The sequence below is a fragment of the Cupressus sempervirens genome, chromosome 3 (assembly GCF_028749045.1).
Source record: "Cupressus sempervirens isolate cs-2001-9-10 chromosome 3, ASM2874904v1, whole genome shotgun sequence".
NCBI classification, from domain to species: Eukaryota; Viridiplantae; Streptophyta; class Pinopsida; order Cupressales; family Cupressaceae; genus Cupressus; species Cupressus sempervirens.
Window position 1 is genome coordinate 842802 of NC_143120.1, and position 72089 is coordinate 914890.

General features: G+C 36.4%; 1 protein-coding gene across 1 annotated transcript; it reads right to left on the minus strand.

The window, feature by feature from the left end:
- Positions 1-17895: 17895 nt before the first annotated feature.
- MCM2 (minichromosome maintenance (MCM2/3/5) family protein) lies at positions 17896-24801 on the minus strand. The gene is made up of 17 exons (XM_089817967.1): positions 24572-24801; positions 23610-23788; positions 23429-23517; positions 22451-22640; positions 22071-22290; positions 21753-21960; positions 20978-21112; positions 20688-20879; positions 20297-20469; positions 19975-20163; positions 19760-19876; positions 19586-19670; positions 19300-19452; positions 19061-19186; positions 18495-18677; positions 18234-18395; positions 17896-18133 (listed from the first exon to the last, which is right to left on the minus strand). The coding sequence occupies exons 1-17, from the start codon at positions 24799-24801 to the stop codon at positions 18020-18022; spliced, it is 2745 nt and encodes a 914-aa protein (XP_089674093.1). The 3' UTR covers positions 17896-18019.
- Between the last annotated feature and the right edge of the window lie 47288 nt (positions 24802-72089).

Sequence of the window (72089 nt, forward strand, 5' to 3'; positions counted from 1 at the left end):
GTATGTCAAAAGACATCACCCTGCTGCACAGATCATAGGAGATAAAAATGCTAGAGCAATGACAAGGAACAAGTTGAGAAATGATACACGTTTGTTGAGCATGAAAGAACCCAAAACAGTGAAAGATGTCTTAGAAGATGTGGACAAGAGTAAAGCCATGGAAGAAGAGATTGAACAATTTGAGATAAATAAGACATGGACTCTAGTTCCTAGACCAAAAGACAAAAATGTGAATAGTACCAGGTGGGTATACATAAACAAGCTAGATGAAAATGGTGAAGTCACAAGGAATAAGGCAAGATTAGTTTGTAAAGGATTTGCACAAGAAGAAGGAATTGATTATGGAGAAACATTTTCCATTGTTGCTAGATTGGAAGGAGTAAGAACACTACTTGCTTATTCTGCATAAAAAGGTTTCAAAGTTTAATGGATAATTTTTCTTGGTGCTCTATCCAAGGTTTCATTAAAAGATTTACCACCTTCGAGACAAGTTTCTCCTACCATGTAATCCACTTAAATATTGAATATTGATAACATATATTTATATTCATCTACTAATAGGTCACCATAGGAAGTGTCTTCATAATTAGTTCTAGCTAAGATTGTTAAGATAATGACTTTTTTTTGAATAAATTTAATTACAATTAGGTGTTATATATAATTTATTTGGTATTAAATTTCAAGTTTTCAACTAACCAATGTTTACATTTCTTTATATTCATTTCTCATCATGGGCTTTAATGTTGTCCTGCCATATCATAGTCATTATCTTATCAGAATATTTGAAGGAAATTTTCAAGGAAACAAATAAGGATGTGAAAATTGGGATATGTAGGACCTTCATTACTCACATTCCAACTTTGGAATCCTCTTTCATATGATACAGATTGAATACAACATTGTATGCTCCAATACACAGTGACAATTAAAACCTCATGGATGTTGTAGTTATCAATCTATACATAGTCATATTGTTTGCTCTTGATCTATGACATCCTTGTATTAGCTCTCTATTCTATGGCAAGGTCACATTATTATGTCATTTTGAAAAAAAATCAGAACTTTCCTTTGTTGCATATCACGATATGCTTCCTCTTGTTACTGTTCGAAACTCTCTATTTTCCTATTATCATAATGTTTGATCATGTTGAATCCTTTTCAGTCAGAACTATGCATATTTTTTGAACAAAAAACTGCATTATTCATTTCCTATAGCAGATGTCCACATCGTGATTTTAATACAAGTACGACCCTTCATTTCAGAATTAAAAATTATTCATTTCTTCATGTTGAATTTTCTCAAGTTTGCTACTTTTATCTATGCCTGGATTTCATGCAAGACTTAGGAAACTAATATTGTAGATGGCATTAATTTACTTAGATATTTGTGAAAATTTTCTCATCATTTTAATAATTGCAGCACATGTGAAGTTCTTGAAAGCAAAAATGTTAATCCTTGTCCATTTATAGAATAGATTGTTTCTTTCACGTGTTGATTGTTCACATTATTCATGAAATACTTGACAGCTACATTATTCAATCTTTTCTTTTCAAAACTACAACTCGCTCTCTTGCTATCATGTCAAGTCAAACAAACTTTACTCGATATTGAATTCCCATGCTATGAGCAGACCCTACATGTATGAATTATAAAATGTGTTGTACCTCTCTGCTAACAACACTTTATCTTTCTCTATAGTAGCTACCCCATATTCTGAAAAGCATGCTTTGTAGTAGTCTCACTATTGATAACTGCTTTTGCACTACTCCACCAAACCCAAGCTTCCACAGCATATTACATACCTTAAGCTCATATCTTTCCTAATGCTAGATCCACATCAACATCTGTCATGTTATCAATGAAAATTCTTTCTTGTTTGAAAAGGAACTGTGTAATATGCTTTGTTACTTCTAGCAATCTCATAATGGATGTTATTTTCTTTGTTTGGCTTAGTTGTTGTCTCAATAACAAAATTCTGCATGTTTAAGATGGTAGATGCTCATGTGAATTTAGCATCAAATAAGAATTTTCTTCTTCCATCCCTAATTCTATGTTCATCTTGGGTTATATTTAATTCTGCCAACTTGAATTTCACCTCTGCTATATTTTTTAACAAATCAAAATCGACCAATCTTGCTCGACATTTCCACCAAGTATTGGATGAAATTTCGACCAATTCTTTGGTCATGAGTATGGCATTGTGGTTATTGATAGACCAAAATTGGTCAAACTTTCGACCAATATTTGGTCTCCATTTCAACTGATATTGGTTGAAACTTTTTGTCATAAGTATGGCATTCTGATCGTTAATACACCAAAATTGGTCAAACTTTTTACCAATACTTGGTCTCCATTTTGACTAATTTTGGTCAAAATTTTGACCAATTCTTTGGTCGTCAATATAGCTTCTTAGTCATTGATAGACTAGAATTGATCAAACTTTTGACCACACTTCAGTGACCATTTCAACGAAGTTTGGTCGAAATTTCGACCAATGGCCACCAATAATGCTCATACAAAGGCAACCTATTTCGATGAAGTATTTGGTCGAAAACATGACCAATTAGAGGGTTCGTTGAAATTTCAATGACAAAAATTGTGACACACCACTTGGTTGCAAATTCGACCAACATGGGTCAAAATTTCAACCATTATTCATCAAAAAATGGGTCGAATTTTAGTAGTGGACTTAATCTTTTCCTGATGTACCTTTACTTCGTCTGCACCAATCATGTGACCAAGGTAAAGAATCTATGTCAAACGAAACTCACATTTTGACTCTTTTGCAAATAATGAGTGCTTCTCCATAATACTGAGTACCTCTAAGTGTTGCAGGTGCTCCTCCCAAGTTCTATTGAAAACCAAGATGTCATCAAAAAATACTAACACGCTATTTCACAATTTTTTTCTAAAAATATGGTTCATGCATGACTGAAATGTAGTTGCCGCATTAGTGAGTCCAAATGGCATAACCAAGAACTCATAGTGTCCATAATGACATCGAAAAGTTATTTTTTACACATCCTCCTCGTGAACTCGTATATGATGGTATCCTAATCTGAGGTCAATCTTCGAGAAGTAAACTGCACCATGTAGCTCATCTAGTAACTCATCAATACGAGGGATAGGAGACATGTTCTTGATGGTCCTCTTGTTGAGATTGCGGTAATCAATACACATGTGAAGAGTATCATCCTTCTTCACCAATACAATTGAAGAAGCGAAGAAATTGAAGCTAGGTCTGATGTGTCTCATGTCTAAAAGTTCCTTAATCGTCTTTTTTGTCTCCTCTTTATAGTGTCTGGGATAAGGATAAGGTGTAGTGATGACAAGTTTCGTGCCCTCCTCTAGCTCAATGATATGCTCAAACCCTCTGTCTAGGGGAATTCCCAGAGGTATGTCTCAAAAACTCTCTTGTGTTGAATGTCGATATGAAAATGTTGTCAAGTCTAAGGTAGCCTTAGAGGAAATTGAGCAGTGTGCTACCCACTCCATGTCATCATGCCTCATAATAGCCTTCATCTTGTGGGTTGAAATCAACCTGGGTTCACCCTCTAGCATAGCCTTGAGGATCACCTGTCAGTCGTCCTATAAGAACTCTAGTTGCATCTTATCGTGATCAACTGTGTATCTATCAATAGTTTGTAACCACTGTCTTCCCAACATAGCATCTAGTCCATCCAAATCAACCACATAAAATTCTTCCTCAAGAAGGAAATCATCAAAATGAATCAGAAGTCCCAATGCCTTCCTTGTGCACCTCAATCTCTCTCTTGCAGCCATTCTAACCTTGAACTCAAGTATGTCATCAATCTATAATTTCCTCTTCATAACCCAGTGAGTGCTAACGAAGTTATGCAATGCACCTGTATCCAAAAGACATACAATACATTGTCCTCCAATAATTCCCTTCAAACGAAAGGGATGCCCCATGGAATCGCTAGAAAGGGAAGCTATGCTAGGAGGTTGTCTCTGAATGGATTCCTTCTTTCTCTCTCTGGGTGGCCATTCCTAACCTTCTTCCTCATCACTGCTCTTTTGCTACTCATCCTCCTCCTCTGAAAGTACCTTGACGTAATGTATTTTCCTTTGCCAAGGCATTTATGATCTGGTGTCCATGGCTCTCTGGAAGTGAAGCATAGCTTCTTCCTCCTAAGTTCATTTTGTGTCTCAAAGTCCATCCTAGGAAATGTAGCCTTATGTTGGTTCTTGTTCTTTTGGAATGAAGTGGACCCCTTATATGATTTCTTAGAGGGATGCAATATCGAAGAGGGTGACTCTAGATCGTGTGCGATCTTAATAGCATCATCCAGAGCGTTTGGTTTAAGTACCTTAACCAAACCTCTATATCTATCCTGTAAACCCTTGGTAAACAGTATTACCTTACGTTGTTCTAACATCTCTGGAACCATCACCAAGATCTGTTGAAACTTATCAATGAAATCATCTAGAGATCCACCCTGTCGCAACTATACCAAATCCCTATAATAGACCTCTATATCCTTACTGTCAAAGTGAGTAATCAACTTAGAGTTGAAAGTCTCATAAGACGTGATGAGACCATGATCCTGGGTGACCAACTCGTGATGCCACCAATCATAAGCCGCTCCCTCTAAATGCATCGTAGCAAATCTAATGGCTTCTATCTCTGACATGGGCTTAAGTGTTAGGTAGGTAACTAGCTTGTGAATCCAAGCTCTCGTGAATGTCTTACTGCTACCATCAAAAGTAGGGAGAGATAGTTTGTTCATAGCATGCTTCAAATCCCTACTTTGTGCTCTAGGTCTCGTATCCTACTATGGTCTTTCTGCCTCCCTTTTTTTATTTAAGTATTGAATAAAGGACAAATTTTGTTTAAATGGGTTAGGGAACAAATCCCATTCATCATACATTAACATAACATTTAATGGTAGTAAGTTTGGTACCGCTAGTGGTGCTACTTCTTCCTTTGCATTAAAAATGGACATTAAAGGCTTGTCAGTGTTCCGTGTGGTGGCCCTAACAGCTCGGGGTGATCCTACCACACTACCACCTCCACTGTGATGGCTCGAGGCTCTCATGTTAGCCGGATCTAGTTGTTGCATAGTACCCGCAAGCTATTGAAGTGCATTAGCAATGTTGTTCTGCCCATCTCTAATCACTCGCAATGTTTCCCTTACTTCACATTCCTGTTCAGTCTCATTATGAGCCATTTGAATGTTGTTTGCCTGTTCATCTTGTTTAGACTGTTCAACTCGTTCACCTGTTCTAAAAGTTAACTCCTCATCCACTGAATAACTATCCTCTATGTCGATCTGATATGAAGACTCAGCCTATTCAAGTTGGAGGTAACTAAATTTATAAAGTTTCTTCCTCATACCTAGTTATCATTTTTCTTATTTATCCCAACCTGTTACGTAATAAGTTTCCCCACAAGATGGCAAGACTTATGGCTCTGATACCACAGTAAGAATCCCCCTTAAATATTAAAAGGAGTTGGACTTCTAACCAAGGAATTTTAACAAACAGTTGGCATACTCATCTACTATCAACTATTGATGTCACTATAACATTGTTAATGATAGTAACCAAATTACAGAAATTGTTCCACAAATTGAATTTATTTGTTTGCAAGCTATTACAATGTTGGTATGTCAATATTTATAAGAATTGCAAAGATCGAGTTATGGAAGTTAATCAAAAAATATTTCCCACACTGCTTTGATAGTCGGACTTCAACACACTAAGGAAAATCATGCAAAGGTGAACATAACTAATATGTAATTCATGGCAAGATAACATACAGTTTAACCTCAACAATAGATAGAGTCGTCTGCTGAAGAGAGACTACCCGTGCTGTTGAATGGGAGGGCACCGTGTTGGTGGGGAAAGGTAATACTAATGTTGCTACCATGTGAAGTCTTGTTATACCACCAGTGAGTCTCTCGCAAACATTCCCAGCCTATGTGTCTTGGTCTCACCATTATCCTTCGACACTGATAGCCAATGTACGATAGATGATTGTTGTTGTGTGAGTCCACTATAGAGATGAGTATGGTGACAGCCTATTACTTCTAACTCCACATCTAACCCAGGTGATTGTTCGTTGTTAGTAGGATTCTAACTTGAACCATGAACCCGCACTAAGGGAAGCTCACATCACGTAAGGCATTCCTCTACTACCACGATTATGGAGTGATTGTTCTCCTATCTACTCATTATCTCATGTCTTTTGTTACTGACCCATACATCGCTAGCCCAATCAAGTATCTTCAAGAACCAATTCTTTTCCCCTGCTACTGAAACTCTATGTTATTTCAATCTTTCAATATACCAATCCGAGTTTCAGTCATGAAATGAAATGTGAGTCATTGGGTTTGCGTCTAGTCTCACTCTTTTCTTCAAGGGATTTCGTTCTCAAAAAATAGCCAAGTCACATTAAAGCAACCTTTTAGGATTTGGAATTATATAACAATTCATGGTCTCAATCCCAATGCAACTGCTTTCTTATATAGCCTCAAAGTGAGGGGAGATGCATATAGCTTAGCAATGTGGGATAAAAGACTATTTTGTCTTTTAGTCACTTAAGTCATTTTCTCATTAAGTGACTTTAAATAATAAAGTACTTTATAAATCAACTTAATAAAACGATATGACTTTAACCTTAGAATTTCCCACTTAAATATCTCTTCTATTGAAACCAAAAGAAATTGTGACTGGATGGCATCCTAAAACAAATGTCATTCGCCTATTCGAATAGAAAGATAGACCAACTAGGTGCCAATAGGTCTAGCGCGGAGAAGGGGACATTACATTTGGCAAAAGTGTAATTTCTTATTATTACAAAAGTTGAGTCAAAATAAATCATCACTAGGAAAATACCTAAAAGGGTTGTTTTCTCAAGCCTTCTTGTTGTATTCATTATGATACCAACAACGAAGACTAGAATCATTTTTCTTTCAACGCCCTTTCAAAGCTAACTATGGAATTTTAAGTTGTAACTATAAAATAGACTCGATATTCATTCCAAATCTTGTACTTTTTGGAATATTTCGATTATATCAACGTTTCCTTAGGAAGATGACTTTTTCCTCATAATTTTGTCCTCAATTTTTTATTCTCAAAAGGAATGCATTAATTAGCACCCAATTTCAACTAGGTTCTCAAGTTTACCTTTAGAATATTAGGAGGCGAGGCAATATTTATGGGTATGACAAGATGAGAAGTCCAATATTTTGTCACATTTGGTTGCCTATGTTTTAGAAATGCAAGTAGGAAGACTTTGGACATTATTAGATGGTAGCGAATTCGGAACAAGTTAGGTTAGCCAAAGTGTAATTTCTTATTATTATGAAGGTTGAGTCAAAGTAAGTCTTAACACGGAAAATTGTTTTTTAAAATAAAATAAAATAAAATCTCTAACCTTCTTGTTGTATTCCTTATAACACAAGCAACAAAGATTGGAATAACCTTTCCTTTCAATACCCTTTATTAACCAATGAATATTTGGTGGCAACTGTGTAATAAACTTGCTGCTCCAAACAATATCCTATGTGACTGTGGATGGTAATAAAGTCCATCCCTCTTCAATCACATTGCCTTCTACATTGTGGAGATTTTTATTAAGGAACAAGGGGATTTTGTGGGAACCCTAAACCTATTTTAGAAAAGGTTGCTTAAAAGTCTAGCACGTGTCCTGGCAGGCCCAAGGGTTACACTAATTGTTGGTCCATTATATTGATTGCATGCTACAATTTACATATTCAATGATATTAGTAACTAATTTAAAGAGACAAATTATATTCTTAGATATTTGAACAAAGTCCATGAAACTTTTGGAAAGCACGCAAATTCTGAAATTGCAATGCCTATCAAGTTATTGCACACCATCATGGTCAAATAAAATCTACAAAATGACCCTTCAAACAACAAAGTAAGACATGTCAATATATAGAAGATTGTAATAATGTTCTAAAAACCCTACATCCAAATCTCAACAATAGCAACAATAGTCTCATCCATTTGCACTCCACAAAATGACCCTTAAAACAACAAAGTAAGATAAGATATAGAAGATGGCAACAGTGCTATGAAAACCCTAGAGCCACTTCTCAACAACAAAATGATGTCTCTCATTCATTTGCACTCCATGTTCCGATTTAGCACTGGTTGTAGTTAAAGCACATACTCTAGTAAAAGCTGATCAAACTCAAAATAGTTCACATTAGAATTTTTTGTGCCAACTACAAATTAACATTTCATGCAAACAGTTGCATAAAGACTACTCCATATAAGAAGCCTACTTCAACTCGTTATTAAGTTCATATTGTAGAAAGAGTTTTGTGAGCTAAACTACCCATTGAAAATAAATTTAGAATAACTTGAAAGTTCAAGCTTTTTCAAAACAGAAAAACAATCAAAAACCATCAGAATCCTTCCTACCGTACTAATCTTAAAGATCTAATCCATTATGAAGTTCATATTTTACCTTTACATCAGTGCCAGAGTTAAGATAAGCAACACAACCTACAAGAAAATTCCAAGCTATTCTCAAAGAGTAACTTTATTAATCACTTTGATATCATCACAAATTTTGAAGTTAAAGACAAGAAAAAGGGTGGTTCAAATAAATTACAAACAAATCCATGAAGGTCAATACCTCAAAGACATGTAGTAGGAAATTGTTAGGAACCTGTGTGTTCCTTCTGTTTATTTTGTTAGAGTAGTGTTGTTGGACGCATATGCTTTGTAAGTCGTCCCGTGAGTATATTTTATTATCCCACATGCATAGGTAGTATTACTTTTCTAGATCGTACTCAGTATATAAGAATAGGTTGAGGCCCTTGATGGGCACGGACGAATTTATTGTATTGAGCTTGCTCAAAGGAGGTTACCCCCTCGAAGTGGCCTGCGATCAGTAGATTCATTCTGAGTTCTGCTATCACTTTGTATTCTGTTATTTCGAGCATTCTCACGATATTGCTATAAGGAGGTTCATCACATCTGGTATCAGAGCACTCTCTTGGGCTCGCTGGGTGGAAATTACATCAAATTTTTTTTTCTGTCGTGGCCTTCAGGTTCCTCTCACTTCTAATATCTCTTGTTATTGCAATAACTCTTTTCAGTTGTTCTGTCTGTGAGTGAATTTTTCTAAGTCGACTGTTCAAAAAAAAAAAAAAAAACCTTGCTTTATGGTTGTTACGCGTACAGGAGCAAAAATCATGGAAGAAGAAATGGCATCCCTCAAAACCAAACTTCAAGATCTGGATGACAAAATTCTGGGTCTTAACTTTCAGCAGTCAGCCATGAGCCGAAACCATTCAGGAGATACTGGGTCCTCTTCTGGCAATTTCCGTGGACCAAAGCTTGATTTTCCACGCTTCGATGGTTCTGATCCGACTGGATGGATCTATAGGGCAGAGCAGTATTTCAGCTTGCATAATACTTTGGATAACCACAAAGTCCCCCTTGCATCTTTTCATTTGGAACATGAAGCTCTTCAATGGTTCCGTTGGTACATCAAGGCTAATGTAGGCCCAACATGGAGAGAATTGTGCACCCTCATTTTGGAGCGCTTTGGCCCTAGTTCCTTTGATGATTTCACAGGAGCACTCACTAAACTGCGTCAAACAGGCACTGTAAGAGAATACCAGACAGAGTTTGAAAAATTAGCTAATCACACAGAGGGCTTGTCTGATGAATTCTTCCGTAGTTGTTTTGTCAGTGGTCTGAAGGATGCACTTCGCTCAGAAGTCAAAATGTTTCGACCTACTACAATGATGGAAGCCCTTGGGTTGGCTAAGTTAGCGGAAGACAAGATTAGTGCTCTACAACGCTCCAGATCTAATTTTGTTCCATTCAGAAATACAGGTTCTCACAACCCTCCAGTCATACCAGCTCCCAGAACTACTCCGATCAAGCACTTGTCTGAAACAGAGATGCGAGTCAGGCGAGACAAAGGGCTTTGTTATAATTGTGATGAGAAATGGTCTCGGGGCCATAGATGTGTTCAGCAAAAGCTCTATCTCTTGGATGTGGATTCTCCACCGGAACTGGAAGAATATGTAGATGCTCAGGAAACAGTGGATGATGAGGTTGAGCCTCACCAGCCTGAACCTCCTTCACCAGAAGCTCCACCAGAGATATCTGTCCATGCTTTGGCAGGAGTCACTACTCCACAAACCATGCGGGTCCAGGGTTTCTTCAAGAAGATCCCTCTTACTATACTCATTGATTCTGGTAGCACTCATAACTTCATTGATCCACGAATAGCCAAACAGGCTGATTGCTTTATCCATCCTTGCTCTAGCTTTGAAGTCATGATTGCCAATGGGGGCACTTTACCTTGTAAAGGAAAATGTCGCAATGTGCGTCTCTCTATTGGCGATTATAACATGCGCTCTGACATGTTTGCCTTACCCTTAGGTGGCTGTGATGTGGTTTTGGGTGCCCAATGGTTACGCACTCTTGGCCCCATTCTCTGGGATTTTGCTGAACTTTGGATGCAGTTTTCAGCCGAGGGGCACCAACACACTTTGAAAGGCTTACAACCCGGGTCTCTCAGCATCATCAGTTCACACCGTATGGAAAAACTTCTTAAGAAGAATTCACATGGTGTCATCACTCAGCTCCATTCCATTCAGATGCAGCCATCAGCAGTCTCTAGCACTCCTGCCGATCTCCAACACATTTTGGACAAGTATTCTGGTGTATTTGCTGAACCTGTGGGATTACCTCCTTCTCGTCCAGAGGACCACCGTATTCAGCTCCTTCCTGGCAGTGTTCCGCCCAACATCAGGCCCTACCGCTACCCATTTCATCAGAAGACCGAAATCGAGATACTTGTCCGTGACTTACTGAAGCAAGGTATTATTCGCCCTAGTACCAGTTCCTTTTCTTCTCCAGTTCTGCTTGTTCGCAAAAAAGATGGGTCATGGCGACTCTGCATTGATTTCCGAGCACTTAATCATCTCACTATAAAGGACAAGTTTCCCATTCCAGTTGTTGATGAACTTCTTGATGAACTTCATGGGGCTCATTTTTTCTCCAAGTTAGATCTTCGTTCTGGGTATCATCAAATTCGGGTTAATGAGGAGGATATACCTAAAACTGCCTTCCGCACACATGATGGTCACTATGAATTTTTAGTCATGCCCTTTGGCCTCACGAATGCTCCTTCAACATTTCAGGCAGTGATGAATAACATATTTCGGCCATACCTCCGAAAATTCATTCTGGTCTTCTTTGATGATATCCTCATATATAGCAAAACTTGGGCTGAGCATCTCCATCATTTGGAGCTTGTCTTGCAACTTCTCTCTGATCATCAACTCTATGCAAAACTATCTAAATGTGTGTTTGGCCAGGAGGAAGTGGAGTATCTCGGGCATATTGTTGCACACCATGGAGTGCGGGTGGATCCTACAAAAATAGATGCCATGAAAACTTGGCCGCATCCTAAAACTCTCACGAGCCTTCGGGGTTTTTTGGGGTTGACTGGCTACTACCGCAAGTTTGTCAAAGATTACGGGAAAATTGCAGCACCATTGACAGCTCTGTTAAAAAAGGATGCCTTCTCCTGGACCCCTGTTGCTGAGACTGCATTTGAACAACTGAAACAGGCTATGTGCAGTACACCTGTTCTCGCAATGCCAGATTTTTCCAAACCCTTCACTATTGAGAGTGATGCTTGCGGCAATGGATTGGGTGCTGTTCTCCTGCAAGATGACCATCCTATTGCATTCACTAGCAAAGCCCTCTCTGGTAAGAATCTAGCCCTCTCTACTTATGAAAAAGAAATGATGGCTATTTTGCATGCTGTACAGAAGTGGCGGCCATACCTCTTAGGGAGTCATTTTTGCATCAGAACCGATCACCAAAGTCTGAAATACTTCCTGGAACAACGGGTATCCTCTCCTACACAACAGAAATGGGTCAGCAAACTCATGGGGTATGATTATGAGATCACCTACAAGAAGGGTAAGGAGAATATTGTGGCAGATGCTCTTTCTCGCACATTTGATAATCAAGCTTCCCTTTCCGCTATTTCTATGCCCATTCCCAATTGGTTAGCGTCTGTTCAGCAGGGCTATGACAGTGACTCTTCTTTATCTCAAATCATTCACCAGCTAGCCAATAATCCTTCTGCTATACCACATTACTCTTGGGATGGTGCTTCTCTTCGATACAAGGGTCGGCTAGTGCTTCCTCAGAACCCAGCTCTACATCAGGCTATTTTTTATGAACTCCATGCTTCTCCTTCAGCAGGGCACTCAGGCTTCTTCAAAACTTATGAGCGAGCAAGGAGAAACTTCTTTTGGAAAGGGATGAAACAGACGATTCAACAGATGGTGGCTGAATGTGATACTTGCCAACGCCACAAGGGTGAAACGACCCTCCTTCCTGGCTTGCTCGAACCATTGCCCATCCCTACACGGATTTGGACTGATATTTCTATGGATTTCATTGAAGGGCTTCCTAAATCCGGTGGCAAGACAGTGATCTTGGTTGTGGTTGATCGTCTCTCGAAATATAGTCATTTTTGTGCCCTCAGCCACCCCTATACTGCCTCCTCTGTTGCACAAATCTTCATGGACCAGATATTTCGTCTTCATGGACTCCCTTCTTCCATTGTCTCTGATCGTGATGCAACTTTTACCAGTCATTTTTGGACTGAACTGTTTCAGAAAACTGGCACCAAACTGAAGATGAGTTCGGGCTATCACCCACAAACTGATGGTCAAACTGAAATTGTCAATAAATGCTTGGAAACTTATCTTCGTTGCTTCACTTCCGAACAGCAACATCAGTGGGCCAAGTGGCTCCCTTTAGCTGAATGGTGGTACAATACCTCTTACCACACTGCCTCTAAAATGACTCCATATGAAGCAGTCTATGGTCAGGCACCTCCAGTGCTCCTTCCCTACACTCCCAACAGCTCACCAGTCCAGGCAGTTGACATAGTTCTCCGCAGCAGGGATCAGATTCTTCGTACCTTACAGGATAATCTTCACATGGCCCGTAATCGGATGAAACAGCAAGCAGATCAACACCGTTCTGAGCGCTCATTTCAAGTTGGGGATATGGTTTTTCTTCGTCTACAGCCATACAAACAATCCTCCCTAAAGCTGAAAGGGCGTCATAAGCTGGCCCCAAAATTTTATGGGCCTTATAAGGTTCTGCAGAAGATTGGTTCAGTTGCTTATAAACTGGAACTTCCTCCTTCTTCCCGCATTCATCCAGTCTTTCATGTTTCTTGTCTAAAGAAAGTTCTGGGTACCACTGTCAGAGCACAAACTACTCTCCCTGAAATGGATACGGAAGGATCCATTATCCTAGAGCCGGTGGCAATCATTGACCAACGCACTCGCCAGCTTCGCTCTCGCTCCATCTCTGAGGTCTTGATTCAGTGGCATGGCATGCAACCAGAGGATGCTACCTGGGAACCCCTTCTTCAGATTCAACAACAATTTCCACACCTTACGCTTTGAGGACAAAGCTTTTTTCTAAGGGAGAGGGGATGTTAGGAACTTGTGTGTTCCTTCTGTTTATTTTGTTAGAGTAGTGTTGTTGGACGCATATGCTTTGTAAGTCGTCCCGTGAGTATATTTTATTATCCCACATGCATAGGTAGTATTACTTTTCTAGATCGTACTCAGTATATAAGAATAGGTTGAGGCCCTTGATGGGCACGGACGAATTTATTGTATTGAGCTTGCTCAAAGGAGGTTACCCCCTCGAAGTGGCCTGCGATCAGTAGATTCATTCTGAGTTCTGCTATCACTTTGTATTCTGTTATTTCGAGCATTCTCACGATATTGCTATAAGGAGGTTCATCACAGAAATGCTTCCATGATTTTGCAACCAAGAAAAGGTCAAAGATTCTCAGATTTCAAAGGGAGAAGCCACGCAATCTCAAGGATAATGCAAGCTAGAATGGCAATACTGCACTTGCAGCTCAATAGAAAAAAAATAAGCAATTCTTATATCCCCTCAAAAAACACTGCTGAATCGATACAACATACTTCAGAAACATTTTGTTATTCTATAAAGACCAGCGCCCACAGTTTGCAACTGAACAATATAAAAAACATTTAGATCCTAAAACAAAAGTTAAACCATCCTGTGAGAAGATTACTAAATATACAATACAAAAGCCATGAGACATGTATTTATTTCCAACTTTTTGAACAATTGAGAGTTATCAAATTCAAAGTATTAAGTGGTGGGTGAAAGTATTTTCCCAACATGGACAAATCCAAGGCCATCAATCTCCTACTCAAACAGAAATAATCTGTTTTGAACTTGAATTTCTTGACTTGTGATTTTCTTTGAGACAATATAATGAGACATATTTATTTCCAATTTTTGAACAATCGACCAAGTCATCACACCAATTATTAAATGGTGGGTGAAAGTATTTCCCCACGTGGACAAATCTAAGGCCATCAATCTCCTACTCGAACTGAATTAATCACTCTTGCAATTCAGAATTGAACTTCAATTTCCTGACTTGTGATTTTGTTTGAGCAACTGTAAGTTGAACTTGGAATAACGAGAGTTAGTAAACAATTTGTACTCTTATAAGAATGTTCTATTTGCTTCATATCCACAAGGAAGGTTGTTGGGTTCCTGCATGTATATGCTCCAAATCTTCCGTTGAGTTTCACTTTCATCTTAATTGAAGACCTACTATCTTTGTCAATATACTTTATACTTTCAACAGCATTCAGATTACACAAATAAATACAATTTAGCATTCAGATTTTCACTGTTCATTGAAGTGGATTTTTGAAGAAACGGTAGTTTACATCCACCATTTGGATCCTAGAGTATGATCGATCATGAATGTGACCGAAAATGTCAATGTAAAAATGCATTAATTCTAATTTGAAAATCCAAATAAACACAACATGTTTCCTATTCATTATAGCTCCATACCCTATTGAATTAAAGATGATGCATAAATGAGGAAAAGCTAAAAAGTCAAGCTAACCATTAAGGGAGATGATTTGTGAGCATCTTCTTTTCCTGGAGTTAAAATTTGCACCTGTTCCACATACTTCATCTTGATGCTGCAATACTTGAGAACTCACAGCTTTCAAATTGTGAAGAATGATTTGCCAGCAACTTCTTTCCTCTATTTTTTTAAACTGAGCCTTTGAAATTGTATTTGTCAAACTGCTGCTTGATGTATAGTGAAGTCCTTGTGCAATGAAATCCAGATCAACCAGAGGACGAGATCAATCAATGATTTTTAACCTGGGGTTCTGCAATGATAGTCTTTCTGCTTTTAGCACTGAATCAAAATTCACTTGGGTCATGAGTTGTGATTTTTCTATGGATCCTCTGTTAGTAAGCTACCTGCTCCTCAAATTTCTTTCCTTTATGAGTTTTTTGTCTGTTTTACCCAAATGCGCTCCTCAAATTTCTTTCCTTTATGAGTTTTTTGTCTGTTTTACCCAAATGCTACTTGGCTCGTCTTATTTTCATCTTGCTCTTCATCCTCATGGTTGTGTGCAAGTTTTGGAAACTCAAAACATATTGCATCAGTATGAAGCTTCTCTTTTCAACTTTGGCTTGGAATCTCAGTTATGGTAGCACAATAATAAGATTTCAATTGCAATGTTGAATTTTCAAAGGGATAGCTATGATTATCTTTCTTCTATGGTGTGTGTCTCACTGCTAGTTGGCCTAAGCAACACTTATTTACTATCGTTCTCAATGTCTTAACCATACTGCAAGGTTGAAGATATTAAAAGTTGGTCAGAGGAAGGGGAATGAGGGAACACAAAGTAAGCTGGAATAGGACTGGTTAATTTTACTTTTTGCTAATTAACACCTTTTCTTGGTGTTTATCCTAAGTCACTATCCAGTGGGAAAGCACCATAAATCCCATGCAATAATTTCCATAGATTGGAGAAATTTGTGTTGTTCCTTCCCATTCATCCGGGGGCTCTCAGGATTATTGTAGTAGGTAAATGGATATAATTTTTAATCAAGGGTTAATTTTTTTAAGTTCTGATTTTTGTTTTTTCTCCATAGGAGTTTTGACCTACTTGGTTACTCTTACATTTGTTGAGTGGGATTGCTCAGTGTGTTACCAACTCTTGGTGATTGGTAACATGTGATTATATTAATTTTAAAATGTTCAAGTTTTGCTATCCACTACTGTGTAGGCTTTTTGTCAAACAGGGGCAGTACTGTCCTATGATACAATATTGAAACTCCAGTTGCTTCCCTGTTTCACTTGTTTGGCTACCGAGGATGATGAACATCATTCCAATCGGAACTTGTTAAGGAATGATGTAGTGACCCAAACACACTGGATGCAATTACAATGAGAAACATGAAATACATGCCCCCAAGAAAATACAGGTCATGATTCTTTTGTTGCAGTAATATGACGGGGTTTGAATACATACCTCATAAAGTAAAACTGGGACAAATCCAAAACCTCGAAGAATCAAAAGCCAACGGGAGCAGGAAGAAACTCAGAAACCTCAGCCAAAGAAAATCTGCCAAAATATTCCCTAACTATCATATCTATGCTGAATCTCCTACTATCTCTTTACCCCACCACTGTTGGAAATTAACAATGTGCCAAGAAAGAAAAACCCCTTGCCACCAAGGAGGTCCATGTCTTTGTTTCTCTGCAACTAAATTTACTGTGACAGGAGAGACGCTGGAAGCAGCTTGCTGTCAATTTCACCATATGGGCAATGTTTTCAGGCAAAGCACCTCTATCCAGCGCACAAAAGGGGATTCCAACTTGGACATTACATTTCCCGATCGAGAATCCCCTGGTAAATAGCTTATCAGCTAATAAACCATGAAAATACAAGCAGCGCTAAGACGGCAAAATGTCAGCAAAAAACCAGTAACAGGACAGCATACTAAAGATTTAGTTAAGATTCTTAAGAGCCTCTGCTGCCTCTGCCTCCAGTTCAGTCATATTGAGGACAATCTTTTTCACCCCAAACATCTTGAAAATTCTTAGCTTTCTTTTTAAAATTGACCATGGTTCTGTTGGAAGGGCCAGTGTTCTCCAACATCTCAACCATTTCAATTTTCAAAACCAACCAACACCCCTCCTGGAAGCTTTCGTGTTTACCAACCATTCAGACTCAGCAAAATTCTTGACCTCTGTGGCTAAAGGTGATCTACGTTGGGGAGTTGAGTTTAACATATTGCTAATGAAATTATCATTAGTGAAATTTATCCAACGCTAAGTCATTCCAAGAGTGCTTCTTTGGAATGGTGAGGGGATGCCGAACTATTAGAAATAAAATGATCAGAATGTGCCTTGTCACTCCTCACTAAAGGAGGCATTACCTTACAATTCCTATCAACGAGATGGACTGCAATGAGAAGGCCATTGCCTTGTTTACCCCTGGGTTGGTTCCACTTGACAGTTGAGACAAGCGTTCGTATTTTCTCCTCCAAACAAAGTAAAACAGAAAATTGTTTATGAAGATCAATATGCTAGTGGCCCTTATAATTCCCGTGTTTAATTTTGCCTTTTAACATGGTAAGATCTGCCCTGAGGTAAATTTGCTTCAACGATTTAGCAAATATTATTATGTAGAGCCACTTGGGACAATTCGGCTTCAGACCACCCTGAGATGGTCGGTCCTTTGTGTCTTTGGCATGTTTTTTGAAATTCTGATTCGTTACTGTTTGTCGTCAGCCTTAGTGCTGACTGTTTCTAGTTATTTTTTAAACTTATTGGACTAGAAATTTTACTGTTATTTCATTTGAGCTTCAAGAATTGTAAACGAAGTACCCAATATTATTCTAAATACTAAAACATAAAATATAAGCAGACTAAAAGCAACTTGAAACCAACACAGGCAGCAGAATGTTTCTTGGAATATTGAAAAACAAAACGTATCTAAAAGCAAACAATTGTATAATTGGGAGACAAACTGAACAATCCATATATTTTCTGAGAAGTCAATACAAGCATAACTTATTCTGAAAATAGTACAACTGCCCTAAGGGTCATCAAAAGATAATGAAAGCAATGACAATAAGCTGTCAAGCAATGGGATGTCTAATTACTCCTTCGGCTTCATCCAGTGTAAAATTGGCCCTTGCAAATTGTCTACTGTTGAAGAATGGCTTTAGATCAAAGATTTCGTACTCCTGTGCCTGCGACAAACCAATAATGTCTGTTTTGTTAGGTAGAAATGCAGAAAAAACCAATATCAAGAATGGAGAGGCATGCAATGCATGAGAATGAGTTTCCCACCTTATTCCTTAAATCTTGCACTTTGACCTCAACTTGATTGAGCCGAGTTCTGGTACCAGACACCAGTTCCTCAAATCGCAAGATATCCTTGACCAGCCCTCTTAGAAGATGCAACAAAAGTTCATTGTAGTCCTTCTTGTAGGTGATGTATTTTTTGAAACTCTGCCAATGTATTAGAATCAACAAGTCAGCTATAGTTTATAACAGTTATGCTGTTATCATTGACTTGTATCATCATGAATAAATTTCAGTCGCGTATACCTTTTGCAAAGCTTTTTGAACTCCATACTTTTGGGTTGAAATAAAGGAGTCTAGCAGAACTCTGATGGCCATATCTACATCCTCTTCAGCCACATAAGTCCTCAGATGCATTCTAGCATGTGCTTCAGACATTCTAATCATTGATTCAATATGCCTCACTGCAATTGGAACTCCTTGACCGTGCTGCAAACAAACAAGAGAAGACATAAATTTGGTGAAAAGAGCTATAGGTTAACATGAAGAGATTTCTACAATCCATCATTATTTAATGAGCAATGCAGCTTATCTGGTTTTGATTGTGTGGAGTATTATTTTTTTATCGACCTTCTGAATCACACTCCATGATCATCAGGATGATGAAGAGCTGGATTTGATTTGATTATTTGTTTCCTCCAGTTCTTCTCATCCTGATGATGGATCAGGGGGTGTGATTCAAAACCTTGATACAAAGAATTACTGCACAATCAAATCCAGAATCAGCTGCATCACTCTAAAAAGAACTATATGCTAATATCTTTAACGTCATTAAAAACCAGCAATCTCTGGTCAATGCAAGAGTATCATACCGAAGATTCCCGCCTCAGATCTGCATATACATGTGTTAATTTCTCCAGATCCACATCATGTAATTTTGGGAAGACATTCAGCTTAGCATATGTGACATACTTCCTCAATGTATCTTGAGATAATATCTATAGGTGAATAAAATGATACAAGATAAGCACACAACTAAACAAGCTCAGTGTACCCAGGAAAAGAGTCCGTTCATTCAGAAAATTGAACATTAAAAGCATATATTTTGAACCTCTGGATCAGATGCATTTCCCATGGTTGAGGAGTCATCTTGAGAAAGTCTTGTGGATGCCTCCTCCATGTTAGAGCCTTTTGGCTGGGACTTGGCATGACTGTCCACAACAAATCTTGCTAGCATCTCATCTTTGACTGGATCAACAACATCCTGCAAGATAATATCAAAATACAGATTTAAAGAATAACTAGCAAATAAAATAGTTAATTAATAAAAGCATGAATAAAATTGGAAATATCCCAAAAATGATTATCCAAATGAATACTTTTAAGTCTAGAGTTACCTTCACAACACAAAGTATATCAAAACGAGAGAGAATAGGATCAGTAAGCTCCACATTTTGAGCAAATGTTTTTGATGAGTCATACCTGCAAGTGACCGTCCAATAATGAGCAACATAGAACACTTTTAGGATCATGCATTAAATAATTTCAGTAGACATCTGCATGTTTCCTACCTTCCTCCTATTGGATTTGCTGCAGCAATAACAGAGCATCGTGCTTGCAATGATGTTACAATTCCAGCTTTGGATATGCTAATGCTCTGTTGCTCCATAGCTTCATGAATACTCACCCTACAAAGTGCACATTACAATAAATTTGAATTTTGATTGCAAAAATCAAATGAGTTCTTGCAAAACCTCATAATATATCAAGTTCTCTCAGGACTCACCTATCCTGATCGTTCATCTTATCAAACTCATCAATCAAACAAACACCCCTGTCAGCAAGGACCAAAGCACCTCCTTCCAGGGTCCACTCTCGTGTTACAGGGTCTTTATGGACTGCTGCTGTAAGCCCAACTGCTGAAGCACCCTTTCCTGTCGTATATACAGCCCTCTGAGCAGTTTTTTCCACATATCTAAGTTCAAAAGCTTTTGTCAGAAATTACACGTTCATTACAGAAGTTTGTGGATAAAAGAAGACACTAATTAGGTTCAATTCTACATCTAATTTAGAAGCAATAAAACATGGGTGACTACATATGCTCTTACTTAAGGAATTGAGATTTTGCTGTTCCCGGGTCACCAAGGAGGAGACAATTTATATCTCCTCTTAAACGATGCTTGCCTTTTACATTCTTTTCCTGCCCTCCAAACATAGCAAGAGCTATTGCAGTCTTAATGTCTTCATGCCCATAAATAGATGGAGCTATAGATTTAATAATCTGTGCTCACATGGCATAGAATAGGCAAATGTTAAAGATAGACAAAATTGAAAAAAAACTTAAATATACCACATAACATGTTACAGCTTGAGATTGCCAAATCAAAGAGGTACATTAGCTCCAGGTAATCAACAAATGTTATCAGTTGAACATTTTAGAGATTTTAATAGAAGTGATTCCTATTGATTATAACCTGAAATAAGAGAGTAATCACTAACCCTTTCTCCAATGCGAGGATCCTTAGCAAGATTCTGGATTTCTGCTTTATCCTCGTCTGTGAGTTTATAGGCAGAAAACAAGTCTTGCTTCTTTGTAACATAGTTAGCTTCAACAACTGTTGCAAAAACTGGAAACCCATTCTTGGTATTTAATGACATGTCAAAATTATTTGTGTAAGTCCCAGTCACCTCCTGCAAGAATATAGAAGCAAAAGATGTAAAATTAGTACTGTCAGAAGTAATTCCTAAGAAATTTGACCCATATTTGAAAAACTTCATTGAAGACTTACTATCTCCTCCCCGGGGCGTGCACAATCTATTAAATCATTTAGGAGAATGACTTCTTTATACCGAGGTAGCCTGCCGGGTGGTACAATGCCAGGACTTTCTTGAAGAGTTAATTTTTGATAGTTCCTATATATTGTCTGTAAAAGCACAAATAAGGGCAAGATTACCATTAAAATGAAATGTAAAATCTCAGCAGCTGTAAGTGAAAGAACAATCATCATTGTCTATTAGGGGCCAAACCTCTGATGTTAGACTTTAAGTTTTTATAGTGTGAGAAGCTGAGATATTCCTAAAATTTACCAAAGTATCATGCTTATCAGAAAGTTATTGCGTGCATTTTGCATTAAATGCTTGTTTAAGTGGAACCAGGAATGTTATAAATATTAAACAAGAGCAGATTTCTAAGTAGCTTTTAAAGAAAAATATGGCCCTTGAAACAAAATAACACATGATCAATGTACCATCATTAGAAACACATTAAACAACTATGCCTCTATATATATATATGATTTTCTCAATGGCATTTTAACAAATCAAACAAAATTTCTGTTTATCATAGCTTCTGAGTGTTGAGGATAGAAGATGTAACAAGACACCTAATAAATCATCATTTCTCAATCAGCACATTGCACTGTCATGCAATTCCTCAAATTCATCCTTTTAATTGCAAAACAACTCAAAATGAATTTGCAGTCATGTAGTTGATTGCAATCACCCATTTAACTTCAAACCAACAAATGCTCAGAATTCCCATTTTTCAAAACAAAAATATCTAACCTGTTCTATGTTAACTGTGAATGGACCCTTTGATTGGCACTCAGGACAAGAGCCTACTTTCACTTCGGAATATGAGTTCTGAAAAAAAGGCCCTAAAACAGTGCCACATTTGTTACAATCATACTTGACTTGCTGCAATTGAGGAAAAACTCCAGATCTCCTAGTCACTACCCCTCCAATGCGAATCATAGTATTTAAATGAACCTGTCTGTTAAAGAAAATACAAAACAACCTTAGAAAACTAAATAACATTGAGTTTACTGAATCCAATATAGATTATAAACTAAATGAAATTCACAAGAACCAATATGAACACACCTTATGTTGCGAATTTGGTCATATACAGGCAAATTTGTGATTCTAACATATATTTTATCATGAATGTTTTTATAGTTTGGATGTAGTCTCCATACAACGTTTTGAGCTACTTCTTCCATCACTTCAAGCACAGATTGAGGGGCATCAGCTAGCCAGATGGCAATGTTTGGATGTGTAAAAATGAACTGTTTATAGTCAATCTCCAAGCTACATTTATTTGCTGAAATCAAGAGCACAAGAGAAAAAGAAATAACAGACATCAAATCACCACGCACGATTAATGAAGTAACAGCTCAAATATCACAAGCAATTAGCATGCATGAAAGCTTGAGAAAACAATTAATATTCTGAAACTAAGCAGAAGAACAGTACGAACTCACCAGCAACCATTTCATTGATTAGCCGAATGTACTCCAATTCACCATTTCCACTCTTCTGGTTCACATAACTGTCTAGAAATTGTCTGAACTTCTTAGCTATGAAACGTCGAACTTCATCTCTAGTCACCCATTCTCTTAAAGTTCCTTGAACATTGTACATTTCATATTCACCCTCTTCATCTTCTTCCTCCTGCAAAGTTTGATACCACCAATCAGTAAACAGAATTACCAATAAAATTAACAAATCAGAAATGAGAACTACCAAACGCTGTACATGGATAAATGTAAAACTAGTTACCTAGAAGAAAAAAATAGGTTGAAACATCCCTAAAGATCACTAAGATGTGTTATTATATTAACAGTCAACTGAAACACTTTAATAATAAAGAATGTTATCATCTTAGGGAAAGATCAATCAAAAGAGATGACAATGACCCCTCTGTTTCGTAAAATATCATTTCAAATAGAATTGGCCATCTTTTGCACTTTAAATGTGAAGGGTCTAACTATTTAATATCGTCCCACAAAAAGACTAGGAAGCAGGTAGTCATTTCATCTAATCAATTGGATGTTTTACAGAATAGATAATAGAAGCATTGTGTAATGCTTGGGAAAGATAATTGAGAAGAGATAATAAATGCCCCTAAACTTGTTCAGAAAATATTTTGGCTATCTCCTTGGCCGTAGTCAACATATTCAACTGTCAGAGACAACAACTACCACATCAAATACAGCATATTACTTCTAATGTTTTCATTCAGATTGTTCAGGTAAGCAAGTATCATAAATCAAGAGCAAATTTTAATTTCATCTGGATAAAGTTTCAGAATACTTATTCTGAGTTGAACAAAATAGATTACTTGCTGATGTGAATCTGTGATAATTGAGATGATAAAGAATTCTGAAGATGAAAAATATACTTGTGGATGTGAAAATTGAGATGACAGTAAGAGAAGTTAAATGATTACAGAAACTTACCTCATAAGGCTCCTCCTCAGTTTGGTCGGTGACTGGAGGCTCGACACGCTGTCTTCGCCGTGGCCTAAAGTCAGCATCATCATCTGTGTCTAATTTACCCAACAAAATTCAAGGGTGTCAATCACAACTTGGCTATGAAAGGCATACTTATGTTGCAGGAATTCATGTAAGGATTAATTACCTTGATCACGTAAAATCCTAGGAAGCTTTCTGTTTACAGAAGCACCTCCCCTTGCATCAAGCACAGCATCTGCCGCTCGACGATCCGCCATAATCTGATCAAAACTTCTTTCATCTTGCAGTTCGTCATCCAAATCTACAGACTCATATCGATCCTGTGCTTCCAAACGTTGGTAGTCCCTGTAAATGGACAACTTAAACGCATTCACTTCCCTCTTCTACTCTCTTGACAAATGAGATGTTTCATACTCTAACATGCATTGACTAACTTAAACAGAACTCAGTTGGGTTTGTGCATTTGCCATAGAATACACTACCAGATTTCACAAAGGTGCTAAAAAAATAGATGCATAACAACACACTATGACTCTATAACATTGTATTAATCCAAACGAAAACAAACTAAACCATCTAACCATTGCTCTGGCACTTGAGGATCACCTGTTACAACTGGGATTCAGAGGTCGCATTTCGGCACACTCGCAAAATAAGTTAAGTTACAAATGTAGGCAATGAAAACTATAAGTCTGTAAAAGGCAAGAAGTAAAAGACTAAAGACCGTCAGGGGGCAAAGAATGCCAATAATTCTTAAAATAAATCTACATATGATGAAACGGCGCTAAGAAAATTCCAGAAGTATGAAAAGGAGAGAGGGTGTGTAGTGATTAAATACATTAACATTGAAAGCACGAAAAAGAAGCTAAACTCGAGGCACTTGAACCAGGATAAGAATACACAGAAACAAACAAATGAGGAATGAACCCCTCGGTAGTAAAAAAAAGAAGATCAGGGCAGGAAACAGTCCATAGTGTGCCTATTTCACAGGGTTCTAGAACAATGAGCAGCAGATCTGGAAATTGAGCCCTGCTTAATGGGTTAGGCTGTAAATTATAGATATATCTTTGAACCAACTATAGAATTAGGTAAACAATGAAAAAGAGGAAGGACAAGAAACAAACTTACTGCTGCATAAAATTGTCCGTGTAAAGGTCCTCTCCCTCTTCGTCCTCTTCATCACCGCCGTCAATGTCATCAACCACAATATCTGGATCAACTTCTGCCTCATCTGACAAGGACTGGGTTGAGCTTCTATTTCTTGGACTGCTTCGGCTTGTTGTTGGTGGGAGGCGATCAGTGCTAAACCCTCCACCAGATGTTGGGGATCCAGGCGTTGATGCATCAGAGTCCTGCATTATAGTTTTAACAAGTTACTCGAAACCCAAATAACAACTAACTCCTCCCGGTGGTATTAAAAAGAGACTGCTACACGCCCGAAACACATGGCATAAAAAAGCCAATAAATTCTGAATCCGAATGAAAGAGCGATGTGTAACTGTAGATTTCATCCAAGAACAACTCGAATATAAATTTAAAGCCGATTTGGGCTACAAGCCAAAATCATTTTTTCCTTTCGGTATCTGAACAAACAAATCAAAGCGCCGATTGCATAGACGACTTACCATCAGTGTAGGCTGAAAAGAATTGGCTGCCCACTGAATAAGGCAGGAGAAGATTGAAAAGAAGAAAAAACTATGCTTTGTGTTGCTGATGGATAGGGTTTGAGGGGCTCTTTGTGCTTGTCCCGGGATGAAAATGGAGTTGGCGGGAAATGTTTTGGCGCGAAAGCACGTACACTTAAGCAATTGTCTGGAGGCTGATGTGCACCCTACAGACCAAGTTAATTTTTCACCAAAATATCAACAATTATAATCTATTGAAAACGATGCCCTTTAATTGTTTGACTAATGGATAAGAATAACAAGTCTTTGTAAAGGACAATTAATGCGTTTGAGGATTGAGGGTTTTTCCACACTTACTTTGGAGTTCATCCGAAATAGCGTAAAAATGGTTAACACCCTCTTTTAAAACTTTTCAAGCATTGAAAAATAAAACGTTTAATTAACTTTTCCTTTTAATCTAGTATCAACATTAAAAAACAAAATGCATCTTAAATAATGTCCTCTCTATTTTGGATCGCGGATTTGAGCGGAAATTAGAATATGATATTCTCAAAAATTTCAAATCCAATGTTTGGGTCTGCCAAATGAGAATGGGAATTCGAAAAAATTAGAATCTTGTATCCTTATTTACCCCCCAAAACTAGGATTTGGTCTTCCATCTAAATAGGTGGAATTGCCCAAATACCCGTTCTAATTCTATTTTTCCAAAAACAAGCATTCTAAATTATTGAAACGAAATTATTTTTTTACATACGCTCGGTTTGGCGCTCACTTTCGCAACATGAGATTATTTGGTCGTTCCCACCTCTGCTCATTTTTTCTTTGCTCGCTGCTCATTTTTTGTTCTCAGATTTTCCTACCCCGTGTCCTGCTACAGTCAAGTCATGAAGTTCCGCAATGACACCACCTTTGACAGGTTGAGACTCATCAATTAAACCTTTCTCGTGAGCACCCCAATCCTTCTCACCATTCTTCAAGCATCAAGCCTTCTCATCCAATATATTCTTTCTGTGGATCTCCTTCCACAGTGTGCATGAAAGGAATGTTCCAAACTCTGGTGCAAAGAACAAACAATCACTTGACCGACCAACTAGCTTTGGATCTATAGAATATGGGATTGGCCCTACATTTTAAGGGGATCTGTTGCTATCTCTGAGTTATCTCTAATGTTGTTTGTGCCTCTCCCGTTGCTCTTGATGCTGATACATCTGTGATACTTATGTTGTTACCTTTGCCTTTGCTTGTTTTGTTTATGCTACGAGAAAGAGGGTATTGGCTGGTAGCTTGCTACTTGTTGGGAGTCAACCCACTAATCACAGGTTTGCATCCATATACTCCAAGCACATCCAATTTGCATGAGCACATTAGTCAAGCTTGAATATATTCAAGACATCAAAGTTGAGTTGTTTGTGCATCAAAACCCTCGACAATCCAGTAGACCATGACAAATCGGGATTCACATTGGGTAGAAACATATTGATCACCATTGTGTTCCTCTACATAGTCTTTGAATGGTAGACAAAGCTTCAACTATTGGCAGCCTAAAGAGATCGTCAACATCTTATCCAATCCAAACTGTGAATAATAAAGAAAACACGATTAATCTAAGAAAAAAAAAGAGCAACTTAGGTGGTATTCCAATTCGAGAAATGTGTAACCAAATGGAGGAAATGTTTATTCTCATAATGAATTCTTGGTGAACCAAACAGTCCTAAATGAAATTCCCAAAACCATAATCTAGATTTCAAGTTCTAGAATCCCAAATCAAAGATTATGAATGCCAATTCTCAAATCATATTCCATCAACCAAACGGAGGGCAAATCAAAAAGTGAACAAATCTTATTAAATTCCATTGATTTGCATTTACGGCTCGTTTGGTTGCAAGCATAGGAATAGAAAATTAGAATGGAAAATTGGAAAAGGAATGGAAATGGGGAATGGGAATGGAAAAGAGTAATCTCATTCTTGTTTGGTTTGCCTAGTATTTGATTGGGAATATGTTACTCCCTTGTTTGGTTGTACAAAATTGGAATTGGGATACAATTAAGTTTCTATTTTAATATATTTTATTTGTTTTAATATATTATTAAATTTGGTTAATTATTTCAATTTACAGATTCATTTTCAAGGCCTTCTTCTTCGAATAGGAAGCACAGGATGTCATTGTGCATGGTTGTGTCTCTCAGTTTTTATATAGGAGATTGTTAGAGTATGAAGTTCAACAGTCATAGACAGTTCATTCTCCCCCAAATTTTTATATTCGAAGAACTCTTTATAATGGTTGTATCAAATATTTAATAACACGTTAATTTTATGCTTAAACAAATTCGCCTAATTACCATAAATATTGCATTATTTTATTTCATCTTCTTTGCTCTTTTATTTACACTGTATGCCTGCAATTTTTGTTGAAAATATGTATTTTTAAATCTGATTTTTTTGTTTTCATAAATCCATATGTGAAGTACACAAAATCAATTTGTAATATCAGTTAACAATAAAAATATTATGTAACAAACATGATTCCTTTCTTTTCTAACAGTGGAAATATGTAGAAAGTTGACACTATTTATTCATAAATAGTGTATAGAAAGGATTTGTGTATTCTATTAATAATATATCCTGTAAAGATTGTTATATAAACAACTCTTTAAAAGTTGTTCCCCAAATTCATAAGGCTTAGCTTTGTGGTTCCGAGATCAAATCTTGGGGCGCGATATTATCTTGTATTCGCCAATGTCATCAATGGAGGAGAAAAACTTCACTTATTTCAAACTCACATATGCAAAGCCCACCCAAAATAATACAACTCCAAGGGAAAATTGTCGCTGCTCACAAGTGAAATGCAAGAAAACAACCTTCACAACAAAATCGATCTCATGAAATGGCGAAAGAATGAGCGGGATTTTTTGGCGGACCCAACGAATTATACATTTTGCCAAATATTGGGAAAGCAAGATTAGGAATGTGATTGGCCCATTATAATTAAAGTTTTTTTGGGAATGGATAAAAGCCCATTTTGGGCTAAAATAGGAATTCGAAATCCTATTCTCCATTCCCATTCTATGCACCAAACAAAGAATTAAAAACATATTCTAATTGTGTAATCCTATTCACATCGTATTCCAACAACCAAATAGGCCCTTAAAGAGGATTTAAGCACTATGGGATTGATAAGAAAAACATATCACTAATCACTATAATAGAGTTTTTATTTAATTCAAATATATTTTATTCATCAAGCCAATTTAAAATGGAATGATGTATCACATATGAAAACTAATATGCTTTCCACGTAATTCATTTTCCTTTTATTTAATTAAAAGTAGAAACATTACATTTCGAAAGGAAAAAATAATAATTTGTACTTGAAGTGATCACTTGCTTTTATCTTTTTTTTTGTAATAGAAATACACTAAGTAAGAAATCAAATAAAATTATAGTGGGATATGAAAATATTCAAATATAAAGAAATTAGGGTTCCCAGAGTGCCTACCTAAGTTGATCCTATGTATAAATACTTACATACCTAGAACTTCCTGTTGCATGCATCAAAGCCAATTTTGAGGGAGGACAAGATTTAAAATGAAGATTGCTCTTGATCACACATAAAAATTATCTCTTTAAAATGTTATTTGGAACTCTAAATTTGCAAAATTTTAGGGTTCCATCACCTCCCTCAGAGCTTTACCTTCATACCTTATCCCATGCCATGAAATAAATTTACATTTTTCCCTCATCATATTGCCAAAAGAAAGATCTTAGGTACCTACTCAACTCTTCTTTCTTAGCCCAAGGGAGGTTAATGCATGATAGTCGATAAACATATATTTTGTAGAAGAGCTCTTATGGGCCCAAGATTGAAGTATCTTAATGGGATTTTGAAATATAATTTCTTACCATAAGGTAAACTCTGAGATCGTATTTTTATTTTGAGGATTATATCATCTATGTTTTTGATATATTTTGTATCATGCATGTGCTGACTTGACCTTGTGCAAAAGCTTGTGATTTGACTGGCAAGTTATTTTGGAATGTGTCAGTTCTCATTGTCCTTTATGGTAACACCTTTATGTTGAGTACCATGCTTTTTTTTCAAAAAGGTCTATGACTATCATATGAATGTTGATATGCAATTACTCAAATATTGTGTATGTGTGTTGAGATCGGACTTCAAAGAGATAAGTATTCTATGATGTTTTTAGCTAAAAATAGAGTATGCCTTTGCATTGACCTCTATGATGAATTTATCTAATGAATCTCCCTTGGTTGCAGAATGCAATGGGATGGTGAGAGATTGTGCAACGTTGTTTGCACTCTTGACACTAAACCGGTGGCTCATTATTAAAAGAGGAAGAGATAGAGAGACTATTCAGCTTCAGAGGGAGGTTGCATAACATAGGAAGATGTCCAACCCTTTGCAAGTTTAGCCATCTTATTGTGGTGACTAAAGTTGTCCCTACTGAGAGGGAGTCTTTGTTAAGGGAAAATATTAGTTATTAATGTATTCTTCTCTGGGAGAAGTTTGAGGTGAAATCACTCGTTCCACCTTTTGCAAGTAAGTATGGTGGACCACCCTATGTGAGTAGGCATGGTGGAAAAGCATTCGTCTCTGGGAGAGGTCTGAGGTGAAATCCCTTATTCCACCCTCTGCAAGTAGGCATAGTGGAAATGTATCCTTCTCTGGAAGAAGTTTTGTGATAAACTTTGTTCTATCCTCTACGAGCATGCATGGTCAAAGTCATGTGTGTGACTTCAATCTATGTGCTTATGAAGTAACTATGGTGGATTATGTAATGTTGAGATAACACATGTTATGTGAACTTATCATCTTTGGTTGTCGCTCTGTGTGCAAGCCTGAATAAAGATCTCTCTCTTACTAAGAGAGACTGTTGAAGTTTGTAGCTGTGATAGAGATATTCATCTCCGATTTTATGAGATAGAAATATGTTTGTTATGACCATTATGGTCATCTTTAGCTGAAAGAGATATTTGGGATTATATTTAAGTTAATATTATGCAAAAATACATGTGTCATACATCATGCGAAGAGGCGTGTGTGTGGAAATGTGAAGTGTTGAATATTTGGAAATATGAAGGGTCTTGTGTTCATAATTTGAATAGACCTTCATGTATAAGGTGAAGAGTCTAAATTGTGTCTATTTATGTGATTACTCAGCATAATGTAAGAAGTGAACTAAAGACCTTGTACTCAAACAATTTTTATATCAATAAAAGTCTTATTTTGCTAGTGTGGTTGGGTTTTTCCCTTCAACTGGAAGGGTTTTCCCAGGATAAATTATTGTACCTTTTGTGTATTGCTTAGGCTCTCATTATTTTTGTTTATCTCTAATATCTGGTCTAAAAATTTAACACAAAGAAATCAAACCCATGGCCTCATCCATCTCATTCTTGTGTTGCAAGGTCTAGTACAAACTCTAGAAAATCAATTGCACTTCATCTGAACAAGAGCACAAAGCCTTTAAATGGAGAATTCATGTCATGGTATCTATCCATGTGTGCTAGTTATGTGGGTTTAGAGGAACTAGATAATAAGAGGTCTTGGCCAATTTTAGAAGGTATTTATTTTGATATAGTTTTAGTTTACTCATATAAATGACCTAAACAAGAACTAAAAATATTGCCACAATGCAAAAAACTAGACCCTGACAAATAGAGATAATGCTTATACAATTAGAAGAGAAAAAAAGCTTGAGTTGAGTAACATATGTACCTTTGAAAAAATCCAATGAAAATAACAAATAATATGGAAAGATCTTGAGAAGAGTTTTTTGGCGCTTCTTTTGGATAAAAAATTTGGAGCTAAATTGAGCAAATTAGGCCCCCCTGGAATGCAAAAATGATCATTTGAATTCAATAGAAAAAAATAGGTGCCATATTGGAAAGGAAAACAAAAATAACCTAAACCATTACGTCCATCTCAGAATCAACTTTCCAACAATATCTTGTTTGCCAAAAAATGCCTCTGTATCCTCAAGATATCACAAAAAATTTGATAGTATCTTTGTTAGGATTGAAAAACTTACGAACACCCCTTAAGCCCCCAAAAACCTAGCCCCATGGGTGCTCACATGACCACAAACAAACACTAGAGGAGTCAAGTGGCGCTCAGGTAGAAATTGTTAACAAAGGTGGCGATTGGACCAAGAAAAGGTAGTGTGTTGGTGGGTCACGAGTAGTGGTGTGGCAAAGTAGACTCCCGATGGTGGGAAGGCAGCGCAATCCAAGCAAGTGTAGCATGCAACAACATGGGAGTGGTGTCTAAGTGTCTCATTTTATAAAACATGCTACATTTTTTTAATTACAATTTTTTTATATATTAAAAAATGATGAAAAATGCACCTTGGGGTGCATGTAGAGGGTCGTACAACCCTAATGGAAAAATATTTTTTACCACTCCTGGAAAAGTTGTCCAAATGTGGCATATTTTATATTGAAATAGGGGTTTTTGGTGTTGTGATCTCAATGGTGAGGTCTATTTTTGTTCAATGTGCACCAAAAAATAGTGACCCCCTATTTGTATAAACAATACCTAAAAAATACCAGATCTTATCCAACAAAATCTTGGTCCTCTTTTCTTCAATAAACCCAAACAAGTTGCAACAAATATGGCTATGATACCATGAAGGATTTGAGAAAAACAAATCCAAAATCCCATAGAACACCTACATGCAACACTCTGTCATAGAGAAGAAAAGGCAAGAGAGGGCCAAGATTTGACTCTAAAATGCACAAGATTATATTATCAGACAAAACAAAATGATTAAAATGTACAATGGATCAATCCTTATAGAATGAGATCATGAAACCTAAAAGGGAAATCATAAGAGGTAAAAGGCATTTAATAAATGATATTTAATTATTAAATGGCAATGCAAGTGCATAAAGGAAAATCTTAAGAAGGGAGTAAAGGTAGTTTAATCAAAGTAATTAAATTAATCCTTTACTCTAACAAATGTTATAACAACATTTGAAGACTAAAAAAAACACAAAACCATTCCCATTTGTGTGTATCTTGTTATAGCAACAAATGTTAAGTTGTTGAAGCATAATGTCAAACCAAAGACAAAAGAACTTTGGGTAGTTAGTAATGTTGATCACGAAGAATATAAACACTCTTGAGCCAAGAGATGACTCTTCAGACACACTTTACTAGCTCATACCAAATGATTTTAAGGAATCAAATGTACAGTGCATTGTTAATAATAACATCTCTATGGTTCAATAACTTCGTTATGCTTAGTTTTATTAATTTATTTGGTTACTAAACTTAATCTTCTTATGGTTTGGGAACATAAAAATTTAAAAAATGGATGTACAAGATTCAAATGCTAATTGGAAGAAGTGATTTTGTTACAATGACTGTATATACCATTGGATTTTATATTGCTTTCATTGTTCCCTTAATTTTAGATAGTTTTATTTCTTTAATATTGACATTGTGTATATTATTTCAATGAAGGTGTCTTCTGGAGTACTAGTGGTATTGATCTCTAAGCCTATGTTGTCTACTAGTGTCCAAAAACTTAGTCATTTACTAGGCAAGATTACAAGGTCATCACTGCGACCAAGTTATCTGGTAAAGGCCAAGCATACAAAGCTTATACCAAACAGGATAGTGATTACTAAGTATTCAATAACGAACGAGAAGATGTGCATGCTAAGTAATATAGTAGAGATTGAGCATATTGACAAGTCATTGAGTGCCAAACAAACATATATATAGAAGTTGAGTCACAACATGAAGGTTTATGCATGAACAAACGTCAGAGCATTTAAGTGTTGAATAGTTCAATTTTGACATACAAGTTTGTAATGGCACAAACACGTATGTAAATCGTTTTGGCCAACTTTTCTATGATATTTAATATTTGTATGTCCTGTTAAGAAGATGATTGCACATCATTTCAAAGGTAATGATCCCAAGGCATACAATCCAACCAATCAGAAAATGTGATAGAAATGAGAAAAGATGATGAAGTGTAAGTCATCGATCAAGATTCAAAACCTTCACAAAATATATATTCAAGGATGATTCTAACCCTAACTTTTGTGTGGAGATGTGTATTAGTGTATGTGCATGTGAAAGAGTGAAGTCAAATTTTCAAAGACAGATCAAACAGAGAGCAATCAGAGTGGTGAAGGACTGAACATAGTTATCAGATTAGGAGATCAAATCAGAGATGTAGCAAAGAGGAGACCCAAGATCAACTTACAGAGCAAATCTAGGATCAGGTACTGAATTAGTTATTGTTAATTGAGACAGGGTAAATCTCTTAATAAAGTGGTCTAACAAATCTACGTAAACCTCTTGGCAAAGTCCTTACTTCATTGTGAATGTCAAATCCTTTAACAAAGTGAGACCTAACAATCTCTTAAGATTTTTGGGTTTCAGCTCCACCCCAATTTTAGCTTCATCTTGAAGTGTTAATGGGTTACCAAAACATTTTTTTATGTGTTTTACTTTTTATGGATGTGACGTATTTCATTTATGTTTCAACATTATAGTTTTAATGGTAGATATATATGAATCAAGCATGTATTTATGTAACAAGTAATGAAAGTTTAAGATCATAATTCATCCCCCCTTCTCCTCCCCCCCCCCCCCCCCCCCCCGCCCCCCGCCCCCCCTATCTTCCACCCTCTCAGTATCTTGCTTCTCATATACTCATTCCAAAAATTGGTCAAAGCTCAGTTCTCTTATCATGAATCCCAATAGCTTGAGAGGATCATATCACAAAGATTAAAGTGTATAAGATGGGAAAAATCATTGAGAATCAGATGATTGGAATCCAGATTGTATTGCAACAATTAGAAGCAACAAAAGAGGAGTTAAGGAAAACCCTGAAAAGAAGAAAAGAGATAGTTATTCAACTAAATGACACTCTATACAAAGAAGTTGACACAAAAGGATTATTGGATAGTGGAAAGACTAGTAACAATGATGAAGCATTAACATAATTGGTAGAGAAGAATAGCATCCTAGTAAAAGATGCAAAAGATCTCAAAATAGAACAAGAACTTCAACCAGTTACACTTTGTAAAGCAATCAAACAAAAGAAGAAAGTAATGGAAGATAAGGGCATGGCTGAAGAAGACAAAGAAAGATGGCTAACAGACTTGAAGAAAGATCATTTGAAGTAAAAAAGCTTACAAATAATCATCTAGATATGATAAATCAATTATTAATTGCAAATAAGGAAGCAAATAGAAAGGATTTGGAGATCACAAATCCAAGACTATAGATTGAGCAATTGAAAAGTGAGTTCAGGCATGAAAGGGAACTCATGGAGAGATTGAACAAACCAAATGAAGTAATCAAGCACTTTGAAGAAATGATGAGGTCACCTAGAACAAAAGACACCTCTGGACTTGGATACAACAAGCACTCTTCATCTATCAAAGAAGGAGAATCATCCAAAAGTGGAGAGCAAAGGAATGCATATTCCAAAGGTAAACCTACATGTCATCACTGTGGGAAAATTGGTCACACAACCAACATTTGGAGAAGAAAAATGGTCATTGTTACAATTTTCAAAAGTATGGACATAGAGCTCATGAGTGTAGATTCAAGAAATAGTCAAACTGGTCACCTGAAAAACAAACTCATACATCAAGGAAAGGTAATTCCTACAACTGGGATTACAATACATGGTACAATTGTCACTATTGTGGAGAATATGGACAGAGTTTGGAGAATTGCATCAAAACACATTTTAGAGGAAATTACAAGAAATGGTTAAATGGAGGGATAGTATGTTTTAGTTGTCTCAAGGTTGGACACATCAGTAGAAACTACAAAACCAAAACACCAACACTAGCACTATCACCAAGTAATGGAAGTGGCAAACCTAAGGGAAAGAAAACATGGATAGAGATAGTAAGAGTTGAAAGCAATAGAGTAGATGAAACCGTGATCACCCAATCTGATGGATTAGGTGATCACACCACATCTCACTAAAGAAAGAAGGTATGTAGGAACTGTATAATCAATGTTATATTTTATATCATTTCCTAGCATAAATGTGATAAAAGTTCATATCTACATAAGGAAAGATGCATTAAGAACTATTAAAGAAAATCATAAAGTACCGAGCATTAGTGGTACAATCTATATTGACTGAGCTTTACAGAATAGACCCAGTGATCAAGGAAGATAACATATTGACCAAATGAATTGGTTATGGCCGAGTGAGTAGCCTTGACCGAGTTGAAGTGGAGATCAAGCTAGTTGTCATACACCAAGTACGAAGACATTTATTGTGGACCTAAAACGCAAGGTTGAAGGTATTTATCAATTTTGAACATTCATTTTCATTCACCAAAGTGATCAAAGAGTTTACGCGAAGTTTTCAAGGTGATCAAAGCAATTTTTGCGACCAAAGAAAATGAATCATAACAATTTATCAAAGATTTTGTGGAACAAAGTGTCATTCTTAGTTTCAAGTTAAATATTTAGCGAAGATATTTGCGCAAGATTTTTGTTTCAAACCCTAGTTTGAAATGACATCTAGAAGTGAAACTATGAAGGACAATAATGCACAAATCATAAGGAATGATCAAAGTCCTCCACCCAACCTCATAAATTTAATTAACATCGAAAACACTGTTGATGATATTGGAGCTTGGTCATCAATTCCACCCAGAGTCTTGACTGTTCAAGACATAAGATCATGTTATCAATGCAAAATAAGATAAATAGGAGATTTTGAGATTAGAGCAACTTATGAAAAGCTATGTGTTAATGGAATCCTAAAGGGTGAATACAAGATCATTGTTGAGAAAGGGCTTACCCGTGCCCTAGGATTTCCAAAGGTTTTTAAAGTCGAATGGATAAAGAGTATGCTCAGCTGCATTCATGATATGAAAAATTGGTTAGAAGGTGGGCCTATCAAGATTAACAAGGTTATCATTCATAGGGTAACTGGGTAGCCTACCTTGGATCGACCAAAGAGCAGTAGAAGCGGCACGAAGAATGAAATTGGAAATCTGACCAAGGCAAAATGAAATGGTCATGGTATGTCAATTGATGCAATTGATGACCCATTAATTGAATTTGTTGTTCATGTGATTGCACACAAATTTTATCAATATAGTAGAATGAACAATGTACCCTGTGTAGTAATGGATTTGGGGTACAAAATTGTGAAGAAGGTTCATTCATATGATCTTGACGAGATGCAACTTCACAAACTTATAGAGAACTTAAAAGCAATGGGGAAAGCGAAGAATACCTATTTTAAGTTTGGATCCCTATTAGTTTGTCTATTTTTCTATGTACATAACTATTTTCCTGCCATTAGAACAATTGCATGGGATAAGAATATAACAACTATGGAGCAGCCAAGTGATTTAATAAGTAGATAGGGAGAAAATTTTGAAGTAGTAATGGACAATTGCTTTGAAGAATTCAAAGTTAAGATGAGGAATAGAATGAGAATTCCAAAGTCAACTATGGACAAATATTATGATGAAGTGTGTTTCATTGTAGATACATGTTTTGTATATAGACAATAAGTATTGCCTTATGAAGTAAATATGGATGATGTAACTGTAGTAGTTATTGCACTTTTGGTAGAAGATATAGATGCCAGTGCCGATAAATTTTGCAAATATGAGACTGTAATTGCTGAGCTGATTGCTAAATCTGACATACCCAAAGCAGGGAAGCAAAGAAAGAGAAAGGCTATCAAGGGTGGAAATAATGAACAAGGAGAAGGGTCAGGACAACCTATAGAAGCCAAGGAAGGAAAAAGAAAAGAACTTGTTGTTGTGAAGCCAAAGGCTACCAAGCAGAAAAAGGTTGTTGTGATAGAATCTAAGGTACATGCCAACTTAAAGAAGGAAATGAAAGAAATGGTGACACCTCAAAGGCCAAAGGTGTTAGTCTCGAAATGGTTTTGACATTTGAGTATCAACACACTTAACAAATTCTCAAGACAATGTTGAGTATAATACAGAAGCCAAGCTACAATGTATGTCAAGCTAGATAATTCAATAGATGTCAAGTGAACTTCAAGTGCTGAGCAATCTTTAGGTGCCAAGCAAAGTTCAAGTGCCAAGCAATATATAAGTGTCGAGTCACTATAGGTGCTGAGTGAAACAGAATTGCTATAAGAGCCAAGTAAGCCAGTTTTCCTATATGTGTCGAGCATCAGCAACTAGTATGCCGAGTAATATAGAATCAACATATGAGTTTGTGCCTTCACAAACTTAGATGTAAACCATTTTTGGAGCTAACATGAATGAATCTCGAAGGATCTTGAAGATAATATCAAATCTTTCACATTACTTATGCAATTAGCATGCAACCAATAAAAAAAATGGAGAAGGCATGCAACCAATTGGAAAAGTGCAAGAGTTGAGCAGGAAATGAAGATTTAATATTGATCATAGATTCATACCTAATCCTAAGTCTTTGAAATCTTTAAAAGGAGGATGAAGCCCTATTATGCAAGAGAGAGGATGTGCATGAGAGGATATGTATGGGTGAAATATAGCGAAGTGCAGAAGGGTAAAAGACTTAGTGAAGAATAGAGCATCATAGTAGAATCCAGTTATTGAAGAATAGAGTACCAGAACCACACAAAGTGACATATTAGATCAAGAAAGGATCAGATCAGTAAGAGCAGAACAAGGATCTGGAATCAACAATTGAAGATTGCAAAGCTATCAGGTCAAAGACTTTCTAATACTCTATAGCAATTGTATTAGCTATGGAAATCCTATGGACTTAGGTTGGCCTAGCAGCCATTTGTAAATCCTTTAACAAGGTGGCATTCCAAGTGAATGCACTAAAGTCCTTTAACTAGACCTACTTTTAGTAGGGTAGTGACATCCTTTAACCAGGTCACTTTTAACAAAATGTAAACTCTTTAACAAGACAGGCCTTTCATAGGGCAGACCATTGGAAGTGGTCAAACATTGTAACCTTGAACAGTTACACATTGTTGCAGTGATATTTTGTGGGTGTCATCCCCACCCCAGTATTACCTTCTCATTTTGGAGGGTTTTTGGGTTACCAAATTTGTGTGTTATCTATTTTCATGCATGTCTTTACTTTCATGCTTATTAGATAAATTAGATGCACTTGAATGGTTACAATTAAAAGGTTTTGAAAAGGTTAAAGCTAGTTACTTCTGATTCACCCCCCCTCTCATAAGTAAATCTTCCCACTTGTTAATTCCAACAATTGGTATCAGAGCTAAGTTCTCACAAGGAGGAGCCTTATAGCTTGGAGAAAAGATCTATAAATGGAAGTCTACAAACTTGGGAAGATCATAGAGAATTAGACGATTGACATACAACTTGCTTTACATGCTTTGGAAGAAGCTAGAGGAGAACTAAGAAAATCCTTAAAAAGAAGAAAAGAGATTGCCATAGTTGAGAATGACACGTAGTACAAGGATATTGACACCTTAAATCTATTTTCAAATGGAGATTCCAAAGATTTTGATGTATCAATAGCAGACCTGATGGAGAAAAATAGAGCTCAAGCAAAAGAAATTAGAATACTCAAGCTCGAACAAGAATCGCAAGCCATGATGATTTGTGAGGTAACTAAACAAAAGAAAAAAGCTATTGAAGACAAGGCTATGCTAGAAGAAGACAAGAGAAACCTTGCCAACAGACTGGAAGGAAAGTCAATTGAGCTTGCAAGAATCTCAAACATGCAGTTGGACACCCTAAGTCAGATGATGAATGCACATCATGAACTAAATATCAAGGACATTGAGATCTGTACATTGAAGTTGCAAAATGAACAACTGTAGAATGACCTGAAAAGAGAGAAGGAGATTGCAGAAGACTTCAACAAACCCAATGAGGCCATCAAGTACTTTGAGTAGTTACTAAAATTGCCAAGGGCTAGCAATGATACTTCAGGACTTGGTTACAACAACACTAAACAAGGAGAGTCATTGAAGACTGCAGAAGAAAGAAGTAACAAAGGTAAGAACATTAAACCTACTTGTCATTTATGTGGTAAAAAAGGACATACTTCTAATATATGCAGGAGCAAGAATTCCCATCAACATGACAAGCCTAAGAATGCAAGTTATTGTCATAAGTGCAAAAGGCAAGGACATCAAGCACACAACTGCAGGACTAGGACTATCAGAACACCAAAATTTGAAGGTCACTGCTACAATTGCAAGAAGTATGGACATAGAGCTTTTGAGTGCAGATCAAAGCCTATGTGGACATCAAATTAGAAAATAAGGGAAGGTAACCATGATCATCACTATAATTGGGACTACAACACTAGGCATAGTTGTCATTACTGTCAGGAGTATGGACACATTCCTAAAAAGACTGGTCATATCAGCAAGAATTGCCTAACAAAGTCAAAGGCACCCAACTCAAAAAATGACAAAGGTAAAGAGAAGGTAGATGTTGAACGCATCAAAGGAGAAATGAACAAGACATGGAAGAAGAAAGATGGGGTTAGCACATCAAATGAAGCGATCACTGCACCTAACAGGTAAAGGGGTCACACTTCAAAACTAAGCAAGAGAAGGCATAAGGGACTGATTTACAAAGTTCTACCATACATTAGTTCCTAGAAAAGAAGGTATTGAAAAAGAATAGATTAGCATGAACAAAAGATACAAAGCTAAAAACTAAAGAGATCACAAGTGTTGCCAAGTTACTCTCAAATGCCAAGTAAAAATCCAATACATACCGAGTTGATTGTCAAAACAATAGAAGCCGAGTTGGTAGAAGAAATCGAGTGAAGAAGAAATCATAGCTAAAGCCAAGTAGTGAAAAGATAATGGAAGCTGAGTAATGTAGAATCCTTCAAAAGCTAAGTGGACAGTTGTAAATGTACTAAGCATTAAATGCGATGAAAATAGGGTATATTATCATATTTTCAATCATTTTATCTCATCGCAAACAAAGAGAAAAAGACGAGAAAGAGCGTAGAGCGAATTCAAAGTAGAGAATCCAATGTGTAAAAAGATTTCAGCAATATTCCAGCATGATTCCATCGATTTTAAGGTATTTACGACTGTGCCGAGCTACGCAGTTTCGTGTTTTCTTTGTGTTGAAACCCTAGTTTGAGTAAAATGGCATTTAGCTCAAGAAAAACTCAAGAGAAGGAATCATTTGAGGTCTAATTAGTATCAAAAGAGGTTAGACAACTCGATTTTCATCCAATCCCAGAGGTTGCATACAAGAACGACCCAGCTAGAGCCCTATCCATCATACCCCTTAAGGTTGTAATGGTTCAAGATGTAAGGAAATGCTATAATTACAAGATAGGAGCCATAGGTGACATGGAAATGAGGGAGGCATATGAAAAACTATGTAATAATAGAGTATTGAAGGAAGAATACAAAATTGTTGAGAGGAAAGGTTTAACGTGAGCCCTAGAATTCCCTACAGTGTTCAAGACAGAATGGATTAGACTAGTATTGAGTCGAGTCATGATGGTAGTTTATGGTTGGAGGATGGCCCTATCAAGATCACAAAGAGAATTGTACATAGAGTGACTGAATATCCAACCCTACATTGGTTGAAGACCCTTAGGAGTGATTCTAAGGAGGCAATTGAGAAGAACATAGGTGAAAAATGGAATAAGAGAGGGATGACAATTGACATTTTCCAAGACCCTCTAGTTGACTTTGTTGTTAGGGTTATTGCACACAAATTCTACCAGTCCAACAGACTCAGTAGTGTACCTTGTATTGTAGTGGATATAGGATACAAACTGGTGAAGAAAGATCATACCTATGATCTTGCAGAGGTGTAACTACAATAGATCAATGAAAATCTAGCAGCCATCAAAAGAACAAAGGGAGAACAATACAAATTTGGTGCAATTTTGATATGTATTTTCTTTTATGTACAGAATGAATTCCCTTATTTTGGTAAAGTGGCATGGAAAAATGATAGGTTAATTATAGCTCAAGTTAATGAATACATAGAGCAGATGGGAGCTAATTTTGAGACCTTGATGACTAGTTATTTTGAAGATTTTAAGAAATCAACAAAGAAAAGGCTCAGAATTCCAGTTTCCTTAGTGGAGAAATATGTAAATGAAGTTTGTTTTCTTGTAGATATAGACTACACATACATACAAGCAGCCATACCAAGAGTGAGATGGTTGAGACCTCTTGGATATGAGATAAACATAGATGAAGCATCAACAACAATAACTACATTATTAGCAGAAGAAATTGACAAGGATGCACCACATTTTGGAACCTATGATGTGGTGAGATCCAAAGTGGATATGGAGTTGAAGACTACCTTCAATTTGAAGAAGAAGGACGAGCTTGTTAAGAAGCTAAAAGCCAAATTTGGAGAAGGCACTACAGAGGAAGCAGAGGAAGAAGGTGAAGATGCCAGGGTGATGAAGAAAAGCAAGATCAAGGGCCACTTGCCCTAACCCAAGGTATGGGAAAAGATATGGATGAAGAGGAAGGTGCCAAGAAAAAAGCACCAAAGGCTAAGACAAAGAAGAGGAAAGCTCAGAAGCAGCCAGTTGCATAGCCCAAAGGGAAGAAGAAGAAACCTGCAAAGCTAAGCCCAGCCAAGCCAACTACAAGGGCTGACACCAGGGCTACAACACAAGGGGCAAAGGAGAAAGAAAAATAGAAGGCAACAAAACAAGGAGGACCTGCAAAGCAAAAAAAGAGAAGAAAGTATATTGCATCTCTAGAATCAGACGAGGAGAGAACAGAGTCTGATGAAGAACAATTTAGATTGGTAAGACATTCTATCACATCTAAATTGGAAAATATTTGCAATAATATTAGAGATAATGAAGATTTATCTGGTCTAAAGACCATAGAATTTAATAAGTTGTTGAAAGAACAACAAAGCATAGTGGAAGAATCCATCTACACTATGATGGCTAAGTTCAAGACTACCCAACTTGAGCTAGACAACTCAATGCCTAAGGAGCTAAGCTCATTGATTGAGAATAAATGGCATTTCTATCTTAAGATGGAGAAAGAAATAAGAGAGTCTACATTGGCTCATGTAATGCCAGACCTTACTAAAGGTCAAATAACAAAGGCAAATAAAAAGCATGGGAGCAAATTTGCACCCAAATACAAAGCCTTCAATATTTTGCAAAATCAAATTGAAGATGTTGTTCAAAAGTCCACACATATGTGGAAATTAATATATGGTTTGACAACTGTAAAGGAAGGATAGGAAGACCCATTTGAGGGTAGAAATGATGAAGAAGAAGAAGAGAATGAGAAAGAGGAAGAAAGAGAGAAAGAAAAAGATGAAGAAGAAAAAGAGACATAAAAAGAGAAAGTGGAGACAACACATGGTGAAGAGGCAACACCTGAGGAACAACAAACTAAATAGAGTCTCCAAGACACCCAACTACCACCACCAAGCCCTCCACATACAACACCTGCAGATACACTAATAGTATAGGATGTTCCTGAGACTTCAGCTTAGAACATCAATCCTGTAACTGCAGAGGATCTCAAAAAGATCCTTCACCAATCAACATTACAAGCACAACTTTGCACAAATCCAGTTTTGGTGAGTGTTGATGAGTTGTAGAAAGCTATAGCAGAAATAACAAGGGAGAAAGAAAGCACACTAGAACAATTCACACAACCTCCCACAGCTATAGTAGATCAACCCAAAGAGCAAGAAGAATAGGACAAAATTGCTAAGGTTGATTCTACAATAAAAGTAACAACAACTGTCGAGAAGCAAACAAAGGAACAAACAAGACAAGATGTTCCTGCAACACAAACCTAAGGTGCACCTCCACAAATTGTCATGATTGATCAAGGCAGTAGAGGAGAGAAGAAAGAAGCACAGAAAACCCCTAAGGAGTAGGAGGCAATACAAAAGTTGGTAAACTTGCCTACCTCGGGGACTCCTAATAAGAAGATGAGCACTGATGCAGTACCATTACAGATTTCAGCACTAGGCTCGAGCACTACCAAGGTTGCAAGGGTACTTCACTATGGAGACCCTACACTTGATGAAGAAATAGTCATACCCAGTTATGACTCAAGAACCATGAACCTGCAATAGATAAATGAAGTGCAAGAAGCACTAGAATGGAGAAAGAGCCAAGAGATACTTATAAATGAATATAGGCAGAAGCAAGCACTGGTAGAAATCAAGGACATATTTCTTGATGCATTCAACTTGCAAGTACCTAATGAAACCCAACCCATCATGGAGCAATTATCTAACATTGTGGACCAGGTACAAAACGAGGACCTAGAAACTAATGTCAAATTATTAGAATGGTCAGAAAAGAAGTTTCAAATGAAAGTGAATGAGAAAATATCAAGTGAAATAGCACTTTCACAAGTTGAATTGGCAAAGAAGATTGAAAAAGTGAAGAAAGTACTTGAGAATGTATTCTCATTGTACACCAAGTTGTGTGATTCATCATACTTCACACAGGAAACAAGCCAAAGGATATTGAGCTTGGAGCGAAATCTAAAGATTTCCAATACTCAATTACCAAAAGATCTAGCTTAGAGTGAGAAGCATTTTGTAGCTATGCTTCACACACAAAAGGAATTAGCTGTGTTGACAGCTGAGGAGGCCAATATTAAGGCCAAATTGATGCAGATTCAATCCTCCATAACTCCACATCTAGAAGTACTTCATAAGGAGTAGGCCTTGTAGACACCTAAAAATCCTTTAGAAAATAATATTTTTATTTTCTGAAAAAAAAGTCCCTGATGACATCATCATTTATTAATTGATTATTTATTTAATTAATTAATTTATTTTTATGCCATTAAATCCCTTTATCTTAATTAAAAATATTTAATTAAGGAATCCCTCCCAAAAATGTTTAAATCTTATTTAAACATTATTTCATTATTTATTAATTATTTAATTAATAAATTGACCAAAAAATCCAAAATAAATAAAAAATTTATTTTTTGCCCAAAACTTGGCCAATTTCCTTAAGACCACTAACCTCTTCCAAAATCTTCTAATCCTTCTTTAATTTTGATTAAAGGCTAATCCCATCATTTCCTACCCCTAATCCCAACTCAAAATATTTAATTAAGATTAAATATTAATCCTCATGTTTATTTAAAAAGTTTTAATAAATATCTCCTCAACCCAAACCCTTGAAATAAATAAAACTTTATTTATTTCCTAAAAATCTAATTTATCCTCATCCTAAGAAGTTCTAGACTCTTCTAGAAAGTCTTCATCCTCATCCTAGGAAGTTCTAGACTATTCTAGAAAGTCTTTATCCTCATCCAAAGTCTAGACTCTTCTAGAAGATGTCTTTAAACCTAATCCTAATCCCCTCCTAACCTTGTCACATTCCCTAAACATGGGTTAAGACTTATTAACCCAAGCCAAAGTTAACAAATATCTCCTCCTTCACCCACCCTCATTAAATGCCATCCACTTGCCTATCCCTAAGCTAATCCTAAACCATCCTAATCCATCTTCTAATCATTTGCACAATCCTAAGCAAGCTTAAAACCTTCCTAATCAAGCTCAAGTCAAAATTCCTCTCATCTCCTTCAAATTATCCCAACCATAAAACTTTATGAAGCCCACTAGGCCATAAATGACTCTTCCAAGCCCTTTTATTGCTCTTACAAGCCATTATGAGGGTCTTTATGAAGATTTTATCCCTCGAGCCTCCTTTGTTGACTCATCCTTCCCCTTTCCTCCATCCTCTCACCCTGTGACATGTGTCACTCCCTGATTGGCTGTAAGAAAGCACAATCCATGTGCTCTCCTCTCATGCAATCTGAGCCCTCCATGAGCTTTTTCCCATCCTTGCATCTTAGCCCTCAATCCCTCAAGCCTCTTGCCTATAAATTGGATCCTTCCCCTTTGCAAAACAACACAATCCATGAAGTAAAGTCATAATGCCATTTTAAGAAGCCATTTTACATCAAAACCATACACTCACACCCAAATTCCAACTCCATTTGAAGCCCTTTTTGAAGCATAAGCTTGAGCATACATCCTATCTATTTAGACAAAGCCACTCAACAAGAGAGCTTCTTATTGAGAAATTCCATTAATGGCTCATATTCTCAATTGAGAGCTCATCTTAGTCTATCTTGAAGTTTATGAATTTTGTTTAGTTTGTAGAAGCTTTATTTAAATTTGGTTTCTATTAGCATACTAAAATTGCTCATATACAGGCCTATGCATAAAATTTACTAAAGAAAGACCCAAAACTTTCTACTTTAGAAGGCCTTGTTCATCTTGCAACAGAGATAGCCATCCAACACAAGTCATTGGAGATAGCTTTAAATAATTGAGATGCTTCTCTCAAGATGATTATGGAGGTAAATAAAACATTTTTGGCAAAGTATTCTATCATCCTTAGGACCCTTTGACATAAGTGTCAAAAAGGGGGAGAATAAGAATATTCAATTCATTATTGCATCTAATAAAAGGTGGAGAATCTACTTATAGGGGAGTATAATTCATTATTTAAAGAGGAGATATAATGTTTTGGGAAATATGTGAATAAGAATGGTTACATAATACATTCTTTGATGGAAGCAATAAAGAATATCCAAAGGGGGAGATATTCAATTTCACATTTTGAGGAAGTAATAAGGCCAAAAAGCTGCAAAACTGCAAGTAGATATGACTGGGAATAGATACAGAGTATAGGAAGTAGAAATAGGGTACACAGATACAGATAAAGGTAGATAAGGCAAAGAGTATCAGATATATCAGCATGAGAATTTTGGTTACAAGAATGGAAACGACACATCAGCTCAGGGGGAGTTACAAGATTTTGAGGTATACAAAATTTTGAATAAGTTTTTGAAGTTTTGTGCATATGCCAAACAGAATATGTAATATACTCATAGAGATTAGATTTATAATGTCTAGCTAAGTGTTTTTGCCACTCATGTCAAAGGGGGAGATTGTTAGTCTCAGAATGGTTTTGACAATTGAGTGTAAACACACTTAACAAATTCTCAAGACAATGCCGAGTATAATATAGAAGCTGAGCTATAATGTGTGCAGAGCCAAAGAATTCAACAGGTGTCGAGTGAACTTTAGGTGTCGAGTAGTCTTTAGGTGCTGAGCAAAGTTCAAGTGCTGAGCAATGTATAGGTGTTGAGTCTTTATAGATCTTGAGTGAAACAAAATTGCTATAGGAGCCGAGTAAGCCAGTTTTCCTTTATGTGCCGAGCATCGACAACTAGTATGTGCCGAGTAACACAGAATCAACATATGAGTTTATGCCTTCACAAACTCAAACATAAACCATTTTTGGAGTCGACATGAATGAATCTTAAAGGATCTTGAAGATAAGATTGAATCTTTCACATTACCTATGCAATCAACATGCAACCAATAAGAAAAATGGAGAAGACATGCAACCAATTGGAAAATTGCAAGAGTCAAGTGGGAAATGAAGATTTAATATTGATCGTAGATTCATACCTAATCCTAAGTCTTAAAAATCTTTAAAAGGAGGATGAAGACCTATTATGCAAGAGAGAGGATGTACATGAGAGGATATGTATGGGTGAAATATAGCAAAGTGCAGAAGGGTAAAAAACTTAGTGAAGAACATAGCAGCATAGCAGAATCCAATTATTGAAGAACAGAGTACCAAAACCACATAGAGTGACGTATCAGATCAAGCAAAGATCATATCAGTAAGAGCAGAGCAAGGATCTGGAATCAACAATTGAAGATTACAAAGCTATCAAGTCAAAGACTTTCTAATACTCTCTAGCAATTGTATTAGTTATGGAAATCCTATGGACTTAGGTTGGCCTAGCAACCATTTTTAAATCCTTTAATAGGGTGGCATTCCAAGTGAATGTACTAAAGTCCTTTAACCAGGCCTACTTTTAGCAGGGTAGTGAAATCCTTTAACTAGCTCACTTTTAACAGAGTGTAAAGTCTTTAACAGGACAAGCCTTTCACAGGGCAGAACATTGGAAGTGGTCAAACATTGTAACCTTGAACAGTTACACATTGTTGCAGTGATATTTTGTAGGTGTCATCCCCACCCCAGTTTTACCTTCTCATTTTGGAGGGTTTCTAGGTTACCGAATTTATGTGTTATCTATTTTTCATGCATGTCTTTACTTTCATGTGTATTAGATAAATTAGATGCATGTGAATGGTTATAGTTAAAAGGATTTGAAAAGGTTAAAGTTAGTTACTTCTGTCTCCCCCCCACTCCCCCCCTCAACAGTAAATCTTCCCACTTGTAAATTCCAACAAAAGGGCAAGGTGATCATTAGTAGGAAAATGAAATCACAACTTCCTATTGAGCAATTAATAGGAAGTCCATTGAAGAAGAAGAAATTGGCTAAAGTGCAAGCAAAGACAAAGAGAAAACTAATCGTTGCACAAGAGGAGGAGGAAGATGATGAAAATATAGAGTCTAATGAAACTAGGAAAATTCAAATAGTGAAGAGACTACCTCCAATGATTGTGGATTAGGTATGTGCAAAATTGATGGAATCATAAAGTATTTTTGGATTCAAAGAAATTCAGTATGAGTATTTGAATAATGATGATCAACTTAAGCTTGAAGGCGTAATGATTGACATGATGATCAAGTTCAAACATACACCCCTAGAATTGGGAATTGAATTTCTAGTGGGATTGTAGAAAAGAGTGGATGCTAAGTGGAAATCGACATTATCCACTAAGAAGCAAATAAGAGAGACAACATTGGCACAAGCTATGCCAGATTTAGGGAAGACTCGTATGTCTATAGCCCTTAAAGATTTTGCCAAGAAGTTTATGTTGAGGGACAAGGAATATAAAGTTTTGAAAAATAAATCTCATGAAGTTGAGAAAGATAGTATTCAAATATGGAAAGAAGCATTTGGGTTGTTTAATCTATCTGTGGAAGTGAGGGAAGGTTTAGATTCTATTGAATTTGAAGATGAATACAAATAAGAAATGGCCAAGTTGATTGAGGAGATTCATCAACTTGTTAGTAGATGTAAACAGAAAGAGACTGCCATAATTGAAGATGACACTAACACCCCTCCACCTAATCCAAATGTACTGACAAAAGAAAAAATTCAAGGCTTAATGAAAGATTCAACAAAACTCTGTACTAACTCAATTTTTTTATAGACAGTAGAATATCCAAAGCTTGAAGATAAGAAGACTGATGATATTACTATGACATCAGTTACAAAGGATACAAGTGTCAAGCAACTTGGTAAGGCTTTAATTATATATACACAATTAACTTGTATGCCAATTTTGCAAAAGGAGGCAAATTTTGATAAAGACTCAAGCACTAAATCGGTAGAGGATGAAATAAAATAGAAAGAGAAAGAGGATAATCAAGCTCTTATTCAATTTCTGAGTGCAAAGGCTGCAAAACCTACAAATGTGACACCTATGCAAAAAATCATTTCTACACAAGTGCAGTAGCCAAAGTAGAGATCTAGTGAGAAGGGGAAACAACTGTAGTTATCACTACCAAGTGATACACCCTCACGATCTCAAGATGTGGCTCATGCAGGTGAGGAATATGATGAGTCAATGAGCCTTGATGAGGTAATTACATTACCTATGTACGATTTGAATAATCTTACACTGGAGTAGATGCAAGAGCTAAAAACCTTGTTGAGCCACAAGGAAAAGCAAGAATAACTAAGGAGAGAGCAGAAGAGAAGGCATGTACTACATACTGTCAAATATATTTTTGTACATGCATTTGGGATCACAAATTTGAACAATCAACATACAATTTTGGACAAGCTAGTATACTTAGTTGATAAGATTCAGATAGATGACAAAGAGGCTAATGAAAAGTCAATGCAATGGTCTAAAAGAGGAATGGAACATAAAGTGTTAGAGAAAGTCTCACATGAACTTGTACATAGACAAGCTAAGCTTTCTACATTAGTCACCAAGCTGGAAACAATTTTGAAAACCATTAAGTCCTTATATTTGAAATTGTGTGATATAGACTTCTTTACAACAGATACTACATGCTCATTAGAGCTATTACATGCATACATTAGAGAAAATGTTATTACATGGGGCAAGCACATAAGTTCAAGCTCATCCTCTTATAGTGAACTAACATTTAGTCAAGCTCATGGCTAGAGGTACATAGATTAGGCACAAGTTGACATTGATTGAACTTTAGTTAGTGCCACATATAGAGATTATTCAAAAAATGTTCTCTGTTGCCCAAGACATCTTGAAGAAAGAGGCATATTTTTCACATATTGCACAATTCATTGATCTAGCTTCCGAGCTAGAAATTCAGTTTCAAAATTTTGATCAAGTTAAGGAGTGATGGAATAAAGGCTATGCCAATCTTGTGGCAAGTCATCAACAATTTTTTGATAAGTATCAATTAGCCCCAACAGCCCCAAGTTCCACTAGTGAAAAAAACAAGGGGATATGAAATAAAAAGGGAATATAAGGAATAAATAAAGAAATCAAATATCAAATTTTATAGGATCAAACTATGGTCTCAGGGGGAGTACTCATTATTGAACAAAAAATGATTATTTTATTCATGACAAAGTGTTTTTGCCACTAATGTCAAAGGGGGAGATTGTCTATCTCTAAGCCTATGTTGTCTATTAGTGTCCAAACACTAGTCATTTACTAGGAAAGATTACAAGGTCATCACTATGACTAAGTTATCTAGTTTAGGCTGAGCATACAAAGTTTATACTGAACATGATAGTGATTGTCGAGTATTCAATAGCGACTGAAAAGATGTACATATCGAGCAATATAGTAGAGATCAAGCATATTAACAAGTCATTGAGTGCCAAGCAAACAGATACATAGAAGTTGAGTCACATCATGAAGGTTTATACATGACCAAGCGTCAGAGCATTCAAGTGTCAAGCAGTTCAATTTTGACATACAAGTTTGTAATTGCACAAACACAAATGTAAATAGTTTTGGCTGACTTTTCAATGATATTTAATATTTGTAGAGCCAGTTGTGAAGATGATTACACACCATTTTAGAAGGTAATGATCCCAAGGTGTGCAATTCAACCAATCAGAAAATGGGATAGAAATGGAAAAAGATGATGAATTGTAAGCCGTCGATCAAGATCCAAAACCTTCACTAAACATCTATTTAAGGAGGATTCTAAACCTAGGATTGGTGTTTGGATATGCCTATGAGTGAATGCACATGTGAAGGAGTCAAGACAAAGTTTCAAAGATAGATCAAACAAAGAGAAATCATAGCAGTGAAGGGTTGAACATAGTTATCAGATAAGGAGATCAGATTAGAGATATAGCAAAAAGGAGACTCAAGATCAACTTATAGAGAAAACCGAGGATCAGGTACTGAATTAGTTATTGTTAATTGAGATAGGGTAAATCTCTTAACAGATCTATATAAACCTCTTAACAAAGTCCTTACTTCATTGAGAGTGTGAAATCCTTTAACAAGGTGAGACTTAATAGTCTCTTAAGATTTTAACATGGAAAACCCCTCATAAGGTAGATCATATCTTATGATCAAACATTTTAACCTTAACAGGTTAACTTTATTATCGCAATAATGAAGATTTTTGGTTTTCATCCCTACCCTAGTTTTACCTTCATCTTGAAGTGTTTTTGGGTTACCAAATTATTGTGTTATGTGTTGAACTTTTTATGGAAGTGATATATTTCATTTATATTTCAACATTACAGTTTTAATGACCTAGATCTATTATGTGAGATGAATTAGGTGTGGATTTATGTAACAAGTAATGAAAGTTTAAGATCTTGATTCACCCACCCCCCTTCCCCCCTCTCAGTATATTGTTTCCCATATACTCATTCCAACAAGTGAATGGAGCTATATGCTGCAAAGAACATACATTAGAACCAAATGTGTTAGTTATGTGTATAATTGCTTGATAGCATTGATGTATTTGTACCAGATGAAACTTATATAATTATAGGGATGAAAAATGATGTATTCATACATGAGTATATGGGCGAGCATAAAGACATTAGTTGATTTTTTCCTATTTAGAGGTCTAATTTCATATGTACATGTTTTGTACCATTTGGTTATATTGAATAAATAAAATTGTGTTTTTTATTTATTTAAAAAAGTGTGATTATACGTTGGGTTCACAAATGTCACTTCTATGTGTAATGAAACTTAAGATAATGTACCTTCAAAAGTGACTATAGTTAAGGTTGTCCTAGATTCGACATGGTTATTCTTAGTAAATTGGGGTTGTCTTAGGTTCATTATGGTTGTCCTAGGTTCTAGAAATTACTTATGTTCATTAGGACATTTTGGCACTTGGAGTATTAAGGGACATCAAAATGTCAATAAGGATGGTGATGGGTGTCAAGAAGATGAAAATGAAAAGAAAAACCAAACTAAAAGTTATGATAAATAAACTAATATATTATACGTGGTAGTACTTGTTTATTGTAATAGGTTAATATTATCTCAAACTAATACGAGTATATGTATTTTGATGAAAATGCATCTATAATTTTGGATTCTTTTTTATAACATAGTAGGGGAATATTCTGGTTGACAATTTTGATCACTAACCATGTAACCAAACCATGTTTTCGATTTTATATTACTAATTGACATACAATAAAAAAGAATTAAATAATTTTTTTTTGGATATGCACGTGGGGTCCACCAAAAAATTCTTTCATATGCAAACCAATTATTTTTCAAACACACATAACTTTCACTTAGAGAGTCATATCTTCAAAATTTTATACTGGTTGGAAAGATGGTTTTGAGAACTACATGATGGTACAAGTTTTATCCCTTTATTTTTCCATTTTGACATATTTTTGGGGCCCAAGAGTTGGATCCTTTATTTTACATTATTTATAAGAAGCCAAAAAACAAGGGGGTTCATCCCTTATAGAAAAAAAGGCCCAACATTAACATGTCATCAACAACACATAGGCAACACATGTGCTAATCAAGATTACAAAATATAAGTAGACATAAAGCACAATGACTTTAGTCGAAAAAGAAAGGGTGAAGCTCACATCAAAATAGAACAAGGGAGAGATCATTGTCTAGATGATACTATGATTAGTGTAAGAATTTTCTTTAGGGCAAAATTCACCCAAGAACTAAGAACTCAAACACGAGCACAATTGTAGACCAAAAAGAGAGAGTATGATCAGAATGACGATATATTCATTCAATATGCATTAAGAGTACACTAGGAGTACCTGTATATAAAGGCCTCTGAGATGCATCTAGAATGCCTAAGAATCAGCTACATGACAAGTCATACAACCAGGCACTTGTCCCCCAGATATGGGTTATCCTCCATTAAGCATGGAAGTAAGTGCGATGATGAGAGGATAAGCCTACAAGGGTGTAACACGCAAATCAGTGTTGTAGACAACATGTGCAAAAAAAGGGAGTGCAAATAACTATGTTTTCAACATGACAACTCAGTGAATGATGCCAACTCCAGTGTTGTAGACATCATGTGCTAAAATAGAGTTGCGTACTTTTGTGTTGTCAACATGACAACTAAAAAAGGTGCGCAAACTCCTGAGTGTCTCAAAAAATAAAATAATAAAATAATGTAATAACCTAAGTAAACTTAAGTAAGTGTAAATAGTAAATATGTATTTACACCAAAACCCTCCCTTAAGTGCAACTTAGGGGAATGCCCTTAAGCTTACGAAAACTAGGATGAAATGCAGAATGGGTCCCGGCTACTAGGCCTATGTTAGGTACCCATGTACATAATGAAATGCAATCTCTTGTAAAGAGGAGAAAGAGGGAAAACCTCATGGGAAAAACCCTCCCCCAAAAAGAGAGATGAAAAGGGATGCATGGATGGATGGAGTAATCAAGACCCCCCCATTACGACATACATCCAATATATACAATAGTGAAGAATGAGAAGAACAAGACCTCATAAGAGGAAAAAGTCCCCCCCATAAGAAAGAAGAGGAAGAGAGATAATGTAGTCCCCGCACCCCCCCCCCAAATGAAGAATGTCGACTAGTGACTGCTGCTCCAAGGAAGAAGTTGGTCCAAGAGTGTTGAATGATGTTCCTTCTCTTTGGAAGAAATAATGGCAAAGGTACAATCCTGAAGATGTATGGTGGCCCTGAAACCTGCTCAGGTATCCTTGTGTTGATGTTGATGTTGACCCCTTCCAACTATGTTGAAAAGAACTGTAGATCTAACAAGGATGTCAGTTGAACTTGTTCCAATGAACCATTTGTCTCCTCAATTGATAAAGAGACCTTTGACAACTGTTTTTCATAAGTATCCACAATCATGCCAATCTATAAAGATTGATCATGTAGAGAATGGACATGAAGGTTAGAGTGAGCCCTCACAACAACTGTAGAAGGATCATTGTCATCAATGAGAAGATGTAAATCATCAAGGCTATCTCCCAAATTTGTGGTGTGTGACTCCACGAACAAACTTGCAATGTCTGCCATGCAGTCATCAATTGAAACTGGAGTTGGATGACAACATGTACCTTACTGTGCTAGACCTATCATTGTGGCAATGTAAGCATGTGGACTGGACTGATGTCGTGACCTCTCGCTGTAACTGTCAATAGAACCCCACATGTTTGAATCTGTTGAAGCATTATCGCTGGTGTCACTATCAGTTTCCACAATGTATGAAGTGCAGAGAGGGTTAGAGGATAAGCTAAGTGAACTTTCCTCAAAGTGTACATCATTCTCCACAAAAATCTCATGAGTCTCTAGATCCATTAGTCTGTAAGCCTTAACATTGTCTTCATACCCAATGAAAGTACAAGGCCTAAGTGCTTGTGCCTTGCATCCCTTGGAAGATAGGTTTGTCCATGCTGGACAACCAAAGACTCATAAGTGACTCACAGTTGGTTTTTTGCCACAACATGCCTCAAAAGGGGTCTTCTCATCCAGGGCATTATGAGGAGACTTATTAGGTATGTGAGTAGCACTGCTAATGGCTTCAACTTCTAATGTAGGATCAAGAGACTTGGCCTTTATCATGCAACTTACCATGGATTTGAGAGTCTTAATCCTCAGTGTTGCAATATCTGTCTTGTGCGGATTGAATGCTGGTGAATTCTAAATATCAATTCCCTCATGTTTGCAAAATTCTTTAAGTCTTTTGTTCACACATGTGCTCTCATTGTCCACCCTTAGAACCTTGATGGCTTTCCTTGATTTGTGTTCAACATGAGTCTTAAAGGCTTGAAGATTATCAATCACTTCATTCTTGTGACGAAGGAAGTAGACCCATGTGAATCGTGAAAAGTCATCGACAAAAGAAAAGATGTAGCAGCCTTAGTTGACTAATGTCACTGCAAAAAGACCTGCTAAAACCATGTGAACCAACTGGAGAACCACTGGTGCTTTGGAAGAATTGCTTTATCATACTCCTCCACGAGATGCATATCCACTAAACATGAGGAAAAATCACCCTTAGAAAAGTTGATGTTAGGTAGACCTTTGACAGCAAAGTTGTTGAAGATGGTGGAAGGCAAGATGACCAAACCGCTCATGCCATAATGTGGTTTGTGAAGATGAGTGAGTCAACAAGGCTTGAGAAGGAGACTTAGGCACAAAGTGGGAGAAGGAATAAAGCCTCTTGTCATGATTGACTTTCCCCACTGCAACCAATGAACCATCTCTAAGACTGTGCACCATCAATGAATCTGGAAGGAACTCAACTTTGTGACCATCTCCAAGGTGAGTGATTTGGTAAACTGATAGGAGATTGGAGCTAAGGTTTGGAATGTAGAGAACATCTTTAAATTCCCCATTTTCCATTTCCACATGTCCTTTTCCTTCAACTTCCATTTTAGTATCATCTCCCATGAAGATGTACGGTACATGTGACTGCTTCAATGAAGAAAAGTCTCCCTCTGAAGAACCCATATGGTAGGAGGCACCTAAGTCAAGTATCCATTCCAAAGAAGAACTTGTATTTGCCATAAGTGCTTGCCCTTTTCCCTTTGAAGAGGTTGGAGTTGAATCCTTGGAAGTACCTTGCACTTGAATTTTGTTCTTCTTAAGTAGATTTTCTAACTCATCGATTCTTTTTGTCTTGCAATGATGCTCATCATGATTTGGCTTTTTGCAATATGCACAAAAAAGTTTTTCCTTATTTTCATTACTTCCCTTCTTCTTGGAAGAAGAATTGCCTTGATGCGAGGAGGACTATTGTGTCTCAAATTATGATTTTTGCTTCCACTGCTTCTTCTTCTTGTTGCTTTTCCCTCCTTGACTTGATTGGTGCTCATCACTAGCCACCAATGCTCTGGTCTTTGATGTCGTGAGAAGTCCCAAATTGATCAAGTGAGTTTGTTCAACAATCAACATTTCTACAAATGCATCAAATGTAGGCTTATTAAGCAGTTCCCATGGTCAACTTGTGAGTATTAAAACTCAAAACAAAGGAAGCGTACTCTGAAGGTAGCCTCTTCAGGATGTGATGAATCAACTTTTCATCCTTCATGGGATTTCCACAATCTTTAAGTACTGCCCTATACTCATTGGCTTTGTTGATGTAATCCTGAATTGTGTCAAAGTTCTTTGGATCCAAGAGAAGTAGATCATCCTCAATCCTCAATCCCTTTTCCTCATCTACCTTACGATACAATGCTGCAAGTTTATCCCAAGCTGGTTTGGATTCCGTGAAATTGGCAATGTGGAAGAAGAGATCTCTATGTACACAACTCTTGATAATACCTAAAGCCTGTTGGTCTTGTTTTTTCCATTCAATGAGTTCTTTAGCATTAGTAGGTTTGGTAACTGTACCATCAACATAAAGATTGTAACCTTTTCCATTAATCTACTCCATGCAATATCTTTCCATGTAGAATAATTACGTGAAGTTAGAGGTGGACATTTAAATGAACTTGTGATGCAGAAAATGAAAAAAACATAAAAGAGAGACACAAGAACAAAGTACAACACCCCCCCCCCCCCCCCCCCCCTTTAACTCAATCAAAAGACCCCCCAAAAAAAGATGCTTTTGGAACTTTATAAGTAGTGTGTGTACAATTGGCCACTTGTCAAAATGAACAAAGTGGACTTTCTAATTTTGCTTTTAAAACTACCTTTTGAGGCCCAAATCTGTCACTAAGCACTGTAGCTCAAATATAGAACAATTTTGAAAAGTAAGTAAAGCATTACAATGTAGAAAAGCCCTAGTTCTCAAAGTGAGATTTTTGTCCACACAATTCTAGAATTTGACTACAAATCTGGAAAGTAGACAAAAAAATAATGCACTTTAAAAAGAATTTGAACTTGTTTTCATGTCCAGATGAGCCCATATAGAGCATTTGAAGTTGAAAAATGTAGGATTAAGCAAGTACAGTTGCCAAAAAATGCAATTTTTGAAAAATTCTTGCAGCAAAACCAAGAAAGAACACCACCACTAGAAAGTTTAGGAAATTTTACCCAATTTCAAAAAAATCGCACCTAAATTGTAGTCCAGAAGTCCAAGTTATGAGCTCGCAAAGTTAGGCTACCAAATCAAAAAGCAATTTGGAGAGGGGTCTACAGGAAAACTGGTATCTTAAAATTGACAATCAAACAGCCGTCGCAATAGTTGAAAAATGAATAGGAATGACGGTTGGACGACCATCAAATTTAACCTAGTGAAATACTAATGTCAGCGAAAAAACCTGCCTAGTGATGTAGTAGTACGACTTGTGTGAGTTAGCTATACGATCGTACAGAAACTAACGTGGTATAGTATAGACTGTACAGATCAAAAACATGTGGCTATCTACATGGTTGTATGAAAGTGTGCTAACGTATATCCTATGTGGCTGGTGACATGTCGAGACTGTATACATGGCAGGATAGTATTGGTTTGTGTGTAGGTTAATGTGGTGACCACAATGGCGCTAACTAGGTGCACAAGTGGCAGTCTGCATGTTTGGATGACTCAGTGTACGGAGTCACTAATGTGGATTACGGCTGGGCAATGACATGGTGTTATGTAGATCACTGTTGTTGCTCCACGTGGTGATTGTTAGGTCCACGGGAAAAAGGCATCAAGTCGCATGACAAATGATTGTTGGTGAGAGTTGAGCCTGAGCGGTGGGCGAGAGCCTTAGTAGAGGATGCGTGTACGTGTCATACGTGCCACACTGGGAGGTATTGACAAGGTCATATAAAGTTTTCGGTGTCAGGATTGGAAGGAAAGGTTGTCAGTGGGTGTGGGTTTAATCCCACATCTGTTGTGCGGGTTAAACCAAAAGGTTTAAAAAATGATGTGCATGGGGAGTATGTCAAACAAGCCGTCGATCTTGTGTGGTTGCCAAATTATATGTCAGTCTGCTGAGATGTAAATCTGGTCTGTCACTTGGCCGGAATAGATTGTTATGTGCCTGAATAGATAACAGAGGAATATTCCTCTATGCAAGGCCGAGATCTGACAGCCTGGTAACTACAAAAAAAAATTCAGCTACCTGCTCGGAGGGCGAAAAAAATTCAAAATAATACAGTCAAAAATTAATGTAGAGAATTAAATTACAGACCCAAAAAATTAATCAAATAGATATGCAAATGACCATGCCTTAATTGCAAATCGGAGCCTCTGGGTGCTGATTTGCAAAAAAAAATTGCCTCATAGTCGACGAAGCATGAATTGTCAAATGATGATTACTTGCAACCTTCCACCAAGTAGAAACACCCTTTTGACATAGAAGAGCACAGTCAGTAGTTGTATGCCGAAAAAATAAATAATGTAAAACATACCCAAGATAAGGCAATATAATACCGTTAGAAAGTAAAGTCTGCCAAGATAAATGGGAGGGGGTGGGGGGTGGTGGGGGAGTGGTGGTGAATAAGTTATCCAACTATTAAAACATTTATCACCCTTTATAATCCTTAGCCATGTGAACAATATAACCAACAACCATAAGAAGATACACATACACAATAATACAAGATATGTTAACTAGGGAACCCCTTGATCAAAGGGAAAACCCTGGCAGGGATGGTACCCAAAAAATGATGTACTAATATAAAAGTTCCTTGTAAAAGAATGAATTTCGTTAGGAGCCAATTAAATACATTTCATACATATCAGTCACTGCTAGGAGACTTTGAATCCCTCTTAGGAGATTCCAACCATGTTAGGAGTTGTACCAACCCTGTTAGGAGTTATAGAAGGTAGATGGACCCACTTTCCAAACAACTTCAAAGAAAGACCACCAAACACACTATCCAATTGATCTTTGTATTATTCCTTGTAGCGTAATAGAAATGAAATAACTTGAACTCTTCTCTGTGCTCTTGACCGGACCAAACCTCTTCAAATCTCAAAACTAGATCTTCCAATTTTCATCACAGTAATCCCTTTGATTGCTTACTCACATTTACCAACTTCGCATATTACTTTGAAATAACCTTCCTTTATATCATATCCTCAAAATAATTTATTGAGTTGTCCTAGAGGTTTTCATGATTAATTATAATGGGACCTCATTAAGATATTATAATTCATTACATCTTTTTGCAATTACACAACACTGTTGGCTCACAATAAATACAACTTCTCATGTTTGCGACCTTGAACATTGCACACTCACTAACATCATCATTAGACTATATATTGTCACTGTCTAATTTTTCTCAGCACAATTTGGTCCCTGTTAAGAGATACAATCCAGACATCAAAAACCACTTTTAGGTACTTTGTCTGCACACTACCCCCTATAATTCTCAAATAACTCTCGCATGTCTTTGTCTCTTTGTATGTGAACTTGCCCACTTTATTAGGATTCAATATAGAACATATCTTTAATTGTGCTTGACATCATCATTAATACACAGTCTGTACAACCTCGTTCTCTATCTACTACGATGCCAATCTTTAGAAAGACCAATACTATGTTGACATCAATAACAAACACAATCATAAATGCAACATGTCAATCATGCCAACAATCTCTCCAATGCTTAGGATACTCCCCCAAAGGAATACCATTAGCATTCATGCTATCAATCTCCCCTTTTGGCATTAATGAAAACATCTAAGTTCTAAGAATACCAAATCCAACTTTTTTGTTGCTTCTGTTCTCTTTTTTCAAATCCTCTTCATCAATAAAATCCAAAAATCACACATATAACTCTCCATCTATGCTTCCTCATTCTTACATGGATGGGCACAAGTTTTTCACACTTCTCCCCCATTGATATCAATCTATCCATGAACAATTCTCCCTTATACATACATCTCCCACATACTAGCAGAAGATGTTTTTCATGTACAACTCTTCCCCATTGAGATCAACGACAAAGACATCATTATGTCAATCAACTACTCAAGGTCTTTAACCAATTTAAGTGTCTGAAGAAACTGTTCTATACCAATTACCAAGAGTCCTTGATGACATTGCTCATCACAGATACTCCCCCATACAGGTAGCATCAACATTTAGTCTACATAAATGATAATTCTCAGTACCACTAGACTAATGCACTCTTTGCGTCATTTATTCAAAAGTAGGTAGGGGCATAACCCCAAGTATACCTCACAAATAATCAAATGTATCCTTAGGAAAAGGCTTTGTAAAAAATGTTTGCAATCTTCTCTTTTACATTCAAAAACTCTAATCTTATTTCTCTCTACAACTTTCTCTCTCAAAACATGATACTTAATGGATACATGCATAGTTTTAGAATGTAACACAAGATTCTTAGACATACTCATTGTACTTGTGTTATCACAATGTATGATAACAAATTCTGAAAACTCTATCCCAATGTCCTTCAACATATGTTTCATCTACATGATCTGATTACAATTGTTTATCGTTCATACATATTATGCTTATGTTGTACTTTGTGAGATACAATCTTGTTTCTTACTTAGCCAAGAAACCAATCTTACTCCAAGGAAAAAATGCTCCACCACTTGTACTTTTTATGTCATCCATACTGCCTTCCCAATCTGCATCAGTATATGCACACAAAGTAAAGTTATTTGATTTGTCATACCACAATCCAAAATCAGGTGTATCCTTCAAATATTTGAATTTTCTCTTTACTGTTGCATAATGTGTTTCTCTAGGATGTTCTTGAAATCTTGCAACTATACAAACTGCATTTCCTATATTTGGTCTAGTGTGAGTCAAATATTGCAAACCTCCAATGATGGATCTGTACTTCTCTTGCTCAAATGTAGGCGTCTCTTCTTTGTTAAATAACTTGTACCAACATGCTTGCAACTTTCCAAGCCAAAATTTATCAACAGGTCTTTCAAATAATTAGTCTGTGATAGGAAGATACCATCACTATTTTACATAGTCTGTAGACCCAAGAAATATTTCATCTTACCAATCATACTCATCTCAAATTCATTCTTTATTTCATCAACAAATTTGTCAATTTCTTCTACATTACCTCTAAATATTATGTCATCCAAAAATATCACAATAATCAAAAAATCCATTCTCAATATCTTTCAAATACAAATTACTATCTATAATACCTTTAGCAAATCCAAACTTTGCCTGATATTTGTCCAACCTCGCATACCAAGTTCTAGGTGCTTGCTTCAGTCCATAGAATGCTTTCTTCAATCTACATACTATATCCTTTTTTTTCTATCAAAGAAAATCCTTTAAGTTGCTCAATGTAGACTTCTTCTTCAAGTTCTCCATTCAAAAATGCCAACTTTACATCCATCTGATAAATATATCTTCGGGGCTAGCCATTTTCATGTGGAAAGACATTTTGGGTATCAAGTTCTTGATAAATATATCCACAAGATGGAAATATTCAATTTTATATGGCATACGATTAGCAAGATGTCTCCACATTTGTAGGAAGTTGGCAAAAGTTTCTCCATTTCGTTGTTTTGTGTTGCACAAGTCACTCAATGAGGCATGATGTTCAATGTTGTAAGAGTATTGTGTTATAAACTTGCTTGTCAAATCATTGAAAGAAGTAAAGGAGCCCTTAGGTAAATTCATTAACCACTCAAGTGTGGGGCCTCCAAGACTTCGTGCAAAGAGCCTCTTAAGATAGTCATCACTGTAGGCTACTTCTTGGCACAAAATGGAAATTTCCTTGCGATGGGTGATGGGGCATGTCTCTCCCGTATACTTGTCAAATTTAGGTATTTCAAAACCGGTTGGAAATGGCACCATATTAATGGATTTATCAAATAGAAACGGACAAATTTCCTCAAAAGAGACATCCTTCACCCCTTTGTTGTTCATGTTAAGGACCAAATTTTGCAATTCTTGGAATTGTTGAGCCAAATCTTGATTAGGTTGCACTTGTGATTGTTGGGAGTTCACAAATCCACCTCCTAAATTGTAGGGAGTCCCAAATGTAGTGTGAGGTGGTGGAGGTACTCCACTTCGACCAATGTATTGATATGCAGTTGTTGGAATTGGCACGGATGTCTTTACCATAGTGGTTGGCACTTGTAAATAAGAGGAGTGTATTGGTTGTGTCAAAATTGCTTGAGTAGGCACTTGTCCAATGCCTAAGCATCCCACAGTTGAGGTTGTCAAGGTAGATTGTGGAATACTAGCATGTGTGGTAACATTGGGTATGACACTAATGATTTGTTGAATATGTTTTGCACTCAATTGAAATGTAGGTTGTGTTGAAGTGCTAGATGTAGGCATAGCACTAGTTGTTATCATGGTTTCTTTCCCTTTGCTAGAAGCCGAAGCTGCGTTTGAAGTGGGTAGTATGGGAGCACCACCTTTTGTAATTTTTCTAAACAAAGTGTTCTCATCAAAGCTTGGGGGAACATTAACAACATCCTTGACCAAATTTAGAAATATCTCAGTTTTGTTTGCCCTAGTGGATTTTTCCATCATTTCCACATTGTAGGGGTCTGCAAGGAATGTCCTGACATCACTAGGTACATCGTTAGGGTCAATAGGATCTTCATCTTGGTATACTTCTTCGTCGTTATCCCCCAAAGTTGTGTTATGGAAGGGATCTTCTGGTTCTCGTGTGGATGTTGAGTTAGGCATACCAAGGTTCGAACTATAGGGAATTGTGTTCCCTAATGAAGTTGTGAGTGGAGGAAAAGGATTCTCCATCTTTGATTGCCTCAATGATTCCCACAAACGTGACATGGGATTAAACGTGAACCTTCCTGATCGTGTGTGTACCATACAAGAGTGACCAAGCCAATGGGTGGAAGATTATGGAAGAAAAAGAAAATGAGGATGAGAGCTATTAACCTTATGTGATTAAAGGGTCAACTACCCAAGTGTGAACAAAAGACCTTGGTTTAGCAAACAAAGTGTGATTAGAGGATAGTAGTATCTTTCTCCTACCAAAGATAGCCAAGTGATCTTGTAGGCAAGATAGGACACCAAGTTGATTGCTCACTATTTGGAGATGGACTTGTGATCCCAAATAAGTGAGTGTGATTAGGATAAATGTTTGCTTATAGATGAAAGGTCTAATGTTGCAATGTCAAAAGACGTTTTAAGGTTTAAGCTCTCTAGAAGAAAATTTGAAAATGGAAGACTAGGAATTTGGAAAGATGGAGGTAGTTATGAAAAGATGAGGGTGTTGTGGTCACTAATGCAGTTAACTCAATCCTTGTTCGCTGAAAATAAAAACCTTGGGTTCACTCCTGGGAAAGCAGACTAGTTTCAAAGTTTTCCATTGTATTCAATTCTATCATAGTGGTCTTGTGTAGCTTCTTCTTTTTGAATGTCTTTGATAGCATATCAGAATTATTTGTCACTGTATGCTAGGTTCTTCCTTTCCTTGTAGATAGGTGGTTTGGACAACTTCACTTTCTTATGTTTGACTTGGTTGAATTTACCAGTCATGGAAGGAATAAAACAAGACCCAAATTTCAAGTGACTAGACTCAACCAATTTCAAAATGCAAACTACCAAAAGTAATCGTGAGTCAAGAAGACCTCACTTAACCTATCTCACTCAATGAAAGGTTACCTCACAATTTCACTCGTTTTAGAACTTGTTTGATGTTTTGGCTTTGGCTTTTGAATGGTTTGAACAAGCACGTTGAACACTCCAACAACCCTAATAAGGCTATCTCTAGGATGAACAAGGCTTATCTAAAGGGCGTCCTCAATATACACAAGGTACGTGAGGCCTAAATCTGTAGATGAAAAGAAATACTACCACACAACCGAGGGGAGATGGTAACCAAATCTCCTCCTTCACTTCCCAAAGGTATAAAGTTCTTTGGGGCTTAGCCAAGAGTGACAATATTCCACTTCTAAGATAGGTGTCTTTCGATTCACCTCCCGATTTTTATACTCCTCCAGAACACTGGAGTTGAGGTCGTCCCAGGTGATGAAATCCCCAAGCAGGCCTCCTAAAAAAAAAAAAAGCAAAACCACTTATTTCTTGTGCACCCAAGATTGCTCGAAGGCGCGAGGGGAGAGAATACGTAAGTGGTCTTGGAGTTTAAAAGACACTTGTTCTTTCCCAATGAAGCTTTTAGTTTTCTATCTACTTGAAGACACTCGTGATTAAAACATGCAAGGTTCTTTCCAACTTGAAATAGCGCCAACGTAAATGAAAACGTGGATTTGTCAACAAGAAAGTAAAGTGAGTGCGTGAAAATAAAATGTTGAAAATAAAAATGCAAGAAATAAAGTCAATTTACCTTAGGGCATTCAAGAGTGTATGACTTCATTTTAAGCACCAAACCCAAATGTGATCTAGCTTAGGCATACATGTCCATTTTAAGCACCAATTCCAAATATTGTCTAGCCTAGGCATACATGTCCATTATCCTATAAAGCATTCAAGATGGTGTGAATTCTTTTTAAGCACCAAATCCAAATGTATCTTCTACCCTAAACATTCATGTCCATTTTAAGCACCAAAGTCCAAATGTTAGCTACTCTACACATTCATGTCAATTTTAAGCACCAAGTCTAAATGTTAGCTAACCTAAACGTTCATGCATTCAAATGAAAGTGTTTAAATCCATACAAGTTCATTATCCCCTTAAGGTTTAAGTGATAAAAATCACTACAAATCTCTTTTAGTGATAAAAATCACTATTGGTTTTGCTTTTTAGGTTTTTAAGGTTAATTCTCTACATCAAAACTGTTAGGGAAAAAACCTACAAGTGAACCAATTAGCTAAAATTATTGTTAAAAATTGCACAATTTTGCTAAAAAGCAGAGATGCCAGAATACAAGTGCAGACGCTAATCTGTGCAGATGAAAAAAGGCGTAGACGCCAAAATACAAAGATGCTAAAATTTGAAGACGACAAAAGACACTTTGTGCATTTTCGAACGCAGATGCCAAGTGAAATGCAGAGATGCCTAAATTCGAAGATGACAAAATAAGGGCCGCACACAATGCAGATGACGGAACGAATTTGCAGACGATAAAGTATACCTGAAAGATGACAAAATGGACTTCACAGACGATAGAACTAAGTTTGTGGACGACAAATTAAACTACGGAGACGACAGACTAAAAACGTAGACAACATAATGGTTTAAGTGAAAATGCAAGTATGTTTTGAACTAATGCAGAGATGCTAAAGAGCGAAGACATTGGTCTGCATAGACGACAATTACAGACGACGATGCGGCCCATAGAGAAGACAATATGATGTTTTACAACTGAACCAGGGTTGTTTGCAGATTTTTTATATGAAATCAAGGACATGTATCCCACCGGGCGTGCCAAAATATGTGCTAGAAAATGTGACCAGTTAGAAGCATGGGTTAACAAACAAACATTAGCTAAAAACTTTGAAAGTACATCAAAGATTCATCAACATGAAAAAAACAAACATTAACTAATGCTTGCTTGAGTTTTGCAACCCTAAGCAACTAACAAACCCAATCTTCCAGCCACCTCTACAGCTCAACAAGGTCACTCATAAGAGGCCTTGTTGGTATGTTAAGATGGGGGGGTATGTTTGGTGTGCTCTCCCAAACACAGCAATGGAGTGAATATCTTGAGTGGATGTGCAAGTGTGAGTGAAAATGAAATATGAATCTAGGCTAAATGAGATGAAGAACACCTCAAGAAATGACTATGGAGAAAGCCATACTTGAGAGCATTCAAGGATGAAACTACGAAATGCAACTAAGAAACCAATGAGATGTGCAAACTAAATTAAGATGTAAATGAAATGGAGATGCTAATACATGAAGAAACTAGGCTAACAATGCATGAGATAAACTAAATTAGCTACCAAATAGTTAGTATGCACCTAAAATCTCTATAAAAATCAAACTACAATGCAAGCTCTTAGTATGAGAACTCAAAACTCAAAATGGCATGGTAACAATGCAACAATGGGAGATGCAAATGCTTGAGACAAGCCCTCTATTTATAGGCTTGAGGGAGGGCTTGGTGAGGTGGCATCCATGTAGATGCCACATAAGGTGACATGCAAGCCATGCAAATGGTCAAGAATTCAAAGTTTGCTCACACATGTGTGAGCAAACTTGAGAAGAAGAGTGGAAGACAAGAGTGTGTAGGCATGCCATCTCACACATGTGTGAGCACACTCTTGGGATAATGAGAGGGATTAGGGAGATGATTAGGAATGATTAAGTGGGATTAGAGAAGAAATAGGATTAAGAGGATGAAAATGATGGTTATAGGCTAGGCTCTAGGTTAGACTTAAGATTAAATTAAATAAGATTTAATTTAATCATGGGTTTAGAGGAATTAATGGGATGTGAGAGTTTAAATAAATAAAATTTATTTAAAAAGAGGGAGACATGGAGGATCATGTGTTAAATTAATTTAACACATTAGAACTAGGAGTATTTAAATTAAATTTAAATACTTAGGAGAATGAACTTATTTAATTAATTAATTTAATTAAATAAGTAGAAGAATGTGAGCAATATAATTAATTAATTAATAATTAATTACAATGTCACAGACAATATTAATAAATTAATATAGTCTTTAGGGACGATTTTAAGCATCTACAAATGGAAACAAAATAACTTGAACTCCTTCTCTATCTTCTTAACTAGACCAAATCTCTTCAGATCTCAATACTGGATCTTCCAACTCGCATCACCCTAATCCCTTTGATCACTTACTTTCATTTACCAACTTCGCATATTACTTTCACAATTTCACTTTCTCTTTTTCACACTATTTACACTTCAACACGAGGAAAATAACCTTCCTTTATATCATATCCTTAAAATAATTTACTAACTTAGCCTTGAGGCTTTCCCAAATAATTATAATAGGACCTCATTAAGATATTAAAATTCATTACATCTTTTCACAATTATAAAATACTATCAACTCACAATAAATACAACTTCTCATACGTGTGACCTCGAACCTTGCGCACTCACCAACATCATTATTAGGCTATCTACTATCACTATTTAACTTTTCTCATCACGATTCTATCCCTATTAAGAGATACAATCTAGACATCAAAAACCACTTCTTAGGTACCATGTCTACACATTATCTTCTATAATTCCTAAATAACTCCTGCATGTCTTTGCCTCTCTACCTGTGCACTTGTCCACTCTATCAGGATTTAATGTAGAGCATATCCTTAACTACACTTGAACTCATCATTAATAGACAGACTGTATGACCTCGTTCTCTATCTGCTACTTTGCTAGTCTTTATAGAATCAATAATATGTTGGCATCAATGACAAACATAGTCATGCATGCAACATGTCAATCATGCTAACAATCTCTCCAATGCTTAGGATACTCCCCCAAAGGAATAACATCAACATTTATGCTAACAAATACACGCAAAACTCAAGCTACTTAGATTTCAATAAAAATAAAAACCCATTTCCAAAATGTGGCCAAATGACCAAGGGTCCTATAAAGTTCACAATTCAAGTTCATAACAAAGATTTGACAATTCCAACAAAAATCAAAAGTCCATAAACCCAATTTAAAAACACATCTTTAGGTCCGGATATAAAATACCTCAAAATGTCCTCTAATCATTATGACTTCACAATCCTACTCCTTGTACCAAAGGTTACTAAATCAAAACTCTAATCAAGTCAAACAAGGCAATAAGCAAAAATTGGATGACACACAAAACAAGGCAACACCAAAACCACTCAAAATTATCAAAAATCCACTTCACAAACATGCCTAAACTGTCAAAAATAAAATAAAATTCTACTTTTGGGTACACATGCAAATTTCGAGAGCATAACATTGCCAAGACATTCATTTTCAAACACATACAATAAACAAATACTCATCCTCATCCAATCGGGTGACGAAATTACATAAAAACAGAGGGGAACACTAGTTCTCCACTCCCTAACATTTAGCAATCGAGAACGAGAAGAAAAATAGACTAAAACACAAGAAATAAGAAAGCCTTGCCTCACATGTCTGGTAAAAATCAAGAAAATGAATAGCTTAATCAAATTTTGTGAAATTAGATGAAACGTTCAAGGAAGTGGAGCAATCTTGGTTCAAATCCAACAAGCTTCTCTATGCACTAATTCAGCAAATAGATCAAACACAACAAGCAAAAGAAGGATTTTCTCCAAGAAAGTTTGGAGGGAAAATCCTCCATTTCTTAAAACATGAATTAAGAAGTGAGAATAAAACACACTTTTTGGCATAATATAAGAAATTTATCAAGTGACTTGTAAAATCGATTATTAACCCACTTAATAATCTATTTGCTCATTTTACCAAATTAAATAAATTGATTCCATATATTTGAAATTTAACTATGACAAACTAGCCAACAAATAAATTTAAAAAGACAATCAATTAAATAAAACTTCCCCAATCAATTAAATCAATAATTTAAAATAATAATTTTCGTGACAACTGTGGAACTCTAAATGCACAGATGTCTTCACGAGTCTAAACACATAATGCATTATAAATCCATATTCATCAATTAATAGAGTGTTGATAATAAAAACTAGATAGATACGTCGCTCGTACATGAATGACATTGATTCAACATTAACAACTGAAATCACTATCTCCTGGTGCCATTGTCAAGGATATACGTATTTGTTTAGTAAACAAGTTGAAGCACACAAGAACACATAATCTCGTACTAATGCATCTAATTTAATTCATCAAAATAATTCATTATTCATGATTTGAACATATATATATGACTTGAAATTAAAGAACATATATCCACAACATAGAGATACAATAATCATGAATCCAAATGAACATATTCCATATGCAATTAAAATCCACAATCCCAAACCCGAATATAGATAAATCATTTCCTGATTATTCTAAGCATATAATACTTGAAATAAAAATTGCATCACCCAACAACATATATGACACCAAATAGCATAAAATATCGAACAATCATCTTGAAGAAACATCAATACTTTCAAATATAAGTTACACAGTATAACATCATAAAGCACCATCATACTGATATGATTAAAATACCACCAATTAACATGATCAAACACATGAGTCAACACTATTCCAGGAACCAGTCAAGTGCAACTATCCAAAGTAACACATAGTGTAACTACTACTCATATGTCAAGGGTACTCACATAACCACATCGTGATAACATAAAAATCCAGGTAACAACTAACACATACTTAAGTGAAACCAACTAATACATTACAATCTTATAAATCAAGCATAAAGCATAACTAGCCTATTGAGACAACATCATAAATCAAATCACCTTAGGGGTGTAGACCACTCATCGGTCCCAACATGATTAATTAGAAAGCAAGAACATCAAGGTCACATCGACCAGAATGGTGTACATAAATCTAATGGGACGGGTACTATATGAAATGTAGTCAAGTTTCTAAAATCTAATTGCATGAGAGCATTCTAAGTGGTATGATGAATATGTAGTTAGGTTTCAAAAATCCAAGTACAAATGTGCTAAGTGTGTGATTGCAAATTTATGCAAGATAACTTGTGGATCAAGTCTTGAGACTCAATCTACAAGTATGCATTGGACAGACTTGTTGGCCAAGTCTCAAGATTTCAATGACAAGGTAAATTAGATGGATAATATTGATGTGTGCCTAGGTCCTAAAACCTCGATGACAAGTGAAGAAGGGTGTAGATGAATGTGGTATAGGTTTCAATCCCTACTTTACATGCACAAAGAAACTAATTGACCATGTTGGTTGTGTTGTAATACCAAACCAACATTTAGTGCAAAATAAGAAACTTGCAGTTGAGTTTTAAAAACTCAATAACAACTTAGTATGCAATGAACAATTTGCAAGTCAGGGTTCAAAACCCAATTTACAAGCAAGGAATTTCTTTATCCCCTAAATAAATGATGAATTACAAAAATGAAAAAAAGGATGGTTTGAGAGGGTTAGATTGCATGCAAGGGCCTTTGAGGACTACCTTGAAATTTGTACCTAAAAGGACTCTAAACTAAGAAATGGAAAAAATTCATAAGGTTATCCATTTATTCTTGTCCAAAAAAAATCAATGATAACAACTTGTGGTTACTGAGAAACTTCTCTTGATTGTGGAAACAATGGAAGGGAGTAGAGTCCATACTCTAAGTGCCCTTGTCCATCCATTGGGCTATAAACTCACACATCATTTAAAAAATAAATAAAAAATGATTGACTAGAAACTTATTGAAATGGGACCCAACTTTGTGCAACTGCACTTATTATGAACATAAAAATCACCTAATCTAGACTAACCCACAATCAAAACTTCTTTAAATGAAAGCATACACGAGTTCTCCAAAGTAGTTTCCAAATATTCTTCCCCAATTGCAAATGCATCTCAAGACCCATTTTCAATTGTATCTTCATGATTAGGTACAAGAGCAATCGTCAATGACTTATTGTCTTCCAGCTAAGCTAGACGTCTTAGTAGACATCCTATTGAAAGAAAAATACAAGTCTTCTTGCCAACTCAAACCTAAACCTTTACATCATGTAGATTGGAATGAAATACCTAAACATGGTTACATTGTTATTTATTCACAAACTTCAAAATTAGGAGAGTTGTCATCAAGACTTGAGCAAAGCTCTTTTCTTATGCTTATGAAAATATCTTCATCAAGTTATTTGGTAGTTCCTTCATACACAATATCTTCATGTTCATGACTCTTAAACATAGATGTATTCTTGTCATCTTGTTCAACTTGATCAAAACCTTCTTGCAAATCCATCTTTTCACAACTTAAGACATGATTAGCCCCATTTTCCTACACCTTGGAAAAGTGGCCTCACTCAACCTCATGTTGTGTATTCCCCAAGCTATCTTACATAGCTACAACTTCTTGTTTAGCAACCTCTTGATAATGAATTGACCAAATATGAGAGTAGTCAACTATGTATTCTTATTTCTCCTAGGAGAAATTAGCAAATATCCCTTTGTTCAAATTCAGAGTCACTACCACATTTTTTTTATGGTGCCTCAAGAGAGATTCTTTGTTCATGGAAGGAGATTGGTTTGATTCATTGTAGCAAAATCATAAGCAACATTAGGGTAGGTTCTCCTTGAAATATCTTTGAAATAATTTGAGAATGAACCTTGATCTATTAGCTTCTTAAGAGAAAACAACTCATTAGCCAACCTTTGTACCACGAGATCTATTTTGTTGGTTGAAGTTGATTCCAAAGGGAGAAAAATGAATCAAATCATCCTCAATCTTAGTTGTAGAAGCTTCTTACATCTACAAGGTTCCTAGATTCTTTTTTCTCGATAAAAAGCTTACCTCAAATAATTGGGTGTTCACCAAGTACTCTAGATTCTTTTTTGTAGGCTTACCAATGGTTGAGATTATATTTTCCAACATACTAAATTTGGAGATCAACTAATGCATGACCTTGTTTAAGTCCTTCATTTGTGTCAACTTCTAACTAGTAAGGCATGAGCATCTTCTATTGGTTTGAACCTTTCTTCAAACTTTGATATGATTCTGTCTCAATCAATCATAGTTTTTGGTGCAAGATTGTAGAAGCAATCTCACCAATTCCCTATTTAGTGTTCTCACTAAAACATCTTCCTATTCAATTCTACAGACTCAAACAACACTTTTTGCTAATGGAGTGTTCATATCTTTGCTTAGTAACCCATGCTTTGGAGTCTTTAAGAACTAATATGTAAATGATGGCATTTGGGATGGATGTACAACAATGGTTTCAAGAAATTTCAGGAGTTAAACGAATCCATGAAAAAAACCATGCAAAGACAGAGGAAAAATCCAAAAAAATAAGGGTCAAAATTTACCATGTTTGTGAGAAGTTGTAATATAGGCTTCAAAAATTGAATTGCAAGTGAAAATCCAAAGGGTTTGGAATGTAGTTGAGTCTTAGAAACTCGATTACATCTTAGCAAAGGCAAAGTCACCTTGCAATCCGGTTTCAAAAACCCGATTGCAAGCGAGCAATTAGCTTGACATGCAGTTGGGTTTCTATAACACAACTACTCGAGGAAAAATGTGTAGTCAGGTTTCAAAAAACCACTACAAATGTGCAAACATGTGGATCACATTTTGAGACCTGATCTACAAGTGCAAACCAATGCATTAGAAAGACTTGTCAGTTAGATCTCAAGATCCAATCTACATGGCAAATTGCATGGAAAACGTCGACTTGTATTTGAGTCCTAAAACCTCAATGATAAGTGAAGAAGAGTGTGAATGCATGCAATGCGGGTTAGAACTCAAGATCCAATCTACATGGCAAATTGCACAAAAAATGTTGACTTGTATTTGAGTCCTAAAACCTCAATGATAAGTAAAGAAGAGTGTGAATGCATGCAATGTGGGTTCCAATCCACGCCTTAGATGGATGGAGCCCTTGATAGAACATGTTGGTCGAGTACCAAGACTTGATCAACATCTAGTACAAAATAAGAAACTTGCAAGTGAGTTTTTTTTACTCGATAATTATTTTGTATGCATTAAAGGGCTTGCAAGGTGGGGTTTAAACCCCAACTTGCAAGTATGGGAAATTTTCTATCTCCCATATGAACAACCTTCTAAAAACATAAAGGATGACTTGAGGGGTTAGACTATATGCAAGTGCCTTTGACGACTACATTTAAATGCGTGCCTACGAGACCTAAGCTACAACATGGACAAATTTTGTAAGGTTATCTCTCAATTCATGCCAACAAAAATCAAGGGTAACACGAACTACCTTGT

Excerpts from the sequence above, each read along its gene's own strand:
- MCM2 (XM_089817967.1), bottom strand. The coding sequence starts at position 24,801 with ATGCAGGACTCTGATGCATCAACGCCTGGATCCCCAACATCTGGTGGA. Across the intron at positions 22,291-22,450 it reads AATCAATGAAATGGTTGCTG|CAAATAAATGTAGCTTGGAG; the intron begins GTGAGTTCGTAC and ends TCTTGATTTCAG. Across the intron at positions 20,470-20,687 it reads ATCCTCGCATTGGAGAAAGG|ATTATTAAATCTATAGCTCC; the intron begins GTTAGTGATTAC and ends ATGTGAGCACAG.